This window comes from Propithecus coquereli, unplaced genomic scaffold (genome assembly GCF_000956105.1).
Source record: "Propithecus coquereli isolate 6110/MARCELLA unplaced genomic scaffold, Pcoq_1.0 Scaffold203, whole genome shotgun sequence".
Lineage (NCBI taxonomy): Eukaryota > Metazoa > Chordata > Mammalia > Primates > Indriidae > Propithecus > Propithecus coquereli.
Genome location: NW_012145301.1, coordinates 3091422 through 3142772, shown reverse-complemented (window position 1 = coordinate 3142772; position 51351 = coordinate 3091422). Strand labels below are relative to the sequence as shown.

Genomic DNA, 51351 nt, shown 5'->3' with positions numbered 1-51351 from the left:
ATTTTATTTATTCTTCTCACAATGAGATTAACAAGTAACAGAACCTAAAAGGATCAAAGCTACAGAAGCCTTTTTTCTTGAAATGTGGGACTCAAACTTCACTCACAAAACTGGTCCAAAGTTCTTTCTATCAATCATGTGTTTACGTACATGATGTTTCCTACTCCCTCCCCGTGGGTGGAAGGTGGCTTTCCCAGCCTGGGGTGTCAGCTGACGACGGAGGCTGTCGACTGGACTCCCTGTTCGGTCGTGGCTGAGATGTGGGTGCAGGGACGTGGCAGTGTGGCCGAGGTGGCTGCACTGAGTCCCCTGAGTGAAGAGAGTGGGAACAGGGCAGAAGTCCCCCCGCCCCCGCCACCCCCAAAACCACCTGCGCAGAAACCTGCATCTTAGACCAGACAGAGCCTTTGTTCCTTGTGCCTACCTGAAATTTCTCCATATTCACACCCAGGGACATGGCAATATTCACTAGTCTGTATTTATGTTAATTCTTCCCTTGGCTACTTGTGTGGCCGACATCACTTTCAGTTTGTGTGATAATTTTTTTGTTCCATGCCTTATTTTCTCTAGTAAACTGAACATTCTCTGAGGGCACGATTCCTGCCCCACACCTCCTAGTCTTTTCCCCTACAGGTAAAACGCTATTGTATCTTGTGAAGAATCACGGTTAAAAGTCATACTGGTCTCCGGGGTCCCCCTGCACTGAGGTCTCCAAGCAGGTCTGGGCATCTTCCGTGAACTCGGGCATCCTCAGGGAAGTGAGGTTGTGGCAACCAGACATGTGGTTCAAAATAACATCACTGTTTCAAAAGGGAAAGGCTGGTTTAGAGCATCTAGCCTCAGATTTATCCTCTAACTTAGTGTACATGAAACTTACAGAGAACATGAAGCTATGGGTAAAAACAAATAGAAAATAAAGCAAACAAAACTGACGTTTGTACACAAAAATATCTGCGTGGTGGAGGGAGTATAGGACATTTCTGTCTGTTGCATGGAATAGCAAGTGGCTTCAGTGAATTGAGGGCTCCAGAGGATACAGCACACACGCCTTTACCAAGTGCATTTGCCACCTGCTGCTTCCGTGGCCGAGGCACGCCAGTCTTCAGGGTGACCACGGTCAACTGAGTTGGTAGTTTAAGAGTGTTAGGGGACCCCATGCATGGCGGACCCATCACTACCTTCAGACGCCAACTGAACTCTTGACATGCTTTCTGTTTTCTTACGCAGAACTTGCCTTAGCCATTAGAAGAAACTAAGATAAATTACTTGTGAGCTCAATAGAAACACTTATCCTTTATGTGTGTGGGAAATTTTGAAGAGGAATGAGAGCTCAGGGCCAGAAACTCCACAGTGGTAAAAGGAGAGAACTCATTTTTCATGTGCATAGTAGATGCACAAAAAAAATTTGTTGACTGACAGCCAATCTTCAAAATTCTATTTCTGCAGGGAACCTATTCCAAATTCTCAGAAAATCACAGAAAGCCACAGAAATATAGAGGAAATGGAAAGAGCATTATTTCTTACAGCATGATTTCTCTATCTCTTTGATTGTTCACATCAATTCTGGATTTAAATTAGCAGAATTGATTTATGGAGACTCCTTTTTTTCCTGCCTGACTCTATGGCTACACTTTGTGCAACAAATATGAGCCTTGGGCTATGATTATGTGGCTCCACCATGAGGACCAGCACCCCCCTCCCTTTGCTTATTGCACCGGTTATCCGCTTCCTTTCAAAAAATCCTAACTGTTCAAGCATGCCCCTAAACCACAGTCCTTTGTCTATTTTTGTTTTTATCACAATCAGCAGATTTGTTCCTAATGCCCAAGCTACCATATCACTTACTCTAATGCGGGGCTTAGGCCTTTCACATGCTATACTTCAATAATTCGGATTACGAAACAACCGGCCTGAGAGATTCATAACACATATTTAAACATGCTTCGTAATAGGGCTTTGCATTTTTCCCTCTCTGGAACGTTGTAAAATTCAATCAAACAAAACCAGTTGTAAATTTTGTAGTCAGGACGTTTCCTCCATTCTCCTACTCTGTTTCAGGGCCTCATCTGATATGTCTATTTTTCCTATCTCCCTCATTGAACAAAAAGAGTAGCCAACTTCTTCATAGCTCAGAAAATATTAATGGCACTTTTTAACGGTTAAGTGATAGCTGTATAGAGTTATAAATGCTATTTAGGTGTATATGATGTGACTAAGCAGATTATTTGAAAGAATACCTTTGGCTTTAAAATTCTATAAATGGCTAAAGTAGAAAACATAATTTGGGGCTTGGAAGGAAAAACAACTACATGTAAGTTTACTATTATTTCTTAAGAAAATATTTTCTATTACAAATCAAAGGCACAGAAACAACATATGGCAGCATCAGTATTTTAGCAAAATGCACATTTTCAAACCCTGAAGTTTATGCTTTTTTTCCCTCTAGATAATGAAGTGCTTCTTAGGTCCACTAAAAACCTTCCTCAAATAACTTTAAAAATTCTTTAAAACATCAATATTCTCTGCAGAAGTTTGATATTTGAAAACTCGAAATTGGAAAGGTACAATAGATGTCTTGATGGTCAAACATAGGAAAAATAAAATTTTTAGCATAAGCATATGGTAGTATAAATGCAGCAATGGGTATTTCTAATCCTTGTGCTCTTTAAACACAACTTCTTTTAAAATCTAAAAGATACAACATTTTCATTTTAAAAAGTCAGGTGTAAGTCGGGTGTTTATCTTTCCCTCAAGGGAGGCTTTGGGAAAATAACAAAAATATTCATGAGTTCAGTCTTTCACTGAGCTAACCCTGGTACTTGGGCTCGGAAATCAAGCGCTGTTTAACATTACAATCCTGTTGTTGTTATTGCTTGTTTGTTTTCATATCACTTACTGCATAGCTCTAAAAAAAAGGTGAAATGATGTGAGTCCAGAATCTTTTCCCTACTCCTTTAGACTCCAACATGTGTGTTCCATTTCAGTAATTTATGAAATGCAGGAGCCAGTGTTTGTCTTCATATTAGCGATCTTCTTTTCCAGGCAATTCTGGGTAGACTCGAGAGTTGAGTTATCTGTCTATGGTACTTTCAGTTCCATCCACTATGCAGCTTTTGCCTGGATGCCTGGGAGCCACACTGCCACCTCACAGCCCTGACCCCTGTCCCTCTCACCCCCACCCTGCTCTTCAGCCTGTTCTAGGGAGGCTGCCCTCTGGGCAGGCGTGTGCCCAGGGCTGTCAGGGACTGCACAGATTCTGCTGTCTTTGAATTATTGAGCTCTTTATTCCACTACTACTTAAGATACACTTTGGGTGGCCCTACCCTCACTCATCATGTGTTTCCTCTTCTGGAGCAACTTCTAGACCTACACATTCCTAACTCTCTCGAGACCAATCATTCTGGTTAGTCCAGAATGGTCTCAACATAATTATGCCCCAACATAATTAACAGTGCCCCTTCCACATGTGCAAATATCTCTGTTAGGACAGTAAATTATTTGACCGCCTTAGCTATACAGCTACACTTTTCTTCAACTTGCACAAAAGGGCAAGTACATTAAGGCCTGAAAAGAGAGCATGTTTTAGTGATTGCAATACTTCGTTGGTCTTTGGGAAGGCAGGTTCACTGGGGACTTGGGGGCTCTCACGAATGAAGTGAGTCGAAATGTGAATGAGATGCAAGAAAAGGACGACCCTAGTGGAGGAGAAGGCAGGAGCCTTCACAGCTAATCAAAGTGATTCAGAATAAATGACGCCATTCCCCGCCATCATAGCCTACCAGACGCTCAAAACTTTTTTGTTGAATCTCCTAATCTCTCTCTACCAATCCTCTTAACGTCTTCCCAGGCTTTGCACGGGAATCTACTGCACCCCAATCCACGTATCCTCCACACGCAATGTGTCCCCCATTTCTGGCTGTTCCAATGCGGCCATGAGACCTGAATCAAAGATTCCCACTGCCTTTGCCACTGCTTGGATTATTGTCACAACCTCCTGGCCAACTCGTCTCTCCTCTCTCCTGTGAATAATTCATCTTCTACACTACTGACGCACTATTATTTTTCCGGGAAAAAGTTATCATGTCCCAGCCTGCTTTAAAACCTCTGTCTACTTTCTATTGCCTAGAAGACAGAGATCAAACTGCTTCACTGGGCACAGGAAATGCAAATGCACGTTTCAGTTTCAGGCCTTGCCTTCTCTTTCCTAAACTGAAACCGGCCATGCTAACACCTGGTAGTTCCTAAAGACAAAGGTCTTTTCTCCTCTCTGTTCCTTTGCTTCTTCCTTTGCTAGAATGTTCTCTTCCTCCTCACTTCCACTCCTGCCCTCTACGCCACGTAAATGTCCACATAGCCTCAAGGCCCAACCCAAATGTCGCCTTTTATCTTGAAGCTTTTTTCAACTCTTTTAAAGTAGAATTTTGTGACACTCTCCTACTGTTCCATTGCACTTTTCGTATGTTACATCCATCACTTACAGCCTAGGTCCTACATGGTAATGACTGTCTCGCTTTCCATCGCCACACTTTTGGATTCAGCATTAGGATTTAAATCCTAATACACAATTAATACTCAGATGTGTTAGTTGATGAGGACGGAGATGCTTGTTATAAATTCCACTCGAGAGCTCTCTGTGCCTATGTCCTACCTTCCACTGGAAAACATGTATTCACTTTATTTTTATTTTACCTGAATTCTAGTTCCTCTCAGTTCTTATTCTTTGTGCTTCTCAATCAAGTATTTGAAGATTCCAAAGATAACCCTGAGAGTTCTTCTGATTTCAGTTGGGGAAACCGGACAATATAAATTAATTTTGATATTTTCGGTGATCACTTAGTGCTATGGTGATAATGTACAAAAATATATTTTGTGGATGCTGAAATTGCATTTATTGACAGTGCATGTGCCAGGCAATGTTCTATTTATTTTACATATATTAAATCATTGAGGCCATAAAATAACCCTATGAATTAGTAGCTATTTTAATTCTCATTTTAGAGATAGGGAAACTGGCAAATAGAACATCGATTGATTTTGCCACATGTCCATCCAGTTTCTTTTTCCAAAAAAGCCTTTGGTCACAAAGAAGACTGAAGGCAAGGAGAGGTAGACTCAGAAAAAAACATGTCTGTAGAGTTAGAAGAATATTAAGAACATACACCCTACTAAATATGAGTATTTTTAGTCAATTTGTCTAAAATAAACATTCATTCAACGAACATTTATTAAGCTCAGACTTATAGGCACCAGGCTAGGGTCCAAGGCTAGACAGATGTAATATAAATAATAGTTGGGAAATATATGTGGAAACACTGTGTGTGTGGGAAGTGATCTGTGTTCAAGGAGCAGGACTTCATGCATAAGACTTTCAGAAGAGAACCATGTTATTCCCCAAACTTCTAGTTTATTCTTTCTAGCCTCATTGAAGAATTTACCATGGCAAAAGCATTTTCACCTCAAAATAGATCCATTCTCTTCCTTGCGCCTGAAGACTGCAACTCTATTCATTCCCTCTTTTTGGTAGGATTGACCAGAGAAGACTGCGTTGTATCCAGACAGCACTTTCATTGGTTCACTCAAAGAATTTTGGTGAGCACCTACAATCTGCCAGGCACCACTAGGTGCCGTTTAGATGGCAGCAAATGAGACAAAAATGGCTCTCATTCTGATTCTCATTGAGTTAACCATAGTATGTGCTTTGGTGGGCTACAACTAAGTGGAAGAACATCTGCTATAAATCACCAAAGTTATTTATTCAAATTTCCAGCGGTAAGGTGGCGCACCTCCAGTGATTTATTGTGCAGCAATCCCCCTTGCTGTGCATGTTCCTGCAAAGTCTCATTAGGACCTTTAAACTAAAAATATCTGATCCAGCTAAATTTTGGAAAAGGAAACTATTATTGAGGAATTCATTTTCAGCAGCTGAGTGCCTCAGGAAGTCAGCAATGCCCTGTGGGGCTCTATGCCTCTGGTCCTTTCATTTGAAACCAGCAGAGGTTGGAACAGTTCTTAGTTATTAGCATCTAATGGCTGTTTTGTGACTTCTCAAGTACATTGGACTCCTCCTCCCAGGAGGAGTTCCAGGGAATGGAAAGATACTTATTTGAATTTAATTAACTCAGAAGAGATTCAGCCCAAAGGATAATGATTGAATATACTTGGTACTGAAGGATACTACATCCTCCCTAAAACTTTATGATGGATTTGTTGGACTAATAATTGCCAGGAGTATGCGAAAAAGACGTTCCCCCTAGAAGTAAAGCAATGGGCAGAAAGTATCTGTCATCCCAGATCACCCTCTGTGCCTTGGTTATGTTCTTGTCTCTGTCTGTTCTTGCCTCACTGAAGTTCTCCCCTTGCAGAAAACTCCCTTGTGGTCCAGGTAAAAGTTCCACGAAACGTACAGAGAAGAAGAGTGGAAACAAATGCAACTTCCAATGTTTGCTTTGCCTTTGAGGCAACCTCTCAGTCTATCTTTCCCTCCTAAGTATGTGTACACAAATGTTGCTTTGTTAACTTAAAGGAAATTTCATCTTGCTAAGAGTCTTCTCTAACTTCCTTCTTGCCACCCAGTCTTATCTTGACTGAAGAGATTCTATGTACAGGGAAAAAATATGATTTTGTACATGCTATGAAATCTTGCACAAGGAATTTGTTTATGTGTTATTCATTCTCAAATATTTATTGTGGACACGCTACATGTCAAGCATTGCAGGCATAACACTGAGCAAGGGAGATGTAATTACATTACAGCCCTTACGGAGTTTACAAACCAGCACATGCATTTATTTTCTCCCTTGTTTAACCATGGGTCATGTGGTAGGCACTGTATAAGGGATCATGGAAGATTCCAAAATAAATAGGAAATACTTCTAAATAAAGAGTGCAGAGTGGCCAGACTAGGACAATGGCAGTAGCACCATAGAGGGAGGCAAGGTCTCCAAAGACAGTTTGAAAGTAAGACCAGCAGTGGAGGATTTGAAGGAGGAGTAACAGGTTGGGGGGTGGCTTTAGGGGAGAGGAAAGAGTCATAACAGCAGGGCAGGAGGGTGACAAAAGGACCAAGCTGGGCTTGAGGCATATGGAACTGAAGATGACACACCTATCCATGTCTTTTAGAATCAGGTGCAAGACTAGGAGCTTCTCTAATCTCAAGAAAGAACAGAACTGCAGCAATTCTCTAGGCACACATGTCAGATAGTACTCATTGTTTATTCTAGATCTTGTTCTCAAAGGATTTTCAATAGCTTAAAAAGCCACAGAGAATAAAAAAGGGTAAAGTAGAAATGAGGATGTCAGGGCTGTGATGAACACCTTTTGCTTATAAAATCTCCCCCCAGATAATGAAAGATTATTAGTTCCTGCTGCTTTTATTTCTAGAGATTTCTGGATCTCACCCTATCCAAAGTCTGGTTGTTTGACTTTTTTTCATTTATGTGAGCTACTTTAGACTTTTAAACATTTTTTTTCCTTAAATATGCCAGAGGGGATTTTTCTTGTTTTCAACTTGATTTTAAAAGGTTCTGAGATGTGAAGTATCTCCAAATCAAATTGCGGAACCTCAATCGTGTCACCAGCTGAGCTGAAGTAACGTGAGGTGCAGTGAGAACTTTCTCCCTGGCTGGGCAGTTGGAAATTCTTGCAATATGGCAGCAAAGTGGTTGGTTAACTTCCATGTCTTTTGCCTTGGGAATTAGTCTACATAATTACTAGGCTAGAGACTGGTAACACGGTAGAAAAATAACAGGATTTTGGAACGTGTTGACTAATTCTCAAAGGTTCCATAAAAAGAGACAAGCTTCACGTTCATTAAAACTTGATCATGTAAAAACATAAAGCCCAGCAAAAAGAAAAGGAAAAATATTTTTGCTTTGTTTCGTTTTGTCCCTAAAGGTACCCTTTTTGGCCTGTGGCTGGAAATTTGTGACAGCTGAGAGATTGGTTTCTTGGAGGATAGAAAACTAGGTTCACTGGGCTTAGCCCGATCTGGTCAGCAAAGCAGTAAGACACAAAGATGTATAATTAATACACACATTAAATTGCATGGGGGCATTTTTGAAATCCTTATTTTGGAAAAAAAGAATTGATGTATATTTGGATGAGATGAGTGGACTATTGTGAATGTTTGTTGTTTCCGCCTATTTTGCCATCAGTTTAAACTAAGAATTACTCAGTAAGAAGCAAACCCAGTAATCAGTGGCTTACAACAAAAAAGGCTCGTTTCTTGCTCACGTTACGTGTCCACGTGTGTTGTCTCTGACTCTGCTCCAGGACCCTGGCTAATGAAGCTGCCCTTATCTGGGACATCACAGTTGGACAAGAGAGCATGGCAGAGCACACTCAGGTTCTTTCAGCTTCCACAGAGAAATGACCCATATCACTTCTATTCACATATCATCGGTCAAAGGAAGTCACAAGTCAATGCTGACAGCAGTGGGGTGGGGTGGATAATATTCCTACAAGAAAAGGCATCCCAGTGAAGGACTCTGAATATTCTTTCTTTTTCTGGTAAAGCCCCCACTTTTCTGTGGCAATAATCCCTTGCCAACTCTCAGCCAACGTGCATTTGACAGAGTTGACCCAGGTCCAGAGAGGGCATGAGAGCCAGGGTTAGCTAACCAGGGCTTTCCATTCCTCTGGCCAAAGCAAGTCTAATAAAATTTAATTCCTGGAAGGAGAAATTATTTTTCCTCTGGAGTTGCTAAGAAGATAGCCTATAATTCTGGAGCTACAGAGAGCCATCTAGGTATAGAGAGACTGCCTAAAAATGAAGTCAATGTAGAAGCAAATAAAACTGAGAGATTGAGCAGATAAGCTGAGGTCTGATGTCTCTATATTCACCCATGTCAGCAGGAAATGGTCAAAACAGCAATTCATAAATATGAAAGTCCATATTGTTTTCTTAAGTCAAACAATCTAGGTTTCTATTACTTGCAACTAAAGAGTTCTCACTGACAAAGCGGGGGAAGTTAGTGCTTAAACTATACACTATGTAATGGTTCTGTATACTTCAGTATGGGTGAGTCACACTTTGGGATACAAGCTCCCTAGCTATCAATTCAAAGAGAAAAATCTAATTAGTATACTGTACTGTCACTGTAGATGTGACATCTACACCATGGAAACTTGCCCAATGTATGTCAAATATAATAAAAAAATCGGTAATTTCATATGGTCCAACCCAATGCAATTCATTGGACTACATGATAAAAAGAAACCATTTGGTCAGCAATCACAGCTTTTCTGAGAGTAAATTCCTACCATGGGACATCTATAGAGCTTGCTGCGCAAAGTGTGGCACAGACCAGCAACATCGACGTCATTGAGAATTTGCCATAAATGCTGAATCTTAGGCTCAACCCAGATCTACTAAATCATAGTGTGCACTTTAGCAAGATCCCCATGTGATTTTGTTTTTTTTTTTTTTTTTTTGCCCTTTGAATTGGAGGGGTTTTCCCCTTGGAGGTTGCCTTTTGTTTTGGCAATTTTCCCCCAAGCACCCCTATCATAAGTGTATTAAAATATTTATAAGATTGCACAACATTCTCACTATAACTTAGTAGCATAATGTCAAGTAATTCTAGAGGGGTGAAAAATAATCCTGGAGAAATCTTTGGAAGCAGCTGAGATTATATTAATATAAGCCAGGAATATAGTATTGTTGATACATTCCACAAAACCTACTGATAAAATCAACCAAGTAATAACCCCCTATTCTCCCTGATACCATTATGCAATCAGGGGATCCAAAAACTTCTTTCATTTGCATAAAATGGGGTCATCTTATGGCATCAGTCACTCTCTGGTCCAGTCTCTGGTACAGTTGACTTTACCTGGTGGCGGTTGTCCACTTGCATTTAAATATGAATGGCTGCTCTGGGTCTGTGGCTCACTGGGCAGCCTGGGCTCTCAGCTTGTCAACCCAACCTGGAGAGATCGGGTCTGGAGAGAACTGGGAAGGGGGTACTGACTCAGCCTTCATGCTTCCTCAGACCAGGTTGCTCACCACTTCACAGCCAGGTTTTGCCCTCCCTCCTGCTCTATTTTTTCCTCCCACCACACCAAGAGAAGCTTTTTCAGGCCAGGTTAAAGAACAGAGTCTGGGCGGAGGAGAGAGCCATTCTCACACAGCATTCAAATTCATGTGTCCGTGGGATGCATTCTGTTCTTATTTGAGTGTTGAGAAAACTGTTTCACTAGGGGGAAAAGTAATAAGAGAGGGCAGTGTCTTTTTAAGGCTGAGTTCTCAGTGCTTGGGGACACAGAAGTCATCTTGGGGAGTGTCAGTGTGTCAGATTACACACTGCGAGTGTTCTGCCTTCCCATTAATCAGAGGGTGGATTATGTTGCTAATCTATGGAGAGTGGTGTATGTGAACACAGCCAACCTGCCTTCATATGGAGTTCTCGGGCACCAGGCACCAAATAGAGGCATAAAGCATCTGGTGAAAATCATTAAAAAAATAATTAGATTTTTAAAAACTCCCTGCTTCAGCTCCTGGGTTGAATTTGCTATTGGGGAGATCTTTAAATATAGACTTAAGCTCCTGATTAGTGAAGGTTACATTTGGCTATATTTTATCCAGCATGAGTAAACATTCTGAGCTCTTTCATTTGAAACCAGCAAAAATAATATTTCTTCTTTTCTGCTGCTGCTTCTTCTGACTTTTGTTAGAGAATTAACTTCAATAGCTCTGTCACTGGAAGAGAAGATGGCACTAGAGAAGCTTATTTTTCTGCATTAGAATTTATTCCTTTATTTTACTGGGATTAAATAATAGAATGGAAATTGATACCGCTGATCTGTTTTCCTTGCCATTAATATGAATGAGTATTTGGGGCATATGCTTAGACCTTTCTACCAATACAACCCAAAATTAGAAGGACCAAAGGCAAGGAGTTTGGCACATGTGTGTCTAGTCAATACGCTTCCTTTTCTGTCGTCTCTGCACTCCTGGATGCTAAGTCAGGTTCTGTGGCCGTGCTCTCTGGAAAGCATCCTAAGAGCAAATGTAGGTGAGCAAGGTGGCCCAAGATGGACAATATTTGGGGTGATATTCACTTAATATTCTTAAAACTCATAACAAACCACTTAATCTTTGCTTGTCTAATGAAGTCAAATTTTTCTGTGTGATTAGTTCCAGCCAACATTTCTTCCAAACAGCTGTAAATTCCAGAATGGAGAGGTGAGTCTAAGAAACCTTTGTGCCTATTCTTAACTAAATTAATGCAGCCATGTTGACAAGGTCATTTAAAGAAACAAGAAACTCATGGCAATAAAAGAGGAAGAGGAATATACAGAATAGGATGAGAAGTATGTGAGAAACACTCTATAATTTATTGAAATATAAATGCAAGAAGCTTATGTTTTAGAAATCAAATAAATATACACTGATTTTAATAGTGTGTATTCTTTCTTCTTTTTTACTTCTCTGTGAATTTTGTTCTTTCTTTTTTTCTTTCTCCTGAAGAATACTGAGAAAGTAGTCAAAAAAAGTAATTTGAAATGCCCACAGATTAGTGTTTTGGCACATATCCTAGGATTTAAAGAAATAATTACTTTGATAGGGATAACATATTAAAAGAAATATACATATGTTATTACATATTTAGAAAAATACCCATGGCCATTCGCTATTAAAAATGCTATCTTTTTTTTAAAAAAAGGATGCTCTTTGATCTTCTGTATCTTATTGAGCACGTACTATGTGCTGCACCTCTGTGACTTGCATTTCTCCCATTTCCTCAGTTAAGTTTGGTACTATCCTTTAGGCATGTTAAAGAGTAAACTGAGGCACAATAAAACCTGGAAGAGTTTATTTCGACGAATAGCAATTCACGAATCCAGAAGCTCCAAATCAGAAGTGGTTGGGGAGCTCCACTGAAGGAAAGAAGGATGAACTTGGAAGTAAGCAAAGAAAATAGTTGATTGGTTACAGTTGTATAGTTGCCTTATTTGGTCCATCTTGCTGGAAAATCCCTAGTTATATAATTGTAACTTAGTTGGCTGCTTCAGATTGGTAGACCTTAAATTCTGTTTTCCTTTAATATGGGCATTTACAAGAAATAGCTCAGTTAAGCTGCACTTATGTTTGCAAACCAAGCAAGGTTAAGGTCACCTACGAAGCCTAGCTGGCTATGTCTGCTCAGGGATTCCTCAGGCCTGGTCTCCACATTAATTGGCTTTAGCAGGAACTACTTTTCCTTTGAGGGAAGAGGGTCTCAGGAAAAAGGTTTCCTTGAGAGGTAACCATGATGGTGTTATGTGATTTTCTTGATAGAGAACGTGAAGAAAGGCTCTCAAAGCAACAGATTGAGGAAACTGAAAGATTAAAGAGATTCCAAATGGAAAAGCAGAGATTTGAATGGAGGACTCCAATGTTGAAGACTTGTGTCTCTACCAAGAACCTCTTAATTTCTTGAAGGCAAAGGATTGTGTGTATTCACATTTACTTATTCACTACTAGCACAGCCTGGTAATTTCTCAATAAATCCTTTCACCTTTCGAACATACGTTATTATTCCCCTTGCTCCTTTCAAACCCCTGTTCTGACATCATTCCCTCAAGAGGACAATGACAATAATCTCCAAAGTAATTTTCCTGCCTCTTATTTTTTACTTTCGATCTCTCTTTCAGAGGATTCATCCCCTGGAAGATACCTCTTTAATATCTCCTCAGATTGCAAACTTTATAATCAACCCATGAAGCCACTTGGAGTTCCCTGAACACCTAGTGCAAATTCTGTGACATTACTTCTCCATGACAGTATCTCTTTTTCTCTTTGCTGAAATGACTTTGTATATCTGAAAAAATACCTGACTTATCCTTCAAGACTCCTTTCAAGGTTTCCTCTATGGCATTGTTTTAAATCTACCCAGAATTGGCAGCTCTCTGCTTTTTGCTAGCTTTAGGTCTTGTATAAACATTGTTACAGTGGATGTTACAGTGTGTTGTAATGATCTGGATTTATATGTGTTTCTCCTACTAAGCCGGAAGTTCCTGGAGGCAAGGGCATCTTATTTGGTACTGTATCCTTAGAACATGTGCGCTTGGGCTCAATAAATGCTATTGAACGGATTTTTGTTGAACAAATGAACGGATAATCCATGCTTGAGCAACAAGATACTAATAAGTGCCATAAGACATCGTTCCCCTTGTCAGAGGTTATAATCTGTGACAAAGAAGCTTATCTGTAGACAGAGCATGAATTCACAGAACCCTGAGTCTCTTGGCATGCTGGGGATAGCAGTGTGACACCAACTGTCTTGGGAAATCGTGAGCAGGATGACAAAAACACACAGATTACCACCACGTTGTATAGAAGCTACATCAAATCCCCAAGCAGTGGAATGGTACGTTTAGATCAAGAAAACAGAGTTCACATGGAGATAAAATCTAAAAATAATAGCCTGAGAAGTGATGACTCTTCCCTCTAAGATATAATTGTTTCAGAAGGATTTTGCTTACATCTGACAACTTGAATAATCTTAGAATCAGCTCATCAAAGTTGTGTAGAACATTAGCGTCCCTTGATTTCGGCTTTCCATCTAGGGCAAGATTTCTGGAGAGATGCTGATCCAGACGTTCAACTGGAACACTTCCAGCGATGGGACTGCCGCTGCTGGAGAGGGAGACATCTCCTTATTTTGGAGGCAACCCATTTAATTTTGAATTATTCATGTTGAGCCGAAATCTGCCTTCATCCATCGACTCTGGTTCTTTTCCCTAGAGCTGCACAGAATGTATCTACTTGCTTTTCCTGTATGAAAACTTTTCAGGTATTTGAATAGAGCTATCATTTCTCTCAAAGCTTCTTTTCCCAAGGTTGGAAACACTCCATTTCATGTAATAATCCCTTATGTGATGTTAGTTTAAAGCCTTTCAGCTCTCTCTGGTCACATTCCAAAGGACACACTCCAATGTAGTGACCAAATGTGGACATAGTACTACAGATGTACCTAAGCATTGCAGATGTTTCTCACTTTTTGTGTGCCATATAATTCCTTACTAAAATCAAATATTGTATTATATTCAATGGATAAATGGATCAAAATGCTATATTCAAGGAATTGTTGTGGGGGATGGGATACAAAGGTAAGACAGTCTTCGTTTCATGAAGCCCACAACCTAACACAAACTGAAAATATCCTCTTAAGAAATTATGATATTATCTAAGTACTAGAATTGAGCTATAAGCAAGTTATAATCATGAAGTAACTAATACATCAGGTTTTTAGACAATTGAAGGTCTATGTTTATTTCAGATGACTTGGTATATATCAACAGCACCCTAATCCCAAACCTGTGTTATTTAAAAATCTTCATACACTTTGTACACTGTATGCACTTTATACATATCTTTCCTAACTTCATCTTGTTGGCTTTGTTATAATGCCAACATAGGAAGGCCTTTTAAATCTTTATTCTGTCATCGAGTATGTTAGTTTTCCTCTCTAAGCTTTGTGTCACCTTTAAGTCTGATAGCAACAGGGAAACTGGCTGCTCTTAACGTGAACGAAATGTTCGTGTTCTGTTTTCCCAGCAGAAATATGTGTTGGGGAATTTGGCTAATGGGAAGTGGCAAGGCATATATTTAGAAAAGACAGTTTATTCTACCCTAGACAAATATAGATGCTTGGAATTCTATCCACCATGACTCATAGAAAGTGCAGAGAGTTCTCATCCCCTAATGGCCGCATGGTGTTAGCTGTTAGCAAGTGGTGAAGTCAGGGCCTGAGAAACAACAAAAGGGGAGCAATGGATGATTTTTGAAATGCCAATTTCTGACCACCAAAGCCAGACTGCAAGTTAGAAAGCCTCTTTAACTCCATCCTCCAACGTAGCGTATAATGTACTTAATAATAATTGAAATTTCTTTACATCTCTGTTTGAATTCCATGTTGCCAGACAGGACTTCGCTGATTACCCTGCATAAATAGCAACAGTCCTGCTTCTGTGCTTTCTCTGTCTTTTGTCCTGCACTGTCTCCCATGGCTCTTAGCACTCTTAGAAATACTACATATTTCCTGCTTGTTTGTCAGACTCCTTCCATCCCCCATGCCCGCATTAGCTGGAATATAAGCTCTTTGGAAGCCCAGGCTTTGGTTTATTGCCTTTAGTGCCCCCACTGTGGTGCATGGTGCCTGGCACTCACACATGTTCTATTGGTATGTGCTCAATAAATATTTGTTGAATAAATGAGTAAATGAATCTGAAATAAAATGGTTGTAAATTATGTACTTAGCTGGCAGAAGATTTTAAAAAAATAATGACTGAGAGAAACTGATGTTTATTTGATCCTTCCTATAAAGATAAGATTAATTGTACAAAGAATTTTGAGCTTCTCTAAATAAAAGAACTTTCTGTGTATTTTCGGTGGATGCTGGTGTTATTTAGCCATATGAAAAAAAGAGTTTGAGATAGTAATCACAGCTGCTCATTACTAAATACTAAGTAAGACGTGCTTAACATGTATTTTGTTATTAAGCATAGGTTTTATTGTGCATCTCATTTATACTGAAGTGGAGGCTCAGTCATTTGTCAAGGGGCCATGGCTCAAAAGGGCCAGAGTCCACCTTGCAACACTTCATCACAAGTAAAGATAAGCAAAGAAACAAATGTCATTGTCCTTTATGAAATGTCTTGATCTAGTCGCCACCCAAGTTGAGGAATTTAGTGTCCAGCGGAAGCTGGTAGAGCTGATTAGAGTCCTGCAGTGGGTGTAACTACATAATCACAATGGCTCTGCTTCAATGACACCTGGATATTTTCTACTCCTTGCCTTTCTTTCAAATCAAATTTGCCAAGAAAATCAGGTCAAGCAATGTTTTTGAAGCGGTCAGCATTTTTCACATCTGAAACAAGTTATGTTTTTCCCCATCACATTCATCACCCCCTCTGCACAGATTTTACAATCCAAATGAGAGAGCTGTGTGGAGAAAAGTTTGCACTTCTTTCTCGCTGGCAATTTTATTAGGTCAGATAAACTACAAAGCTTGCTCTTCAGACCCTATCTGATCTCTGAAACTCTCGCAGAAACAATTTTCACCCAGGAGTTACCAGGGGGAAGCAAAGGGATTGTCTGTGAACCAGACACGTGTTACTGGTAAGGAAGAGAAAACAGAAACGTTAACAGTGGTGTGGGCCTTTTGCAGAGCTACTCTTCAGTTTCACTCACACCGTGTCACCTATTGTCGGCAATGACTTTGGATATCTGAGCTTGTGGGGACCAATAGAGCTCCTCCAGGCCTTGCACCTCCAGTGCACAGCATGAGCATTGAGACCATTCTCATTTACTTTGTTGAAATGTATGTGATCTGCGCTTGAATTAAGATCATATCTTTCTTATTTTGGAAACTCTCTCTTTCCCTACTCACGTGTTCAAGCATCATGTGTTGCCTTTCAGCACCAGTTACATACAGGAATAAAATGGATGGGAGGAAAGTAGGGAAAATTTAACACTCAGTAAAGACCACACAAAGGTGCAATTCCTGACACAACTTCTGCAGCCTTGCCCTTGGAGGGCTCTTTCCTATCAACAGTTCTGTGAAGGATGAGTAGGTCCTCAGAGCAGCTGCTGTGCCTTCCTCATTGCTTTCAGCAGACTTAAAAGTATCTGATTTAAGAGGGCTTGAGTTTCCTCCCAACAGGCATCTCAGGTTCTGATCTCACTTATGAAAAGGAGTCCATCTAGGCTGCTATCCAGCAAGAGTCCCGGTCAGAGTTAGTGCATTAAGGAGTTTGTACCAAAAGATATTGAGTTTATTTACATCTGGATAGAGCACAAACAAAAACAAGACCCACTCCCTTCTAGAACTTCATCCCCAGCTCTCTGTCTGGTTTGGAGGCCTCCCATTCAGGAAAAGAGTGGGTGCCACTGCAGGACCATTCAGTTCTCTTCTTCTAAGCAGAAGGTGTAGAGAAGGGCGACCAGAAATCCTGCTTCCTAAATGGTCATTGCTGTCCTGAAAGCTGTGTCGTGGACCTCAATCTTGTATCAGGACTCCAAAGCCTTCATCATGAGGCAGAGTCAGTCCAGAGAGCCCGATTTCTCCAATGCAAGGTCAGCAGAACACGTCATCATAGGCACCTTTCCCCAAACATTTTTCTCCCTCCATTGCAAGATTAAGAAATAATTATAGATTTAGTGAAAAGACTACTGAAACATAATAACTCTATAGATCTTTATTTATTCACAAAATAAAAACATTAAGTACCTATTCTATGAGAGGCGTTGCATGAACTTCTAGGAGTGAGTGATACAAATGTGGAATTAACCCAGCTCCTTCTCCTTCCAAAGCTTTCATTGTGTGTGGGGAAGGCCAATATAGAAACCAGAATTGCCAGAGTGATCTATCATGCAATTATGTCATTTCTCATGTATATCTGTGAAAGTTCTCCCTGTACCCTCAGTTCCCCCCAGTGACAAGCCAGGCTCTTTATCCTGGCTAACGAGACCATCCACAGCCTATGTAGTCCAGTCTGCCTCTCCCGCCTCATCCCTCCCTTTGCTCGGCCTGTCCTCCAACCCTGTAGCATCAGGCTTCTTGTACTTTCTTCAACGTTTTGCAGTGTTTTTCATGTCTATTGTCCCTTCATCTAGAATGCTCTTCCCTCATTTATCCCAACTACCTACATGTTTTTGAAAGACTCAACTTCAGCCTCCTTCTAGAAGTGTTTTCTGAGTTTCTTGCATAATCTTGAACACGCATTCTTCAAAGCCCCTACTGAAGCATTACTTCCATCAGGATTCAAAAGAAACCTATTGCAAGTCACTGCCTTTGTACTGACATGGAGGTTCTTCCTGAGGACAAACAGCTTCTAGTGCCTCCGTAACAGGAAATGGCCTGAGGAAAAAAAAAGAGATTTTCTATCTCTTCAAAACTTCCCCCACTCTTTTTAGGAACTGCAGCCTGGCTTGCATCCCTGAGGCAGGTTAAGTCTTTTGTTAAAACTCTCAGGTGATACCACAGCCCTTGTCTTTGGTAGAGATGGGACAACTAGAATAGTTACCCACAGTAATTGCCTGAAGCTGAGAACTCTCCCTTTAAAAGCTCTGTATTTCTGCCTATGTTCAGGAAATTTGGGATTTTGAGATGAGAAGGTCTGCCATTTTTCCTCTTTTGTGAAGTAAACTCTCTTTCCTTCCTCCCCAAACTACTTGTCCTCGTTCTTCTGATTCAGGCTCATGGACAAGTGGCCAAGTTTTTGGTAACACCTTTGTTTTCTTAGCACAGATCCCAGTGCCTGTTGTCCTGTAGCCCTTAACAATGTTAAGTAGATCAATAAATGAAAAAAGTAATGGAGATACAAAATATTTAACAAAGCAAAAGAAAAAAAGGACGCTGCAGTAGAAATGCAAGGGCAGGAGTGAAACGTAGTTGGAAGAAGGATGTGTTTATAATATGCTTGTGATCAGTGAAGCCCGACTTGCAGAGATGGATCTCAACAGAGCCTCGGAGAACAGGTCGGATTCAGGAAGAGAGGGGATCTTTTTCAGAATGAAGATTCGACACAAAGAAAAGCAGAGATGTCTGAAACAGTGGACTGAATAGACGCCTACAAAATAAGACAGGAAAAGCAGAGTGAGGTTATTTATGGGGAGTTAAGACTCTCGTGAAAAGATTGTGGTCTTAATTTAGAAAGCCCCAGGGAGCCATTGACAGTTCATGAGAAAGAAAATTCTACAGTATAATGCTTGTTTTAGGGAGATAATTATTGTAGCAATGTGAAGATGGTTTAAAATTCAGAAAGCCAAGGAAGAAAGAATTTCAAAAAGAATGATGCCACGGCAAAATCGGATGAGAACTGAGAACAGGCCACCTGTTGGCAAAGGAGGATCAGGAGGGTGGAGAAGAGGAATGAAAATATTCCCAGCCATCAGCAGAAGAGACCAAAGGAACTGAGATTACAAGCAAAGTGGGACAATGAGCCTTGGAAATTCGCGTAGACTTTTCCTCTAGGAAAAGAGAGAAAGAGGAGAAGGAAGGAGGAGAAAATGGTTGAGGATTTGGGGGCCCTCTGAGGCGAAGCTGGGTGGAGAAGATTGACACTGATGATTCGTTTAGGACATATTTGATTCTTTGCTTTAAGGCAAGACAAGGTCTGTGACGACCGTAAGAAAAGTGGAGGATGTGGTTTGGGTTTGAAAGCGTGGAGAAAGTCCAGAGCAGTGCCACAGGGACTGAGAAAGGAGTCAGCCAGTGTGCAGGGAAGACCTGACAAGGCGCCTGAGGTCGTGCCTGAAATAACACAGCATGGGCTTTTGTTTTGTTTTTGCGGAGGCAACCACCATGGTTCCAGTTATCTACTGCTGACTAGCAAACCGCCCCAAATTTAGTGGCTTAAAACAATGATGATTTTATTATGTTCACGATCCGTGGGTCAAAAGTCAGGGCAGGGCATGCTGGGTGATTCTTCCGCTCCATGTGGCGTTGCCCATGGTCATTTGGTGGGGCTCAGCTGGTGGCTGGGGGGATCTGGGGTGTCCAAGAAGGCTTCATTCTCACGTCTGGCACCTCAGCAGGGATGGCCGAAAGCCTCACTTGCCTGAGTCGCTCCGTCTCTCCATGTATCTCGAGACCTTTTCCATGAGCTCCTTGTCTGAGCACCCAGACTTCTAACAGGGCGGCTCAGGGAAAAGCCCTGCCATCCTGGGACCAGAACCCGCACAGAGGCACGTCCCACAAGGTCTTTCGGGCAAAGCAGAGGGAGAGCCCACCTAGTTTCAAGGGAGAGGACCTGTACCCCACTCTTGCTGGAAGGAAGGTCACAGTATTTTTGGCTAGCTCTCATTTTTTTCATGGTGTAAATTGCTTTCTAACATGTTTATTTTCTGTTTTCTGTCATTTCCCTGCTAGAATGTAAGTTCCATAGATCAGAGAGATTTTTGTTTTATTTTGTTGTTTTGGTTTTTGCCCCAAGTGCCTGATCTGCAGTAGACACTCAATAAATATTTGCTACATAAATGATGGGAGAATGGAGAAACAGGAGTGGGTAGCATGGGCATAAGGTGCCTGGGGTTGTGGTCATCGGGAAAACGACAGAGGCTGCAGGGCAGTGGCGGTTCCCTGCACAAGCACGTGCTCCGGGGCCCTGACATCAGCAGCAATGGCTCTGTGGCTTTCACCTCCGGACAGCGCCCATGTCAGCATCTTGAGGACGTCTGCTCTGGAATGCTGGCGGATATGTGTATGCCTATTCCAACTGGAAGCCCGACTTCAGTTAAAACTATTGCACCTGACAAGTGACTAACTCATCATACAGTTTGGCGGTGTCTTCACGGCTTTCATGTTTTGAGTCCCCCTGAAATTGTGTGGGAAAATGCTTCATTTTAGGGGAGGTTCTAGGAGTTTCATCAAGATCTCAAAGGGGGATTTGACCCCCAAATTTTAAGAAATACTCTGAGAATAAACTACGTGTTGACTTTACCTTTGAAATATGAAAGTTCAGTTTTTCAGATACAATGGGAAAAAAAAAAACACCCAAAATGGGGGAAAAAGCACTTGTAACATTAACTAAGGCCACATGTGTAGCCAGCACATTGATGAAATAATTTTTAATGATTCCCCGGGAGCTATTAAGTTTGGCTGGTGGCACGAGAGACCACAGGGACATATAGGTAAAGTTATTCTAACAGCAAAAAGAAGCCATAGTATTGTGTCAAAAAGTCACTCAAAAAAAAGTATTTTTGAAGACTTAGACTATAAAAAGTATGTTTCTCAATTAGTCAGTGCTTAAAAGCCTTTGGTGATTATAAAGTGGTGTTTTTTAAAAAAATATCTTAAGTATATGTTAACTATGGAATCTGAACTAAAATTATCACTCCATTATTTGACAATACTTTCATATACTTTTCTTTCCTCCTCTTGTATTAAATTACTTACCAAAAGTAAGAAGATTTTTTAAAAAGTTTATGGTTGCCACATAAACCAACATAATAGGTATGTATCTGGTCAAATATTTTTATAATTGAATAGTTTATAAATTGAAGAGGCTATAAAGGTATCAGGTATATTACATCTAGAAATATAAAACATATAGATAAGATAGTATAGGTTTTAAATGGCATTAGAATATTAAAATGCAGGCTTTAAAGTTTTGTTTGTTTTCTTATTTATTTTAATTTTTTAATTTGGCAGATAACATGGTATATGTTACTTGATGTTTTGAAGTATATGTGTGTGTGTGTATAAATGTGTATGTGTATATATAATATATACACACATATATACAGTGTAATGGTTAAATCTAGCTAATTAACAATTACATTACCTAACATAATTATCATTTTTTGTGGTGAGAGCACTTAACATACAATCTCTTTGCATTTTTATGAATACAATAAATCATCATTAACTATAGTCACCTTGCTATTCAATAGATCTTTTGAATTTATTCTTCTTAACTGTAATTATGTGTCCTTTGACCAACCTCTCCCCATTACCTTTCCATTTTCTTACTTATAAGCATAACTAACTAAAGAATATCACCACTAGAGTTTTTTGCCATGATCTAGATTTTAAGTAGGTGAAAAAGCTAAATCTAAGCTCTAGCCAGATTCCCTTCTCAATGCCTGCAAATATGTCCATGAACAACCATTGCATGTGATCACCCTTTGACTTCCTCCCAATCACACAGATTTAGTGAAATCCCTCATTTCAGCTTGAACTTCAGATCCTAGCACCTTCTTGGTTCTACTGCTGAGATAGGAAATGGACAAATAGAAATCTGAAATAAATACACTTATACACTATAATCTGATTCGTTCTGTGTCCCCAACCTATAGTTCAAATCCTATCCGTTTTCACCCTCCACTCAAAAGCTCATCACCTTAAAATAGATCTTTATGGTCTTACTCCAAGATAAAAACAAAACAAAACAAAACAAAACAAAAAAACAGCAATCCTTTATCTCATCTTCCTGATGAGATGACAATATTATTTTTTATTTAGAATGCTGCTGAGGGATAAAACTCTTAAAACAGTCCACTTCTCTTCAGGTACCAATAGTGGCTTTTTGATGCTCAATAAATCAATACTATGCCTCTTCTGTTTGTCATACAAATGCAGGGATGACATGACCAGTCAGACAAGAGTTAGGGAGAATTTGCTTGGAATTTATGATTGACTAGTCACAGTTAAGATTCAACCAAAGCATATAGGGAGAATTTTTAAAATTTTTTGATCCAACTTTGAATCCAGGAATGAGAAGTCAGCTATGTCAAGATCTGATTTATCAACACAGAGTGAGCATGAGTCTAATACATGGTACAGAGATTAAGGGATGTGTAGTAATTTCTTGGTCACAGGAACTTCTACCCAGCTAGAGGTTGCTCAGGTTCTAAATGTACGTGCTGCGTATGCAAGTGGTAGAGACACTTGGAGGTGAAGTAGCACCCCGGTCCTAGCTACGCATTCGTATAAGAATAAGAGCTGCAGGAAGGAGGTTTATAAATTCTTCGGGCAATCTTATTTTCATCAGTCACCAACATATGCTTTCTCACCAAACTGAAATAGCCTTTTTCCTTGGCCCGCAAAATATTAAATTTGCTGTCTTAGTCCATTTCGTGTTGCTATGAAGAAGTGTCTGAGGCTGGGTAATTTATAAAGGAAAGAAGCTTATTTGGCTCACAGTTCTGCAGGATGTATAAGAAGAATGGCGCCAGCATTTGCTTGACTTCTACTACTCAGGCAGAAGGCAAAAGGAGCCACCGTATGCAGAGATCACATGGTTAGAAGAGAGCAAGAGAGAAGGGAAAGGTGCCAGACTCTTTACACACCAGCTCTTGTGGGAACTAATAGAGTGAGAACTCACTCTCAAGGGAAAACATTAATCTATTCATAACAGATCTGTCCCCATGACCCAAACACCTCCTGTTAGCCCCCACCTCCAACATTGGGATCAGATTTCTATGTAGCACTTACCTTCTAATCTGTATTTCTGTTAATGCTGTAACCCTTTGTTTGAGATATTCCTTCATACTTTCTCTACCTTCAAAATTCTCTTACTCTACTTTGTATTATATTTTCAAATGCTAGAGGTGGAATTGAGATCCAATTCCATTTCACTTGTGAAGCCATCTTCGAATTTCTCATGTCATACTAACCCATCTCTTCTTGGAACTTCTGCACTAACACTGAATTATGGCCATCTCATGTGTTCTTAGTTTTATAAGTAAAGAGTAGCAGACATGTTTAACTTGTTTTCTGTCTTACATGAATCCTAGCATAGTGCTAAGAGCAAGAAATAATCTTTGGATGACTGTCTTAACCAAAGTTCAAGTTTTTCAAAAAATTATTGAGCTTTTAGAAATACAAAACTGTTTTTATAAGGAACAAGAATAAATATAATCATGAAACCACTGAATTTAAGTGATGTTAGATGTATCTTATCTGACTTCCACATTTAATAGAGAAGGAAAATGATATGCAGAATAATTTGGTAATTTGCACAAAGCTAAGCAGTAAACTGGAGACAGATACATGGCTATCTGGATTCTAGCCTCATTCCAATGTTCTCTGCTAAACTGTGCTATAGTATAAAGGATACCTTCATGAAATACAAAACTCAATGAAAATATTTTAACTATGCTTGTCTTCTGAGTTTATATTCAGACATGCTTTCTTACAAGCTGCAAATTAAATTGTCTAAATATGACTATAGCTGACATTGTTGGTTGGCTATGCAATATATATTCTCCATTCTCCTTTAACCCTCTTTCTCTCCTTCTCCTTCTCTCTCTCTCTCTCCACACACACACACAGATGGCCATGTGTCTAATTAATATCTAAAACCTCCCAGCCCTCTTTGTGTTGTTTCTTCTCACTAATAAGACATAATTAAAAGTCTGCTGGAAAATGATTACTTTTCCAAAGAAAAAAATGGAATGCCTTCATTGTGTTTGGGATGCAGACATGGCCCCTGGATGTGCAGCAGGCATCTCGCTATCGTGGGGATGGGAGCCACGGTCACAGACTAGGAGAGGCCTGATGGAAGGAACCTGGACCCTGGATAACATCCTTGAGGGGCTGACTTTGTCCTGGGCCGACTCCACATTTCCAATGAGAACTAGAAATCCCTTATTTATTTAATCCATTAGTTTTTAAATATTCTGTTACTTGTACTTAAATAATCCCCTCCTCCTCCCCAAAGATAGTATCACAAAATATGTTAAAATGCAGTGGATCTAGTGACCAATTCAGTTCTTTTATCTGACTAGCCACTTTTTCAGTGACTTTGGTGCATTTGTACTTTTCAATATATAAAAGCACAACTGTTTTTTAAGTGGTTTCAATATGCTAGGCACAATTTTAAAACCTTCGAATATATTACCTCATTTCATCATCACAACAGTACAAGGGATTCGCTGGTATCCTCACTTACACAGATAAAAAAGGACGTTTAGAGGTTATCTTGCTTATGGTCACATAGTAAGGGGCAGATGTCCTTGTGAGGCGAATGACCATGTCCTGTTCATCTACCACACCATATAACAAGCCACGTGAAGCGTAGCTCTGTGAGTCAAGGTATTGTTTTACAGTTTAAGATAGTTGAACAACAACCTTGTCGTCTTCTCCAGAAATAAAGCACTAAAGTAAAAACGTAATCTGGACAACCTGTGTGCAATCCAAATAGAGAATAAGTTAAAGTTGTGTGATTCTGAAACTGTGAATTTAGTAATTTCATAGAGAATCAATTATAGAACTGATTCTATTTTTCACTCTGGCTTTTAAACTTGGCCTTGTGTTGTTATGGTAATTATTCCAGGTATAGTTGCCTCCAACTTAGAAAAAAAGTTACATTCCACAGCTTTGCAGCACTTCAACATAAGCCCCACTTACGTGGAATGACCTTCTAGACTTGCTTTTCTCCTGCAAAAACATAATTTAAGTTCAGGTTCCAAATGTGATCAACCTCTGAGTCTTTTAGGTAATTCATTTTTTTTTTATCCTTTATTCTCTAGAGATTCTTTTATTCATTGTTACCCCCAGAAAACAAAAGTAAGCATAAAAAAAGAAATACAGTATTTCTGGATAAAATGGTTAAATATGTGATAGTAAAACAAAATAATTGAGTACTCACATCATTTAAATTGCTACTAATTACAACAACTTTTAAAAAAGTAATTATAAATCTAATTGTATCTGTTCAACTGAGTAAAGTTACCCATTGAAGTCAACTCTAAATATACTTCAAGGTAAAATATAATATCTTTCGCTTACTCATCAATATTAATTGAGACAAAATGTTTTTCTGGTTTGAACTTTTTGTAAGTTTGCCACAGTAAAGTGAAGAAATTTTGCCATGGATATACAGGTCACAGGTTCAGATTCCTTATTCAATGCAGTGTTTTGGATGAGAGTCAAAATAAAAATCTGTAGTTTCAGATGAAAACTTCTATAACATTGAAAAATTGCAAAACAAATCTAATACCAGTAAGACTAGCTGGCAATCAGCTTGTTTTTAATGTGCTGTCAGGATCTCCCCTGAGATCCCTTCACAAGGCACTTTGACACCTTCACTGAATTTTTATAGTTCCCATAATAGAATTCAATTTAGCTGAACACAGACTATGTTTTATGGAGGCTCCCTGACTTCCAGTCAGGATTAATTCAGGGGTGATTTCTGGGTAGGGGAAAATCCTGACTCTCTAAGAACCCTCAGCACTACAGCAATCCATTCTTTACTCTTAGGGAAATGAGAGCTCTAAGACCTCAGTGAGTGGGATGGTTAATTGTTAATCGTATGTGTCAACTTGACTGGGCTAAGGGATGCCCACATAGCTGGTAAAAACCGATTTCTGTGTGTGTCTGTGAGGGCGTTTCCAGAAGAGATTAGCATTTGATCCAGTCGACTGAATAAAGAAGATCTGTCCTCACCAATGTGGATGGGCATCGTCCAGTTTATTGAGGGCTCTGCTAGAATAAAAAGGCAGATGAAGAGTGAATTTTCTCTGTCATCTGGAGCTAGGGCATCCATCCTCAGAGACTGAGGTTCTTGGGCTTTCAGCCTTGGACTGGTTTATACCAGTTTGCCGACAGCATATCAGGGGACTTCTCAGCCTCTATAATCATGTAAGCCCATTCCCATAATAAATACCCTCTTATATATCTATATATACACCTCTCTCTCTACATATATACATACACACACATATATATACAAATATATCTTATATACCTCTGTATATTCTATTGTTCTGCTTTTCTGGAAAACCCTGACTTATACAGTAAGTTACCACTCAGAGGAAAAATTTTACAAACAACAAAAATAAATGGAAAATGGAAAACAGACTATACCCACAAGTTAGAAAGAGTGGCACAAATGAGAAGTATGGTCTGACATCATGGGAGAGAAAGGTCATCGTAGCCATAAACCCTGGAGACTGTATATGCTACTTTTTGAATTTATTCACTCATTCATTCAATACTTACCTGGTGACTGCTGTGTGACGACCACACTGTTTGGCTCTGAGAATATAAAAATGCAATGCGTACCACCCGAAGGATGGACATATTTGAAACTCGGACTTGGGGGGGGGGCAAGGGCAACATACGTAACCTAAACATCTGTACCCCCATAATATGCTGAAATTAAAAAAAAAATTAAAAAAAACTCCATAAAAAAATATGAGTATAGCATAGGCTATAACCTCAAGGAGTTTGCAATCCATTGGGCATCAGAGGAGAAACAACGTCAGCAAGCACTTGCAATGCAATGTGATGCAGGCTATACCAGAGAAATGTAGAGCTCTTCTGGGTTACAGAGGAGGGAGTTTCTAATGCCATGGTGATATGATAAAGAAAGTGCTGAGAATAAAAGACACATGATGAACTAATTAAAGAAATTTTTATTGAGCATCTGCTCAGTGTGAATTCTTGTATAGATTCAGTGATATATAGTAAATGCTAGAATAAAGAGCTTTGGTAGTTAAAAAAAGAAAAATTTATTTTGTCTTTAGGATAGAAGATTTTGAGCACTCCATGAGGGAGAAAACTACCAAACTGAATGCATTTTTTTATTTTTGGTAGAGAAATTAAGGAAGGATGTTAGAATAATAAGCACAGCAATGTGAAAGAACATCACATTGAAGAGAACATAGGAATTCCACTGTGCTAAGACCAAGAGAGGCAGGAGTGGGGGAGGGAATGGAGGCAGGGAGGTGAGGCTGGAAAGTGACAGTGGGGCTGGGTAATTTAGACCTTGCAGGCCATGCTAAAGAGAGAGCTGGAAGTCAGCCATGAAGAGGCTGACAGGAAATCCATGAAAATGAACCTTGTCTTTAAGGAAGAAAGAGTGTATTAAAATAGAAGAGCTAAGAGTAGAACAAGACTAATCCACTTCCTTTCACATATTTACTTGGGAAGGCCAGGGAGAATTATCTACATTAAGTGCTAATTTTACTGGTCTTGACCTATGACACAAAGATTATTGATGTACCAGGTTTAATGGTTTTCCCAGCAGGCGATGAATTTGCATGAAATATCAAAGCTGTCTTGTCATCACCTTTTTAAGAAGGCTGGGAGTTGTTAAAAGTTGTAGTCCTGGACTTAGACACAGAGAAAATTCTAAAGTAGGCAAAGTTGTTTTTTAGTTCCCACTAAATTTGCTAATGGGATGAAAGAAAGAGAGAGAGAAAGAGAAAGATTGGTTGAGAAAAAAAGGGGGCACAAAGCGAGTGCTTTTCCTTTGGATTTGAAATCTGTATATATTTCAAGGAAAATGTCACCTATTTTTAATTAGAATAGTTATACCTCAGCAAAATTTGATTTGGCAAGAAATAGTAGCAACCTAATTCCTTATAACATCTCTTCTAAATCTCCTCGAATTGCTTCCCTTTGCAGTAAGAAATCATGGTTTGCCAGCTCTCAATGAATCTTGGAGAGACTTGAGTTTTGTTCGTGGCATTGGAATGGCCAAATACGTTCTACCACTCCCAACTGTAAGAGCAAGAAGATTCTTGTCAGGTCACTTTAGATATAAGGCAATTAGATCACGAGAACAGTAATTTCTGAGAACACAAATGCACAACTATGAGCCAATTTCATTCTTCTGACAAGTGCATCAGAGGGAAACACAGAACATGGAAAAAGTTTGTTCAATAATAATGACCAAAGCCTTGTAAAAGAGCTACTTTGATTCTTTTAGACTGGCTGGTTGCCTTGGGCAGGGGTGGGGAACCTGTAGCCTTAAGGCCACATGTGGCATTCTAGGTCTTTAAGTGCAGTCTTTTGACTGAATCCAAATTTTACAGAACAAATCCTTTCACTTTTATTAATACATTTTTGTTCATTTTTTATATTTTTATTTTATTTTTAAAATGATCATATTTACCAAATAATAAAATAAGTTTTAACAAAATACTCCTCCCAGATTGACCGACACAATTAGAACATTAGCAAACAAACCATAAGAGCTAAATTGACGGCTGCTATGCTCATGATTAGTTTTAAGTTCCCCTGCCTGACTGGTGGCACTACCGCACAAGGCTGGTTGGTGAGAGTTTCTGGGGGTCGAGTATGCCTGTCTGTCATCAGCTTTTGACAACAGTTCACTGTGTTTCTGTTTGAAATGGAATTTGTACATAGTTGCACAGCTTGACAGTATTTTTTTAATTCTGTCTGCTTAACAGTTCATCACGACAAAGAAGACCAAGAGAGCACTGAAGGAAGAAAACATGTTTTAATGAGGGTTGGGAATTGCAACATTATCTTGCTTCTGCTAAAGATAAGATGACTTGCATGCTTTGTAATACTGCAATATCAACATTAAAGAAATTCAATGCTCATCAGAATTATAACACTCAGAAGGACCAAAAATATTTTAAATTAGAGGGAGAGGCACAAAAAGTTGTATTGCAGAAATTAAAAGATGAAAAGCAAAGACAAGTCTTTCAAGCAGCAATAAGATCTAAAAATAAAGCCACTGAAGCAACTTATAAAGTAGCTTACATATGCAGGAACAAAAGGAAGCCATTCAGTGATGTGGAAATTGTGAAAGAATGCATCATTGAAGTTGTAGGATGCTTAGACCCTGATGATGTTTCAAAGTGCAAATAACTGCTTCGCTCAAGGAGAACCATAACTGATCAGCAGCATGAATTAGGCTTCAACTTAACAGAAAAACTTCATACAATACTTCAAAAGGAAACTACATGTTATTCATTATTTTGGATGAATCAACTGATACTACTGACTTGGCGCAGGTTTTATACTTCATTCAGGTCATAATAGAAGATTTTCTTTGCTACAAAGAGTTAATCACTTTGGGCAATCTTGAGAACAGAACATGGAGAATAGATATCTTCAACAACTTTCAAGATAAATGTCATGAAGTTGGACTGAATATAGTAAACTTAGTGAGTGTATGTACAGACGGTGCACCTTCCATGACAGGAAAACATGAAGGGTTTATTGCACAGATAAAAAAAATTAATAGATCCAGATGCTCTCATCTCTTTTCATTGTATCTTGCATCAGCAAAATCTCTGTTCTAAAGCTAGTGTTCTAAGTGACACTTTGCAGCAAGTCGTAAGTATTGTTAACTATATTCATGCAAATGCAACACAGCATGGTCAGTTTCATAACATGCTAAAGTTGAATGATGTGGATTTGCCATATCATTCTAAAGTGCGTTGGCTACTGCAGGACAGGTGTTAGCCAAAATTTTATCTCTATGAGAACAGATGGTCAAATTTTATGAAGAACAGAATCAGCTATGTGAATTATTGAAAGAAGATTTCTATAGGAATGCTTCATTTCTGTGTGATATCATCTCAAATCAAAATGACTCGAATATTTCTTTGCAAGGTAAAACTATATGGTATGCGACAAAAAATCCAAGCATTTCAAAAAAAACTATCTTTTTTCAAAACACTTGTTCAAAAGGAAATTTGGGATGAACATTTTCCCCAATAAGCAAAGGTCATTGATGAGCAGGATGGTATATGTGAAGCATCTGAAGAAAACACAGCTGTTATAGACCTATTAATTGGAGAATACAATGAAAGGTCCACTGACTTTGAGAATCATGACATCACATTCAAATTAGCATTTCAGCCTCATCTAGTTCATATCACCAAGGCACCTAAAGAACTACACATGGAATTGATTGAGCTCTCGTAGATGACATGTTAAAGTCCTTGTTTAATGCTAAGAAAGATCCCAATTGAAATATGGAAAAACGCAATAGAATACCCACATCTTTGGCAACATGCCCAAAAAATGCTTTCTTGCTCTTCAACCACGTATTGCTGAGAATCTACCTTTTCCTACCTAACCCAAATCAAGATGACCTTAAGGTCACAAATGACTGATACCCATCTGGGGGATCTCTTGAAGCTACAGACCTCCATGCCGCAATCAAATACTTGAATGCTTTCCAACAAAAACCAGACGCAGTAAGTCATTAAAAGGTTAGTTAACTTTAAAATTAACAAATAGTTTTCACTTTTGAAATCATTAAGTGCATAGTAGTTAGATTTTTACCAAATAATGTACATTTTAAAGAATATCTACTTATGTTTTCTTGAATGTGGCCTTATTTGATTACAGCTAAATTAAAGTGGCTTCCAACATGAAAAGGTTCCCCACTCCTGGGTTAGGACTTCAACATCTTTTGGTGGGGGACACAATTCAGCCCATAATAGCTGGAAGTGGAGAAAGGAGGAGGTGGGAGATCCAGTTTATGTTCAGGATTGGGAATTTACAGTAGCTTTTAGGAAATCACAAGATCCTAAATTAGGGAAATGGGAAGAGGCACTGGATGCAATATGAAGCTTACATGCCACAGCACTACTTATAATGAATCTATTTTTAAAAACTTCAAAGTAAGCAACACAACTTTTCATTTAATGTTTTTCTGCTAAGATGCAATAGAACTAAAAATCTGCTGATAACTGTAACTCTTTCATACATTTCTCATCATGATTCTCTTTCTACTACTGACCAGCTAATGGGATTAATCAGCAGTATCGTCACAGCACAGATATTTTCATTTATATTAAATTGGATATGCTTTTTTTCTTTAAAATGATAAACATTACATTTTAAAGTGATTTTTTTTCTTTTTTCTACACACTGTACATTTCTAACTTTATGTCTTGGTGAATTAAAGATTCCAGCATAATTTTAAATGCACACACTTTTTTTTCAAATGTAAGCAAATTGCAGTCATCTGGGATGAAATGTTTTTAAGAATCATGCAGTACTTACGTCTTCTTCATGAAACTCGTCACGCATGCAATCCTTGATGTATGAATTCTTGCAGCCCCTCTCTTCCTTAATGAATGTTCTGAGATGACTTCAAAAAGACAAATTAAAATCAGTTGTCCCTGACATGAATATCTGAGGACTATCAAGAGCTTTTTAATAAGTTCATTTAAGGATGAATATGGGTCAAAATATTTTTATACCCATTCTTAGAACTGACAGATTGTCATTTTCGTTAACGTGGGCGAGAATAACATTATATTGCAAAAATCATCAATCAAAAATAAAAAATTGAGATGTCACATGTGGCATTATGAGCAACTGCGCCATTCCTGGATATTAAAATTAAACGTAAACATGTGCAACCGGTCCTTGGTCTGGGAGGCTTTGCAACTTAAATTGAGAAAGGCACAGGTGCTTCCTCTCTCTCTTCTCCTCCCCTTCTCCACCTTTTGGCTCCAATCTCTTTTTCTTTGCTTCTGAAACTGCCCCAGGTCACCCTCTAGGCCAGGGCTGGGGAAACTTTTCATGTTGGAAGGCCTCCTTAATTTAGTTGTAATCAAATAAGGCCATATTCAAGAAACTCCAATTAAATGTACTTTAAAATGTATAATTCATTCATTTTATTTAACCAGTATTTGTTGCTACGGTAAACAAGACCAACAACAAACCACTACCCCTGCCCTCATAAATCTTATAGTCTAGTGGGTTCCAGGGACAGAGAAGTCACAGAATAAACTGTTACTGATAATTTAATTACAGCAGCTTTAATTCAAGTGTGACTTTATCTGTAGGAGTCAGATCATATATGGGATCAAAAACAAGCATTCTGGCAGAGGAAGTTTATAAATATACACAATCTTGCTTATCTCAAAACAGGGGAACTCCTCAGATTTTCTATCATAAAATATATCAGGTCTGCACACATTTTTTCAGGACTTAGGTTTTAAAACAATCACTCGCAATGGATTTATGAAAGAAACACATAACAAAGCATACAGTAAAATTATGGGTAATCATCAAAAAAATCAAAATGCAGTATGTGGATTATAATTACCTGGGCTGAGATTCAGATTTTGAGAGTGAGACAGTGAACTTGAGTGCAAAATTTAGGGTCACCCAAAAAACTCAGGAATCAAAATAAATAATAATAGAATGCTATATTTCAAAATTAAAATTAATGCAAAAGAATCTATGATGAACAAAATATCAAAATTTCAAACAAAGAATACATGATCATGCAGGTATTTCCTTTAATTGCAGACGCCGTATGGCTTAGCACAGTCCAGGTGATGATCCTTCCACAGGCCTGGTGTGCAGGCTAAACTCTGTCCGACCAGATTCTGTCTCCACACTTTTCCAACTTGTTTTGTGCCCTGGGAGGCTGACCTATAAGGACTTGCACCAATGGTCTTCCTTATTCTCAGACTTCTTGATGGGGTCCAGCCAATGGAAAATTTAGGCAGATTGCCAGAGGACACAAGATAATGAGATGGGAGTATTTGTCCCCAGCTTCCTTTCCTACCAAGCAATGAGCCGGAAGTGGCGGTGGCCTCTATCAAAAGCCAGAGGTCCTCTTCAGCGTCCCGGTCTTGCAGCTACAATTCTTAAGCTGCTCTCCTTTCTGCTGCTACCGGGATGCTTCAATATCCCTCACTGATTCCCAAAGCCCTGCCCACACCTCCGTAAATAGACTCTTTATTAAACTCTCCTCCAATGTCCTGTTTATACAGGCCAAATATTCCCTGATGGGACTCAACAGCCTTGGACCAAGCCAGCTCTTATGCAGTGCCAACACACAAACCATGACTCATGCAGTGTCTTCCGCACTCTGTGATTAAGAGCTTAGTTTGATTAGACCCTGTCCCAAAAGCAATGACTCCATATGATCCCTTGAGTTTGGGCCTGGCCAGTTTGCCCTCACAGAACACGCCGCAGTCCAAATCTGGAAATTCATTTGTTTCATGTATGGTGGGCAAGTTTAAATGTTTGTTAAGATTAGATAAAATACTTGCATAATCAATTAAATTGAAAAAGTTTGGTGAATATATAACGAATCTGCACGATACATTTATTTATTTACTTCATAATACAGCCATCCTATCAATATTTCCCTTAATTGCTAGGCTAACTTAACAAAACCTTTAAAAAAACGAACAAAAAAAACCCCTGACTGATTAAGGTAATTAGATCTATGATCTGACTCTAGCACGGACTGCAGGCTGAGCTGACATCAAGGAAATGATTCAAATGACTGCATCAGTTTTCATCTTGGAAACCATGTAGTTTTCACATTAATACCAACAAAAATAATATTCAAAATCGCTTGTGTAGGCTGACATAAAATATTTGTCTAATAATGTAATTCTTTCTCATGAGGATCATAAAATTTGGTTAATTTTTTTTGTAAACCAGTTATGTGGTAATAATTCAGATGTTAGTACAGTAATTGTTCTTGTTTTCTAAATTTTAGTGGATGCTACTTTTTGCTTCAACGTTTTATTTTTAAGTATGCATTTACAATTGCAATCCTTGTTTATCATCAGGAAGAGACTATTTTATTTTCTAATAGACTAGTAAAACAAAAGGGAGCAATAGAAAGCAGATATTTAGACATATTTGTAAGAACTATTAATTTTCATCAAAATATTAGAGAAAATTGATGGGGGTGACACAGGAAAGTGACCTCCCAATGCTGACAGTCACTTGAAGTCCAAGTGGGTCTTTGGCTTCATGCAAGAAAGAATTCAGGAGCGAGCCAACAGTATAAAGTGAAAGCGAGATTTATTGAGAAACTATAGAAAGTCTACTCCACACACAGAGCAGAGACAAGTTTTCCTCACAGAAGAGAACCAGCTCCCTGGTTCCTGTTGCCTTTCTATTAATATTTCAGCAACGGCATAATTATAGGCTAAATGAGGGGAGGAGTATTCATGGTAGGGGTGGTGTTTCACCATCTTGGTTTTGAATGGTTGGAACTTGCTCTGCCTCCATCCTGTCTTGATCAGAGTAATTCGAAACTTTGTTTTGAGACTTCCTGACTCAGGCAATGTTGCAACAATGCTCAAGGCAATGCCCAAAGCAGTACCTGCCAGTTTCCTGTCTCAGGAGTAATAACCTATATTTATTCTTTATGATAAAAGTTAATTAATATATACAAAGTTGCTTATTTCAAGGCAGAACATATTATAACAACAATGTAATTCTACTTTTAATATGCTGATTTGGCTTATTAACTAATATAAAATTCTTTGAGATCCCCAGAAAAACAGTGCTTTATAAATGGAAATTAGTAGAAAATCTATGATGTTCTGATTATAAAATATACTATGTTCTACTTATTCATGCCCAATCACATTTCTAATCTCATCTAATAAAGGTCCTGATATATTTGTGCTTACATTGGGTCGGTGGGAATAGAAGAGAAATGTAACTTGCTTATTGAATACTGAATATTAAATACTGCATATCTTTCTCATATCCTTCATGTCTTTTAACTATTGGAAGTTTCAGAGCCTCATGAAAGACAACGATGTTGATATTAATTTCTATGTATCAGGCAAACATCCTTTATAAAAGTAAATGTTCTGGGTCAACATTTTATTTACTCACAATTACATTATTGCTAGAATTCTGCAAATTTATAATAAAAATTCACACAAATTTAGAGCAGTGAACCTTCAAAAATGTTCCAACAACTCAAATTTCAGATTCTTCTAAAATAAAATTAGAGAAGGCACAGGCAAGAAGGGAGCCAATTAGATGTTTCCTGTTGAGATAGATCAGTCAGGCTGCCATGAATCAATCCAATTCTGGAAGCCACAGAAGCACTGGACTAAACGCAAACGCTTTTGGGTGTGTGTTTCTGAGCTTTCATTGCAAAAGGCAAAGAAGTTTAATTAAATGTGGGTTGAGACTCCCGTCTACAAAATCAAACCCATGTGATGATGGACCTAAGCAGCTTTGCAGCTCTGTGATTGCACATTTAATCCGTCTGTACTCTTCCGCGGCCAGAAAATAAATTAATAAATAAATCTCTGCCCTTAGCATTTACTTGATGCCTTGCTTTTCAAGACGGAAATGGCAAATCAGATGATGGAAAACATAACTAAATATGCTACGGTTGAGAGGCCTCCATCTATTCTGGGCTCCTCTCTCACCCTCCACTGAAACATTAGTAAACACAGTGTGCCCATGTTCGTACTCACCCCTCTCGCCGTAACGGTAATAGAGAGTCTCTCCAGGCTGTTACTCCGCTGACCGAATATCCTATATGTAAATTAGAACACCTACTGAAATGGATTGAAAAGAAAATTCATAAGATCAATTTCACAGGCCAAAGGAGAGTAAACTAATACTATGGATCTTCAGACAATAGTGGACATAAAATAGCAAGGATGTCAGGCAATTTGCCAAAAAAGAACACATTCTGGGTGACCTCAAGTGCATTTGCATATGCCACCTTGCTACTGTTGTAGCGTTTTGGTTTTTTCTTCAGTGGTTTTAGGGTTCTGCTAAAATTCTAACCAGTGCAGTTTATGAAGCATCTTCTGCTATGTGCCTTCATTTAAAAACTGCATTAGCCTAACAACAAGTGATATAGTTAATCACTCCGTATCATGCTCTCACTGCAAGCACTGTCAAACTCTGGACCAGTCACCACGGCTCCAAGGCAAGAGTTCCTGACATGCCACCAGAAGGAACGGCAAAATGCCTCATGAGAGTGTCCAGGGCACAAGGAACCTTGTTCTGTTGTGTTTTCTTATATTAATCCCCTCTGATCACATTCTCAGTAACATATTTTTTTTAAGTTATGTATAAGGTGTCGGTTAGTGATTATATGCATATACTTTAGAGTCATATATAAGTGGATTTGAAACCTGATTGTACCATTTGCTCCCTTCATAGCTGGGCAAGTGACTGAACACGACTAAGCCTTATTTTTCTCACCCGCAAATGGAAAATGGTGGGAATGGCACCTACCCCACAGGGCTGTTGCAAAGATTAAATTAAACAACACATGCAGGTAGCGCAGCTAATTGCCAGTGCTATAGAAGGTAGCTGTTTCCATAGGTAGCTTCAAAGACTGTTTTTCTTTCTCCATTTCTCCTTTGCTTTCAAAGTCAACCCTCCACACTGTTCATTTGACTCTCCTCCTGCCCATCTGCACCTCACAGTGCCCAGGGCAAAGGTGCACAAAGCCCTCTGTGTCACGATTCAGCCCTTTTCTGGCTTCAGCTCCCATCCGTCCCCCATGTGCTCCAACATCCAGACCCACCGAAACTTTCATAGTCCACACTGTTGACTTCTCCTGAGCCCATACCTTTGCACAGGCTGCTTCCTCCAGTGCATGAGAACTGTGGTTCAATTGTTAGGAAGATTCTTAAGTGTCGCTTCTTCTCCAGGCTAGAATTCTACTTTCCCTATATTCCAATTGATCCCTACTGCACTGATCAGGCATTATAATTACTGCACACTCTTCATCTCCTCCACTAGGTGACATTGGATGGAGATTGACAACAAGCATCTCTGGGTTTTGTTCTTCGAATTTTCCTGCTCTGATCTTGACACCCTGACAGTCGTGTTGCAGGAGTTCAAAAAATGTTTGTTGAATAAAGGCCAGGGCACCTGTGAAACTGAAATGGGAAACGGCCATATTATTTAGCTACATGCAGCATATGTTCATGTACCATGCAAGGCAGACACTGTCCTCTAGATGCTGAATGCCTTAGAGGAGAGATAAACACGCGAACAGACAATTGCAATATAACATGCAGTGAAAGGAGCTATATGGGTGCCCAGGAAGCATCATTTATTTCACTATGAAAAATTTCAATAAAAAATGGCATTCTGAAAGAGTTGAAACTTGTGCTTCAGGGGAACATCTCTAGAGCATTGCCATTATTATTTACTTCCAAATTTTAAGTATAGCAAATTCCATATGTTGATCCATGAGGATATCTATGATCTTACTATTCTGGTTAATATAAGCAACTTTATACAGATTATTAGTTGTGTGTAACAATTTCAAATAATTCATATTAATAACATATTCTTAGCACTAAAATTAAATTGACCATAACTGCAACTTTGATAACTCAGAAGGCACTTTGGAATGCTGCAGTGACTCAAGGTCAGTGTAAAATTATCTCCTAATACATAAAGAAAATGGTTATTGGAACATTCTATTGTTCGAATTATCTATAAGTAAGCATTTACTGAAATATCTAGAGTTTTGCCACCCAATGTATAGAACGACTCAAAAGGCCACTTGCTGTTATAAATAACTTAATAACATACTTGATCTTTCTTCCTCTTTTCCAAATTTAATAATACCGCTTTATAAATGCGTAAACATGAAGCTTTGTGCAAAATTAGAGAGATGACTATTTTGTTAAATTTTTTCAGATTCTTTTAAATTTTTTATTAACTTGACACAGCATTAATATGACTGAAAGATTTCAAATTAAGCACTTGGTGATGGATTAGCTGAAATGAAGAATCACACTTCAGTCTTTGTGCCTATAACTCTTCCTAGCTTAGCAATTCCGTGAGAACGTTTTCATACTGAAATGCCATTCATATATGGAGAAGACCTAATTTTTAACTATTTTTTTTAGCATTTTTTTTATTGCTTACCGGTTCCATTCAACAAATTTTCACAATTTCTCTTATCTTAGGACTCATTTATTTCCGAAAAATTTTGGAGTAGATTACACAGAGAATAGTTTATTACAAATAGAAATTCTTAGTCTAACCCTCGTTACTGATATTCATAGCAACATTTAGACTCAACGTCACAAAACATTAAGTTGAAATGACAGTCCCAATACCTCTTATAGTTTTTCATGTTTGTATTATGAATTATACAGATTTTACTTTTGGATATATGTATTAGTCATATATGTTATGGACAAATTGGTCACCAAAATGAAAGTGAGGTATATGATAAATAAACTAAGGAAATTCCTGGTCAGTGTATATAAACTTGCATCTTTCAACTTGCCTTCTGTAGAACTGACATTGTGCTGTCTTCCTGCTCTGCAAAAAAATAAATGTGAACATCCTCATGAGCATATTTCAGGATTCATAAGGAGTAGGGATTATATATACATGATTACTCAGCAAATGAAAATATTTAGTGTCACACAAAACGGATTTATTTCACTGCATTACTGTCACCCCTTCCAAAAACAACAGCAGCCAGAACAAAGCAGGGACACAAACAAGCAGAGGGCACCAGCTTTGCCGCTTTGTTGCGGAGACTCCTGGCAGACACTCTGGCATCTGCAGGGCACCGATTATATTCGCACAGCTTCCAAAGGCAGCTGTGGACAGAAATAAGTTCTCATTCCAAGTGAATACAAAAAGGGCTCTTCTAAAAACACCCATTTTACAATACATAGTAGCCTGGCTAAAATAGCATCACTTTTTTTTCTCATAAAAATGAAGACAATAATTGGAAAATATACAGTAACAAGCTTGGATTCTCACTTTCTATCTCAATCTGCTTCAGGAGCAGTAAGATGAAAGAATGTGGTTTTTTTTTTTTTTTTTTGTATGTTTGTATGTTTTGTTTTTATCTGATAAGGTAAAAATACTTTGGTTTTTTTTTTTTTGTATAGGTAATGCATTCATTCACATGGTTTGAAAATCAAAATGGCATATAAAGCCTACACATAGAAAAAGACCCTGTTTATGAGTTTCTTTTGTATTCTTGACTGTTTCTTTATATGTGCATAAACATTTATTATTTTCCCACTTTCTTAGCAAAAGGTTACATACTACCAAGATTGTTCTATACCTTTATGTGTTATACCTTTAACTGTTTATGCATCAATTACTTGTAAGGCTAGGAAAATGCAAGCTGTAAGTTTCTGCCTTTCTTTAAACATAAAAGTTCTTAAATGAGATGACAACGCTATAGGGAAAAGGTGAAAAAAGAGGTTAAATCTACTACTCTAAAATCTTAGGTAAATGTTACAGCCACAAATCAAGAGATAATAGTTTCATGTTTCTATTGCAAAATATTATTGGTTCCATGCATAAAAGGTAGGCACACACATATACGTATTTATCAGTATAATAACTATCATCTCTAAATACAAAGATCATTCAAATACTGGCCACAAAATCAGTTATTTGAGATGTATTGATATTATACTCTGTCTAATAATACAGTATTATTCTTAATGATTATATCAACAGGTTTTTCTTCCTTTTAAGTTAATAAACTGCTTCCCTTCTATGTCTATTTTCTACAAACAGGGTAGAATTGAGGGCATTGAGACTTGCAAAGGGATTTAGCCTATTGTAGCAATGAATACTCCTTTTTGATGTTTTTAAGGCTATTGTATGTTATTTTCTTGGTATTCTTTTGGGGTGTCTGAATCGCTAGTTTTCCCTGTAATGTAAGTTAAAACAAAGTATAGCCACATAATTCTGGATGAGATTTGATATCCATCCATGAATAGAGAAATACAAATGAGAACAGGACATTTTGGAATGTTGTTCAATTACAGATGATTCAAGTGAGTGCAGAGAAGTAAATCAAAGATGCCCACAGTTGTACAGCTAAGCTAGGACTTGATTTCAGGACAGCTGACTCTGACCAGTGCTCTTAGTCCTAAAAGATCCTGACTCATGAATAAACAAACTCGTGTTTATGTAACTGTGCTATGCATAGAAAGACACGAGGAAAAGAATAGGATGTCATTTTGTAAGGATATTAAACTGAAAGTGTCAAACTTAGCAGAAAAGTAACTTTAATACAAAATCTCTGTTACATTTTCAAGGCATTTTAAGAGTGAATTATCAAGTACCTGGTAATTTTTGTTATAATGGCAGTGTTACATTTAGTATGGAACTAGGTCACATCCTGTGTGTTTTTCTGGGTGGTTTCAGAGTAAGTGGAGCCATAGGAAAGAGCTAAGCAGTCAAGAACGGCATTTTTGGCCTTTGGGTCTGGCGAGTGAAAGGCTATGTAGTCACTGCCCTGGAAGAAATAAATTCTCGAGGAAGAAGATGTGATGGATTTGGATAGATAGATTTATTCGATTAATAATTATTAAGCACCTACTCTGTGCCCTGAGTTCTCTATTCTGGGAATATGGTGATCCTACCCTCTTGTGGGTAAAGACAGAATTTTTGTAGTATACCAGAAGGTGATAAGTACTACAAGAAGAATAAGGCATGGATGAGGTTGGAGTTTAAAATAGATGGTCCGAGAAGGTGTTTTCTGTTGAATTTGTCCCCTCACAATTCATATGTTGAAATCTCAACCCCCAGTACCTCAGATGTGACCTTATTTGGAAATAGGGTCTTTGCAGAGGTAATTGAATTAAAATGAGGATCTCAGGGTGGGCCCTAATTCAATATAACTGCTACCCTTATCAAAAGGGGAAATTTGGACACAAAAGAGAAGACGAAGTGAAGGTTCAGGGAGAGAGGATGCCATGTGAACGCGGAGACAGCCGTGTACACACCAAGGACGGAGGCCTGGGACAGATCCCCCCTTGCAATGCTCAGAAGGAACCAGCTCCACTGACACCTTGATTTCAGACTTGCAGCCCCTAGACATGTAAAACAGTGCACTTCTGTAGTTTGAGCCTCCCACTTTGTGGCAGCCCTAGCAGACCCACGCAGAAGGCGTTTTCACCTGAGGGCAGTGTTTGAGCGAAGGCACGCAAGTGTTTGATGAGAATGCTGGTTAAGGAGCTCTTTGGGGGACCGTGTCCCAGGCAGAGAGCGGCATCAACGTGGAGAAGCCAGGCCAGACGTGTGCTCGGGGTGTTTGGCGAGGAGACTGGCGTGGCTGGAGGCGGTGAGCTAATGGAAGAGCAGTCATAGCGGGGGAGGCCGCAGAGATAAGGGGTGTTGGCCATTGTTAGGATTTTGGCTTTTACTCTGAGTTAGGCGGGAAGCTACTGGAGGGTTTTGAGCAGGAAAGGGATATGGTTTTGCTTAATAAGATCAATTTTCCGCTGCGTTGAGAAGCAACTCTGTGGGGACTGGGGCGAATGGAAGCAGGCAGACCATGGCAAGGTATCCCAGTTCCCTAGGCAAGAGCCAGCAGGGAGTGAGCAAGTCTGAGAAATGGGCGTATTGGAGGAATACTCTGAAGGTAGGGCAAATAGGGCGGTCTGATGGTTTGGACGTGATGTGAGAGGAACAGAGAAGCCAAGAACAAATCTCATATTTTCTGGCCTGAGACATTAGAAGACCAGACTCATCATCCACAGAGTGGAGGATGATTGAGGGAAAACACGTGCAGGGGGAAAATCAGGGTTGGCTTTCACTTCTGATCGCCATGATAAGGCGGTGTAAGGAGGCATTCTAGACTGAGTGACAGCAAAGAAAGTCACAGCTTCGCACTCACTGAACTGACTTGGTATCAGTTGACGGGCTGCACTCGCTGGGTACCTCCTGGCTGTAGGTCAGGTTCCAGTTGTTTCAATGTCTGTCTCATCACTCTTGGATTGGCAGAATAGCCGGAGAATGTCCTCATGGGACGTAGAAACACTGTGGGAGTTTGGGGGACTGGAGCACTCAATGTTTCTTAAGGCCTAGGTTCAGAACTGGCATACCGCCACTCTCTGTCACATTGTATTAGCTAAAGGAAGTCATGTGGTCAGGCCCCAAATCAAGGCGCTGTCACTAGATGAAGGAACTGCAAAGTTCCATGGCCAAGGGCAAGGATGTGTGAGTCTGGGGTTCGTGGGAGCAGTATGGGCTGGATGTACAAACTAAGGTATCATTGTGCATGCTAAGGGACCTGGTGAGGTCATCAAATGAATGAGTATGACAGAAAAGAGGTCCAAGTTCTGATTATCTTGGAACTTAAAACATGTACAGTCAGGACGATGAAGGAGATCTCAAAGCTGAGAGTGAAGAGTTGCTGCAAAAGAGGCCAAATGGAAACCCAGAAAGTGCTGCTGCCACTCTGAAAGCCAAGAATCGTCCATTGGATTCAGCACTATAGGGGTCATTGGTGACATTGATGAGAGCAGCTTTCCTGGAGCAGCAAGGCAAAGCCCCGACTGGAGTGAATTTAAGACAGAACAGGAAAAGGAAAACTTGAGAGTGAGTACAAACATTTTCAAGGAATTTTACTATAAAAAAGAGCAAGGACATTGAGGAATAGAGAAAAGGTGAAGTGAGGCTACAAGATATTTTAGGGGAAGAACGAAAGCATGTTTGTATACGATGGGAATAACCCAATAAAGAGGGGAAACCTGATGGAATTCGTGATGCCGTGAAGTGAGGGGAGAATTGCTGAGAACGCCTGGACCCTGGTGCTCAGCATGAAGGCTTGACGCTAGGAGCACGGGGAGTTTATTTACAGCAGTGGTTCCAACCTAGGGAAAGCTCATCACCCAGAGAACATCTGTCAATGTCTGGAGACATTTTTATCTTTGTCACAGTTCGTGGTGCTGCTGATATTAGTGGACAGAGGCCGGAGGGGCTGCTAAGCATCCTGCACTGCAGAGTGCAGCTTCCTGCAATAAGAATTATCTGCCCGACATGGCAAGAGTGCTGAGGCTGTAAAGCCCCAGTCCACAGCAATGTAAGGAAAGAGAGTACGTGGGCACTGTTGCCAGTGGGCAGGCAGATGTGGCGGTGGGAGCTTAAGAAATGCTTCTTCTCATTATGCGATGCTTAATTTTGTGTGTCAGCTTGGCTGGGTGATGGTGCCCAGTTGCTTGATCAGACACTGGTCTAGATGTCGCTGTGAAGGTATTTTTCAGATGCAATTAACGTGTAAATCAGTAGACTGTGTAAAGCAGATTCCTCTTCCTAATGTAGGTGGGCCTCATCTAATCAGTTGAAGGCCATAAGAGCAAAGACTGAAGCTTCCCTAAAGAGAAGGAATATTGGCTCAAGACAGCAATATAGAAACTTTCTTGAGTTTCCCGCCTGCACATTTTGGACTTAAGACTGCACCATCAACTCTCACCTTCATTCATTCATATTCTCTCTCTCTTTCTCTTTCTCTCTCTCTCTGTCTCTCTCTCTCTACACATATATATATTTCTCTGGAAAACCCTGATTAGTGCATTTTGCTTCCCTTTTTTTTCAGAGAAATAGAATGCAAAATCATCAGAGAGTAGTGAGCATAGGAGGAAGTACTGCAGGTTTGAGGGGAGAAGCATAAACGGACAGGGAAAGCTCAGTTGATTACCCAACTGCATTCAGTGCCGACTTGAGTTTAATGGTCATGCACTTTGAATGATCCCAGTCAGCATGATGGTGTGTTTGAAAGTGGTGCTATTTGGCCTTAGAGAGACAGGTACAAATGGTTTACCTGTACCTGTGCTAGGGGGGTAGGGGAGTGAATGGAAGGACAGATATGATCAGTTTGGGTTTTGCTAGAGAAGTAGCACGAAAACAGGGGTAATGGGTTAAAAGTGTGAGTGAGGGAGTGATTCTAAGAGATAAGATTGACAGTGTAATTTCAGCCGGGAAATGAGACCAGTTAGAAGATGAGGGAGTTAGTAAAAAGGTGAGTCTGCTGTTCCGATGGGGTGGGAGCACTGTGTTTTGGAGGAAGCATTCTAGAACAATAGGGGGTAGTGGGAGGAGCATGTGATGCTGGAAATTCAGATTATAAGTGATGACAAAGTCTAGGGTAGTACAAGAGGGAACGGAGGTGCTAAATTAGGCAGGAGAACAGAGTACCTGAGAGGAGGTTGAAGAACCACATGGCCTGTTTTAGGAAGATTATCTATGTGGATACTGAAATCATCAAGAATAATGAGTGTAGATTGTTAGAAGAAGGTCATTAAGCCAGGAACTAAAATCTCCCAGGAATGAGCTGAAAGTCCACAGATGTCGTAGCTCGTGATGGTAGCAGGTCATCTGAGGATATGAGATTCCAAGCCAGGAGGTTTTATGGAGACGATTGAGAAAATCGTCCAGAAATGGCAAGGAGGAAGGAGCAAGAATGTCCCCACCATAAGCATGACATTGGGAGTATGACACGTGAAGGAGAAAAACAGCCACCACTTAGAAGGCCAGCAGGTAGGCAGAGTGAGAGCCACACTTCCACAGAACCAGAGAGCAAACAAACTTCTCTGCCAGCGCCGTTTAGAAAAGTCTCACGAAAGAACTTTAAACTGGCCTAGCTTGGGTCACATGTCCATCGCTGGCCAATTATTGTGTCCAGGAAGGTAAGGCACTGAAATGGACAATATTCACTAACATCGTATTTCTCTCGAAAGAGTTAAACACTAGAGCCATTAAAAAGAAAGAAAAAAGAGTAAAATTAAAGCAGGCCAAAGTAAGGGGACACAAAGAAAAGATTTAAACTAACATACTATAATATTTAATACTATAACGAATGTAAACATATCACCACATTGGTTAACAATACATCATTCTGTTGCTTGGGAGTTTACAAACAGGAAAGAGAGAAAGAAATGTGCCAATGTACAAAGAATATTAAAAATCCTGAATCTGAAATCCATAAATCCTAAGGATCTTCTGAATTTCTTTTATTCTTCTTTTTTCATTCACATACTCTGCTATACTCTCTTTTCAATTGGCAAATTCATTACCGTGGACATATTCTAAAAGGTGGATCTTTTTCTATTATGGAGGTAGTAAATTCAGAGGAAGTGGTTTTGTTTTGTTTTGTTTTGTTTAAGTAGATACTTGTTACTTGTCACAAATCTACATCACTTAAGTGAAGCAGAGAGTTGAATAGCAATGATCAGTGGATTTTTTTTTTAAGTTGGTTAGTCAGGTTAGGCTATTATCACCCTCCCAGAAGAACTGGGTTCTATTCCACTGCATAATTATTCAACTTCCTTGTTCACTTGAATAGATACACTGAGCTTTTAATGACCAGCTTCTGGGTAAAAGAAGGACAATTGTAAGAGACAGAAAATCAAAGTGGGTGTCTATAATAGAATCTAAAATCCAAACTCCTAGAGTGAAACAGGACAGAGATGAGAAAGAAGAAAAGTTAACAGATGATGTCAGCTCCATGACCTAGAATAGAAATCTCAGTATTCGTCAAAGGTAAAGAACTGTAACACAGGAATTCCTGAACATATTTCTAAATATTTTTTTCACCAGAAGTCTGAAATTTGAGTCTAGTCTTGTTTCTGATTGAACTAGCTAATTAACTTGGAACAAGCCACTGACCATCTCTGAGCCTTGATGAACACACTTTATAAATTGTAAAGTGACATGAAACTATTATTGCTCTTGTTATGACACTATTGATTGTATATGTATAATGATATATTGTATATATGCAAGTATATACATACAGGCATACACATTATATATATATAAAATATGAGCCGGGGATATTTTCTTTTATTTAGGGTCTAGATATTGCTTATTAATTGTGTAGCCTCAGGCAACATGCTTGTCCTGAGTTTACATTTCATTTGTACCTTTACGGAATTTTTCTTGAGGATTACACACAACTATATACTGTTTCTGCCACATACAGCTACTTAAAACTAGAAATCATTAACTTAATTGTTTTCTATCTAGTTTCAGATTTCTTGGCTCTGAATGTTATCACACGTTGTGAAGATTCTTAATTATCTAAACCTCCCATTCTTCACTTTCAGGTCTAAAGCCACAGGAGGAGAGATACCATATCTATTTTTACTATTGAGTTCTGTGTCCTTATCCTTATACTGCCAGCTCCAGAGGCAATAGAGAGTTTGAACTTACTGGGAAAAATTGTGACTCATATGTAGAAATGAGTTATATCAAGAACTTCTCAGAAAAGTGTGCTATGAGAATAAGCGGTTACCCTTCGACAGCAATGAATTACTAGGTTTGAGGGAACATGCTCTCGTAATAGCAATGAGAGTTTTTTTTAAGTAGATCAGGATTTCCTGTAAACTGTGAAAGAAACCATCTTTAACTGGATTTACCAGCATTTCTGGGAGAAAAAGGTGGAAAGCCCCCATCATCTCACATTACGTTCCCTTCACAATTAAATGATACCAGCAGAAGCACAGAAACTGGGTTGGTAAGCAACTGTTAGGCTCATGATTGCATATTGAAATAAATGGTATTAACTTTAAAATAAACATAAATATTACTATATTAAAGTATTTTGTTCTCACATAATTTAAATATGTCATTATGTTCTCAAACTTTAATGTAATTTTTATTGTATTTTTTGGTAACATTTTTAGCATTTCTATTAACATATAATTGACGTGCCATAAAATTCACCATTTGAAGTTTACAATTCAGTGGTTTTCAGTGGATTCACAGAGATGTACATGCATCACAGCAATCTAAGCCTGGAAAATTTTTGTTAACTCCAAAATAAATCCCGTAACCATTAGTATTCACATTATAAGCCTTCCTGCCTGCCACCCCCAGCCTTAGGCACTGGGCTAATGTACTTTTGGCCTTTATACATTTGCCTATTCTGAACATTTTATATAAATGGAACCATAAAATATGGTCTTTCTGTGACTGGTTTCTTTCACTTAGTGTAATGCTTTCAAGCCCATACATGCTGTAGCATATATCAGTTCTTCATTCCTCTTTATTAACAAATAATATTCCATTATATGACTATACCACATTTCATTTATCCATTCATCAGTTAAGGGACATTTGTGTGATTTCCACTTTTGATTTCGGCTATTTTGGATAATGCTACTATGAACATTCATGTATAAACTTTTGTATGGATATATGTTTGCATTTTTCTTGGGTATATACTTAGGATAGAAACGCTCAATCGTATGGTAAGTTATGTTTGACAGTTTGAGGAACTGCCAAAACGTTTCCAAAGTAGGTGAACTATTTTATATTTTCAGCAAGAAATGAGGATTCCAATTTCTTCACATCCTTGTGAACACTGGCTATTGTTTGTCTCTTTGATTATAGCCATCCTAGTGGGTACAGATTGGTATCTCATTGCAGTTTTGAGTTGCATTTTCCTAATGAATATTGATGTCGAGCATCTCTTTATGTTTATTAGACATTTGTGTATCTTCTCTGCAGGAACGTTTATTCAAGTTCTTCACTCATTTTTTAATTGGGCTATGTGTCTTTTTATTATTGAGTTGCAAGTGTTCTTTACATATTGTGAATGGATACAAGTTCATTATCAGATATATGAGTTTTCAAATATTTTCTCCCTTTCCTTGGATTTTCTTTTTACTTTCTTCATGACATTATTTGCAGCACAAAATTTTTACTTTTAATGCAATCCAATTTATCTTTTTTGTTGTTGCTTGTGCTTTTGGCATGCTCTTATATTTAGGTCTATGATATATTTTGAGTTAATCTCTATAAATGATATGAAGAAGGGGGCCCAAATGCATTCTTTTGCATGTGTATATTCAGTTGTCCCAGAGCCATTTGTTGAACAGTGGTCTTTCCTCATTGATTGGTCTTGGTCACCCTTGTCATAATAAATGGACTATAAATGTATGACTTTATCTGTGAACTCACAATTCCATTTAATTGGTCTGTAGGTTTATCTTTTTGCCAGTACCACACAATCTGGATTATTGTAGCTTTGTAGCAAAATTTGAAATGGGGATTTGAGTCCTTATTTTTCCTTTTCCAAGATTAAAATCCTAGGTCCCTTGCATTTCCATATAAATTTTAGAATTAGCTTATCTATTTCTTCAAAAAAAAAACTTGAATCTTTTTGGTGAATTGCTGCAATCTCTCCTCCCAGAATGGCCACTTGGGCTGCCCCAGGGAAAGCACGAGATCTTCCCCCAAATAATTTGTAAGACAGTGTAAGACAGCTTTCGACTCAAGGGCAAATAATTCAGCTTTGTGAACTGATCAACTAGAGTAGAAAACTCCTTGCAAAAAAACATATACCATCTGGGCACTGTGCTTTAGGGCTCTAGATACACAAGAATACCCCTTGGGGGTCCTTGCTGCTTTGTTTGTGAAGTTTTCTGTGCCCAGTGTTTCTGACTTCAAAACATTATTCTCACAGGTTTAGCTCTCTGTCAGTACTTGTAATGGGGAGCACATTCAATATGCAACAGATACTTTTACTGGGCTTTGCTATCAGTTAATAAATGCACTTGTGGAAAGAAAACAGCCCCTGGTAGGAACTGGAATCCTTAAAGAAGCCATGACAAGCTATAGATAGATACAAACCCACTGACCTCAATATTTGCTGATTCCAGCCAGTTTTGTTTATAGGCAAAGTGCTCTAAGTCTGCCCTTCCATCTCTTGACATGGCTGTGATGGATATCTGCAAAGAGAATGGAACCATATCAATCACATTTTCTGTTTTCTGTATTTTACAATGCTTCGGCATACTTGGGGCCCTATGCACCTGGGAGGGAATGCTTCTCCCCAGGTTAACCAATTCCTAGAGATAGCTAACAACTTGTCTGTGAGCACACTTTTGCTATTCAAGGCAACAAATCACCAGTCCTTACCCACATCCACCTCCTTGTATCAGGTTCCTGCAGAATAGGGCATTAATCTCCCTGCCCTAAATCAACCAAGGGCCAGGTTCTAGAAAACTATCTTACACTGTTCACAAATTATTTGGAGGCAAACACCATGCTTTCCCTGGGGCAGCCCAAGTGGCCATTCTGGGAGGAGGGACTGCAGCAATTCACCAAAAGGATTCAAGATTTTTTTTGCAGAAATAGGCAAGCCAATTTTAAAATTTATATGGAAATTCAAGGGACCTTTATATCCCAGAGTCTGCCAAAAGTGTTCGAACCATCCAATCTTACATCTCCTCGGCTTGCCTATCATGCCTTGCCATTCCTTCCCTCAAAAACTGCAATAAAGGTTCTGGCCCAGGCTTTCCCCTCCTCTCCTGACTTCCAGCTAATGCTGGTGCTTCCCTGTGTGGCCCTGCAGTGAGGTGCCTCCTCCTCTTGGGAGCTGTGAGTAACAACCGTTTTTGCATTGGCAGTTGTCTCCTGATCGGTTGGCCTCACCACAACCCACATAAAAAAATTCCAGGTACACTTTAAAACAGGAGTGTATGATACTAAAACAGGAGATTACGTTAATCTTATTACAAAGGAATGATCTATACATACCAGCCTGAAGAGCAAAGTGAGGAACAAGCTAAACTTTGACCTGCCATGATGGTTTTAGTCATACTATGGTGGTATCGCGTAAAAAATAGATCACGGTTTCTTTGATATTACTTGACAAAGTACAATGATTCAGGAACTGGACAGCAATGTGGCCAGATACTCTTGAAACTAACACATACCCTGAAATATCATGATATAAATAAAAAATGTGATTAATCCTTATCTACTAAAAAAGTTGAGTCTTTTATTAAAAAACATTCCCACCAAGAAAACTCCAGATCTAGATGCATTCAGCTGTGAATTTTTCCAATTTTTTAAGAAAAAAATAAACTCTGACTTACATATATTCTTCCAAAGTATAGAAGAAGAGAAAAAATAATTCCAGACAATTATTGTGAGGCCAACACACTTGATATCAAATCTTGACAAGAATACTCTAAGTAAAGAAAATTATAGGCCAATGCCTCTCTTAAACATAGATGTAAAATAAGCAAAATATGACTGAGTAATTTAATAGAGTGATCTCTAAAAAGAATAATGTATTACAACCTAGTGAAATTTATCTTGAAAATATAAAAGTGGTTTAACATTTAAATATCAATAAATATAATATGTTACATTAACAGAAAAAATAAGAAAGTCACAGAATCGTATTATAGTTGCTAAAACAGTATTTAATAAAATTCAACACTCCTTTGTGATTTTTTTTAAAAAAAAAAATCTCTTAGACAACTATAAGTAAAAGGGAACTTGATGTCTCGCTCTCCCTCAGTCCCCACCATCAATCCATCACAAACTCTTGCCAATTGTATCTTCGCGAAATATTTCAAATATCTCTAGTTCTCTCCAGCTCCACGGCCACTAGCACCATAATTCAGGCCCCATCAGTACTTTCGTCTACTGTAGCCCTAGCTTCCGAACTGGTCTCCTAGATTCGATCCATGTTCCTTTAAACAATCACAATGATCTCCTTAGAATGTAAAGTGGATCTTGTCATTAAAAACAAACAAAAAACAAAAAAACCTCCTCCGAAATTTCCCATTTCCCTGAAGACAAACAAGGGCCGTTGTGATCTGCTCCTTGTCTGTGTGTTCAGCATCTCTGTTCCTACTGTACCTGTCTTTCCCTCTCTAAGCTGCAGCCAGACTGGCTTCTTCAGACATGCAGATCTCTAAACAGGACCAGGAGTTTCACAGATTTTCTCTCCTCTGCCTTTGACAGGGTTTGACAAAGAATCTTTAATAGAGCCCCCTTACTTCTGAGAGTTCTTGAGAGCATACTTTGCTTTCTTGGTTCAACGTGACATAATTCCTTGGTATATAAAATAGTCCAGAGCATAATCTCCAAGAGGATTACTGCAATGAACTCTGCGATTGATTTTTCTTGAATTATAAAACTAATACATAGTGATTAAAAATAACAAATATATGGAAGTAGAAAAGAGAATAAAAGAATCCACAATCTAATTTTTTAAAAAAGTATTATTAATATTGTTGAGTATAGTTTTATACTATATTTTATATAATATAATTTTACATATTTTTCACAATTATTATAACTGTCCTAATGAGTCCACAATATTCTATCATGTGGATGTATCATAAGTAATCATTTCCTTTCTGAGAGAATTTTTCCTTTCTGTATAAATATTGTTTTGTTGAACACCTTTTTCTATAAAGCATTTTCTAAATTTAGAGTTATTTCCTTAAACCATATTTCCTAATTGTGTAATTATTAGGTCAAAAAAATGCACAATTTTGGAATAATCAGTACATAATGGCAAATTACTATCTGAAGGATAATGCTATCACCCAATTCACCGGAAGAATATAACCACGCCCATTTCTTTGAGCTCTTCCTAAGAGTAGATTTTTCTCAATTTTTAATATATTTTCCCATTGGGTAATAAAAAATGTTTCAATTTAAAGAATAATTTCTATTTCACTGCAAGTATTTTCTATAAAGCTTTGTAGTTGAGTTGCATTTCTTTTTTTTTTTGCATACATGCTTTTTATTTAGTTTTCTATTGTAACAGAATTGTCTTTAGTTGATACACCTTCAGACCATTTGAAATTATTAGAAGTTAAGTCACACAGCCAATATACATAGAATA

At 38.7% G+C, this 51351-nt stretch overlaps 1 pseudogene; it reads left to right on the top strand.

Annotated features, from left to right (window-relative positions):
* Nucleotides 1-20000: 20000 nt before the first annotated feature.
* On the top strand, nt 20001-49366 carry LOC105810085 (annotated as a pseudogene).
* The last annotated feature ends 1985 nt before the right edge of the window (nt 49367-51351 follow it).